Below are 72089 nucleotides of genomic sequence, written 5' to 3'. Positions count from 1 at the left end.
CTCTGTCAATAAATCTTCATTCGGCATAAATAACGGATCTTCCAGTTCAGATTCCAATAACTGTTTATGAACTTTTGACTGATTATAATGGTCATTTTCAAATTCGGTGTTGTTTTTCCCGTTGTATAGATTCTCAAAATCGATACGCCATTTGTGAAGCGCGTCCTGCTCGTTCGTTACGATTTCACAAAATTCATCAACGACTTCCATCGGAATATCCTTCACCTTTCTAGGACCAAGCTTTCTGATCTTTTCCCAGAACTCATTAGGGTTTGTTGTAACCATTGTTTCAATATCTACTGTCCTAGCTTTCTTGTATGTGCGTTCCGTTCGTCTGAGATTTTTATCAAAAACATCTCTCGCTTGACTGTACTCGCGTTTATATATGTAGTATGAACATATATTGTTAAATGATTTGAAGCCTGTGGTTAGTATTTTTCGTGATGTATGATTGTTGAAGGTGCCCTTCCGAGTTCGAATATTTTGCAATGATAAACTGTACCGACACGTAATAATGTATACACTTGTGCTTATGTCCAACATTTATGGAAAGTATTGAATAACTTAATAAGAATTTCAATGCATAATAACTGTGTAGAAATATATTCAAAATCTCGCCAATACAATGAGTTGCTGGATATCAAAATAATTGTAATAATGTTTATAAACTAAATAACAGTTTGTCTTTATTTGATATGGTTTTGAAATTACGTTATGATGGTTTAATATAACTCAATATGGAATAGTCATTACTTAATGATATTTCGATATTACACGATATGGTTTCGTATTGACTTGATACAGTTTTGTTATAACTCAATATGATTTTGTCATTACTCGATGTGGTTTCACCATTATTTAATTTGGTTGTGTCATTAGTCAATGTGGTTTTAACATTACTTGATGTGTATTTGACTTAACGTAATGTAATTGTTTCATTACATGATGTGATTTTGTTATTTCGTAATGATTATTTGTCTATTCTTTATATGGTTTTAACATTACGTAATGATGTTTTAAAATTTGACCATTTTACACTACTTGATGTGTTTGTTTCATTATTTGATGTGGTCTTGTCATTCTTTGGTGTGGTCCTGTCATTCTTTGATGTGGTTATCCCATTACTTGATGAGGTAAAACCACGTGACCAATTGGAAAAACCTGTTCTATTTTTAGATAGATTTCCATGTTGTATCTGCCTTTAATGCGTTTGGCCATCCATCTAATTAGTGTTCACATTAAAGTTCGGGTTACTGTTTACGTTAAACTTTTAGTTAGTTTTCGAATGAAAGTCATACTTATAATTAAAGTTCTAGTTAGAATTGATTTTCGAATTGGACTTCGAGTTTGAGTCACATTTAAAGGCAGAGTTCTAGTTACAACTTTGAATTTGAGTCATTTCTTGAGGTAGAGTTTGAGTTGGATTGTATTTAAGTCTCATTTAGATTTATTAAGATTTCAAGTTGAAATTCGAGCTATTTTATATATATATTTTTTTAGTTCGTAATTAAGTTTTCTATCGCGGAACAAGGGCTTTTGCTCGGGCTTCCAAAAAGAGGGCTCCTGGGTATGCGTACTTAATAAACAATGTTGCAGTATACAAAACGCAACATAGGAGTTGAAATAAAGTTAGATGTGGTGTGATTGCCAATGAGACAACTATCCACCAGAGTTAAAATGCAGTGGATGTAAGATCATATATCGGCAACCGTACAGCTTTCAAAAATCCGTATAGTCGTCTGCAAAAGGCCACCATGCACTATGTGAAAAAAATTCAAACGAAAAAACTAACGGTCTATTTTACAAAAAAAAAAAACAAATATGACACATATCTATACAACGACAACAATTGAACTTCGTTCTCCTGACTTGGTACATAAAGAAAGTGCACGTGGCGGAGTTTAATATGTATGTGAGAGAACATCGAACTGTAACAGTATTGTAACAGCACAACACGAGAAAAAAATGTAAACTAGACAAATCGATGCCCCCGCACTCCACTCATTTAACCGCTTGTACCCCAAAAAGGACAAAAAAAAGTTCAATTTTTCTCCCAAAAGAGGAAAAATAATAATAAAAAAAAGCCTGACCACATGCTCACCATCAATACATGTACAAACAGCTAGCAGAGTGATAAATTCCTAGCATTCAATCTGAAGGAGGAGTTATCTGGAAACGCCCTACTTTTGCAAGTAAATTTCCCCAAAATGACAAAGTTCAACTTTCTCCCGAAGAGCATATATCAATAAAAATTAATTAAAATGACCACATGCAGCACACCTTCAATATATGTACAAACAGACAGTAAAGAGAAAACTTCCTAGGATTCAAACTGTTGGAGGAGTTATGCGGAATAACTATATACCCATAATGGGACGGAAAGACGGACGGACGGACAAATGTTAACACTATGCCCCCAACTTTCAGTTGCTGTAAAGTTGCGGTGGCTAAAAAACTATTTCAATTGGCTGGCTAATTAGATCGGTATGACTAGGTAATTTAAATCCATCGGGGTGATCTCGGGTTCCCCTGAAAGGAAAGGAGATTCTTCTCAACGTGTGGCATCAAACTGGAACATGTTCGCCGTCACATGTGAAACAGATATTCCAAAAAGTTTATTTTTCAATTAGTGCGAGGTAGGTCAGAGAATTCAATTGGTTAAAAGTAAAAGATTGATATTCGTATATATGATCATTAATTTTTTTTTAGAGAATTCTTATTCTATAGTATTGATGCTTTGTCGCTTAGTCCGAGCCCCCCTCTTCCGATTTTCCTGTGACTTAAGTGTGAGTTGATTTGAAGTGTCTCATTTTTTTTTTTACTAAAAACGTATTAGTCTTTTGATTTGTGTCGAGCCTGCGACATAAATGTAGCGGCAATGAGACACAACAACGTTATCAAAAGTGGCGTTATTTCGGGACCTTTTATAGCTTACTATGGGGTATTGGTTTTGCTCATTGTTGAAAACTATACAGTTTTGTTTTAGTAAAATAAAACCGAATTGAACTGTTTTGACATGATAAATTTATTATCTCCATGAAGTGTTTTAAAACTTGTATAGGAGTTTTTCTTCAATATCAAGAAAAAGCATCTACAGAAAAACTTTTTTTTTTTATATTTTTTGACCGATGAATGTACAGCCGATCAACATTACGCTTTTACACTGAAAGCAGCAATATCAGGCGAGACACAGCGTTCCGTGGACTTTTTTACAAATTTATTATAATACTGCTTCTATTTGAAAACTTATAGATCAAATAACAGGACCAAGTGGTTTTGGGATATCCCAATTATGTCCGAAATACTGTAAAATTTTTAGGATTTTATTTTTTTATTATTGTCTTCCGTTCCCCTTTTTCATACCAAATAGCTCTGAACAACCACTCGAATTTTAATTTGATTTTTAACTTTGGCGATACCCATCCAAAGCACATTAAACATGTCGGGACCACTACCTTATATGGAAATGCATAAATTAGCATAATTATGTTCTCGCAGATGTAATTGTTTATTTACATGTGACGAAATTTATTTTTACCTAGGTTTTTTGACCAATCCACTAAATGATTAACAATGCATGATGGACCACCACGTGTTTACAATCAACCGAGAACACGTGTTATTTACTGTAATACAACACATTTTTTCGTGCAATGCAGGATTCACAATTTCGCTTAGTTTTTCATTTTGTGTATCCTCATTTATAGTTTGTGGTACGAAGTATTCCTTCCATGCTCAGATTAACGAAGAGTTGTTTCTATGCGAAGAAAAAAGGGTTTGAATTACACGATATATAGCCATTAATATGTTTGATGATGGCACGGAGATTTCATGTATTCATCCACCAGACAGCAACGAAACAACAGCGAAAAACACCATTACCCATGAGACAAACTTACTAGGCAGTAGTGTATAGTAGTCCATCAGCTGGTAAGGTAAAATTTCAGTTCTGTGTTACACCCCAGGGTACCGCAATTTTTTTGTATAAATCTAAAGAATAATGTCTGAAGAATATTTTAAGAGGTGTTAGACTTTTGAAAAAGTATCCAAAAGGGGTTAAAAGGGGTCTTATTTAAGAGTATATCATAATCTTTGTTTAACCCATATATGCAGAAAAAAGAAAATGTAACCAAGTATTCGGTACTATTTCTCTTATCAAATTGAACAAATCATATCTTATTAATACGGAGCTAATTTTCATTTAATTTTTAAATTGTATAGGACCAAGAAAAAAAAGGGGAGGGTAATATCCAAAATTCATGATTTTGAATGAAACAAAGCATACATACTAGTTTTCTTGATATAAAAGGTGTATTTTTTACATTGAAACATAGAGCATCAAGTAACTAAAGGCAGTTGAACAAAATTCAAAGGTAAGAAAGGGAAAAAAGCATCAATGACAAACACAAACATAAGCAATGTACATCACAGTCATTAAAAAACACACATAGTACTTAAAAAAATAGAGCTGTCAGGGTTTCAAGATCTATATTAAAGTTCTTTTAACAACAGAATCACCACATTTTAAGGTCATGAAGAAGGTCAATCCATAGAATCATCTTCATTTTCGTCAACGCCATCTACCGAATTATCATCACCATCATCTTCATCATCTTCGTCGTCATCGTCAGCAATATCAACGATTTGATTATTCTTCTTGCTACAAGCATTCGTACATTTGCAGCCCTCTGTACAGGATAAATCTTGTCGAACACATGAACATCTTTTGGTGGCACAACCAGCTTTACATGAACAGCTTATCAGTATTAATAAAGCATCTAACACTGGCGGTTGGTCTAGCCAATTGATGCTGATCAAATCGTTCTTAACAATCTAACCATGGTTGTTTGATGATGGAACAGTGTTGTGTTGAAGAGCAGATTTCCAAATCTTTGCCTGAGAATTGGCTCGTTTGATGTGCTTTAACATTGCCTCTTTTGTTGGGAGCAGTAGATGATAATTACACATTTATTAATCTGCATTTGGAATAATAATATTAGAACTGATATAATTCTGAAAATAGCAGGCCAATACTTCCACATCCGTGTCAGACGATTTTATACCAATGGAATCGTAACCTTTGTCAGCTACGTGTTTTGCATGAAGAAACATCTTGTGTCGGCTTCCTCCTGTATGCTTAGAAGTTCAATGCATTCTATACTTGTCACTATTTCATTTTCAACATATATTTTGTGGCACATACTTCCATATGATACAAATAAACTGGGACTATTATACTAATAGTATTAGTCTTAGTCTACCAACTGACAAACATTTCTTCTTGCCGAGGACAAGATTGTTTTGATCTAGAAATTGTCGTAATGATTTGACCTCCCAAGGACCTGCGATCCCGTTCTAAATTTGTTATGGATGTTGTAGGATACTGATCAGTAACAAAGTCAATGCGGGGAGCTCTTTCTGAAACTAAAAGGGTGTTTTATTAAACAACAATTGCCAAATCAGAAAAAAGTACTTGGTATCCTAGTAAAGGATTAAATAACTGCCGTACCATCAAATATCCACATGCTTTCCTCAGAAATGGCTTGCATTTGTTCAACGTCCTTTTCATAAAGACCACCTAGGACAGATTTATTTGGCTTTACAGGTGTATCTTCAACGTTTGCAAGAGACCATAGAAGAGGACATAATTCAAACTGGAGTACCTCTCGTATATCCAACTGTCTAGTCTGGGCTATGACATGCAGGCTACCAAAATGATTTCTATCTGCTTTCAATATGATGTTGTTCTTATCACCCATTAACTGTTAACCTTTTATTTCCTTTGTTGAAAATGTAAGTAATGATTGTCTTTTGATTAGTTTGAAGATATTGGTTGACTTTTGAATAAGCCGTTCATTAATGACATTTTCTGATGTCGACTTTCCCTTTCCATACGCGTTTGGAAGGTCGCACCTTAATTCCGAAGAAGCAACAGTACCCGAGGAAAAGCCAGATAACTGCTTAGATGTTTCAAATGGATCTGTAATAGTCAGTTTCTTCTCGCTTCATTTGAGTTTTCAAGTTCTTTTTGTGAGGATGTTTGATTGTTAACAATTCCTGCCAAATCTCGACATTCTAATGATATTGAAGCTCTTTCATGTGTATTTAACAACCAACATTTAGTAAAACTTTGATTTTAACTGAAACCAACAATGCCACCTCTTGTTTTTGTATTTCTGTTCAATGTTTGCTCTATTGTTTGGTCAACTGGAGATCTAGAAAATCCATGAGAGCTTCTCTGAACACAAAAACAACCAGATGAAAGATATTCATGCGCATCAGGATGGATATTTTGCATATGAAACAAATAGACTGACATGTATCGGGAATAGTTTTGACGGTCATATGCAAAAAACTGAATGCAAACAAAGTAATAAAATCATTTGACAATATGTACAAAATTTTAAAAACAAGACTAAATTCGTTGAATAGTGAAGCAATATATCCAAGCAAGAAGGAAAGAAAATGGGAAAAAAACACTATCAAATGAGGAACAATGTATACATTACGAAAAGCAAATAAATAGTAACCAGACGGTATGTCTTATCGACATAGTTTTGTGCCAAAGAGAGTAAAAAGTCTTAACAAATTCCCCAACTGACTTCTTTCAAAGCAATGTTTGTCGATTAAATGACTTAACAATCTTAACTCAATCACGACATAGCTAAACACAAAATGTAAACAAGCACACCTTTATTGAGTTCGATAGAGTGTTCCCTTTCAAAACGCCAAAAAAAAAACCCAACTTTTATTTGTCTATTTTTCATAAATATTTTTTTACACATTTACTTTATAAAATAATTTGTCTCACAAAAACAACATACTCGTCAATTTAATGTTTGTGTTCAGTTGCAAATTAATAAGCTTAAAGTGCTTATGTGTGCACTCAGGTATGAATATATTATCGACTGAATCGAAGACGGTAATGTGATAATTTCCGGTATTTCACGAGTATTTGCACGTACATATGTTTTATTGAATAAATCATATTTTAGACGATATATAAATACTTCAAATAGTTCAAACATTGCATACCTGTCAATTTTAAATTTTAATTCACAAAAACGGATAATTGCATTACGAATTTCTTCATGAAATGGGAAAATATGCCTTAATTTTAACCCAAAAAATCGGATTGTTTGTAATGTAAATAAACATTTTTTAAAACAAAAAATATTCAGAGTTACATTAAATATGATAGTTTTATATCTATTTTAGTTGTTTAAACCTAAAATTTAATTTTTTTTAATCGCTTTATATTGAAAATTTTAAACAAAAACTACTTAGTCGTGATAGCTAAATGAGGGGACCATTGAAAGGGACGTTTTTAAACCTCTTTTGGACACTTTTTTTTAGTCTAACACCTTGTATTTTATCAATAAGATAATGAAGTTGAATTCTATCAACAAAAATCGCGGTACCCTGGGGTGTAACACAAACTCCTTAACTAGAGCGCTTTTGAAAACTAGCTGATGGACTATTATAGTAAACCGTCGATAACAGCCGGTGTTAATATTCACGAGTACATCAATTTCCGTATAGATAATTAAAGGCAAATGTGTGATCCTTGAATTTTGTGTTCATGAAAAAGGCGAAGAACTATTTACATACATGACAGTGTTCAAAAAATCTATAAGACTAGTATTTATTTTTGTCACATTTTAGTATATGATACTTCCCTTTGTTTTAAAGGTAGTGAAGTCAGCAACTGTAGTTTCATTTTGTTTTCGTTTTTTAACGGGCTCGGACATTTGCCACACTGAATAAAACCATACAGCTGATTTCCTTATGCTTGCAAAGTAAAACTTTGGTTGGCTTGCTTGCTTTGTGTGTATAGTTGTTTATACAAGCTTTGAAAATAAGATTGACATCTTTAAATAATATATATATATAAGCATAGTTTAACATGTATATTTTATATTTGAATTTAATTGGTTGTTATCCTAATATGATTTCACAATATACCAACAAAGCAAGCAAGCTAACCAAAGTTTTGCTCTACATGCATTAGGAAATAAGCTGTAATGATGTTATCCATATGTATGTGCGACGAGGTGGAGAATTTGATATGAGAAAACTAACGGTCTTAATTATATAAAAAAAAATGAATGAAAAACAAATATGTAACACATAAACAAACGACAACCACTGAAATACAGGCTCCTATATATACAAACCTATATACGTTTTTATTTATTAGATAGATTTCTTCTCCTTTTATATATTATTTTGGGCCGGTTTTTTGTTTTTTGTTTTTTGTTTTTGTTGTTTTTGTCTGGATTGTTTTACACAAGTAAGTTTTGGGTTATTTATAGTGTACTTTTCAGCATTGAACCTATGACTGCTTACTTTACTAGATTATGTCTTTTTTGGAAAGATGTCTCATTTGGCACTCATACCTCATCTTCTTATATCTATATACAAAGCACGTTTCAGAAGAATAAAAATAATAGGTAATATGGCACCCACTGTGATACAGAGGCTTTAAATATTGGAAATATTTCACATACGTCAACATGACAGCAGCCGAACGATAAAAAATCTCTGAGGTATATTTTGTGATAACCTCAGCAACAAACGGACTTTATCGATGTATGAAGCTATACAAAATGTATTAAGCTATATACCGCACCCGCTCAGTGGCGGATCCAAAAAGGGGGGGGGGTGGTCCGGGGGTTGGAAGATGTAATTACGAACTCAAAAAGACATATAAAATAGCTCAAATTTCAACTCGAAATCTTAATTAATAAAAATTAGACTTAAATTCGAATCTTACTCAAACTCTACCTCAAGAAGTAACTCAAATTCAAAGTTGTAGCTAGAACTCTGCCTTTAAATGTGACTCGAACTCGAAGTCCAACTCGAAACTCAGTGATAACTAGAACCTTAATTATAAGTATGACTTTCATTCGAAAACTAACTAAAAGTTTAACTCAAACAGTAACCCGAACTTTAATTTGAACACTAATTAGATGGATGGCCAATCGCATTCAAGGCACATACAATATGGAAATCTATCTAAAAATAGAACAGGTTTTTCCGAATTGGTCACGTGGTTTTACCTCATCAAGTAATGGGATAACCACATCAAAGAATGACAGGACCACATCAAAGAATGACATGACCACATCAAAGAATGACAGGAACACATCAAAGAATGACAAGACCACATCAAATAATGAAACAAACACATCAAGTAGTGTAAAATGGTCAAATTTTGAAACATCATTACGTAATGTTAAAGCCATATAAAGAATAGACAAATCATCATTACGAAATAACAAAACCACATCATGTAATGAAACAACTACATTACGTTAAGTCACATGCACATCAAGTAATGGAAAAACCACACTGACTTATGACACAACCATATTAAATAATGGTGAAACCACATCGAGTAATGACAAAACCATATTGAGTAATGAAAAACTATATTAAGTCAATATGAAACCATATCGTGTAATATCGAAATATCATTAAGTAATGACTATTCCATATTGAGTTATATTAAAACATCATTATGTAATGTCAAAACCATATCAAACAAAAACAAACTATTATTAAGTAATGATAAAACAACATAAAGTAATATCAGAGTTCCACATAAGACAGCTGTGGCGTTACATATTTGAGGGTTACAAAATTTTGATGAAATGTCTGACTCAGTGGTTGTTGGTAGATGCTGAAAATTATACTGAGTTATCGTTCATTGTATTGCACAAACATCAGGCTGTAGTTTTTTTAAATGTTTAAATTTTTGTTTGTTTTTTAAGCACTTTTAAAGTTACTTTATGTTATGGGTTTTGTGCACTGTTGAAGGCAAATGATGACATAAAGTGTCTTAAAAAAACGTCTTTTGTCTCTGGCGGAAATTTATCTTATTCGAATAAAGACAACAGTAGTATACTGTTGTTCAAAATTTATAAACCGATAGAGAAAAAACAAATCCGGGTTACAAACTAAAACATACCATGTTTTCTTATTATATATTAAATTCATTGCTTAGTATGACAAAACGTTTTGAAAAGCATTTTAATATTTTACTTTTTGAAGGAATGACTGTAATATTTGTTCTGTCTATGAAGAAATAACATCAAAAATGTGGTGCACCACATTTTTAAATGTTATTTCGAACATTAACTGTATTAATATGTATAAAAGATAAAATTCTTATAATCTAAATCTTAATTCCATTTTAAACCGGAGTAAATCATGAAAATACGTTGATGACGTCACGGTCACATGACAAAATAATGTCTATGAGCTGATAAACAAAACGACGTCAGCCAATTAGAAGACGCGTTACATCCAAATTATATTATAAAAATATAGTTTTAATATATCTTTTTCCGAATCAGATTGTTCGTTCCTTAAAATGAATATAAAATCACGCCATTGGTTGAGTTTCTACGTTTAGGATTTTATATACAACGTTCTTGTGTACTCTTTTCAAACAGGGCCAAATATGCACAAGTTTATGAACCATCTTTTATCCTGGTATCCATGAAGAGTTTATTTGTTAGAATGCTGGATATTGATGCTGAAATCATGCATGCGATGGACGTATACACAAACATACTTTTGTATAGTATGGCCTAGGATTATTGAGAACCACTAATTGTTTCTTTAACAACACAAACATGTTTAAAAAGTATTTGCACAGCACATTGAAATGTCTCTTGAGGTTATATTTTGGAATTACTGATGGTATTAATAGTCTTATTAATTAGTCATCTTGGATCTGATTTCCTTAACAGATGCTACTTCTTGATATGTTAGGGCTTGTTTATCTTGTTGTCGTTTTATTGACCTTGTCTGTTTGTCGTTAACTTTACGTTTGAATATCCCTTTGGAATCTTTCGGCTTCAAATGAAAATTTGTATAAATGAAGTGAAATAAAAGCTAAAATCTGTGCTGCTATAGAAAAGAAATTGAATATTGTATGGTTATAACTGACATTTTGTGAAGTCAGAAACGCATATAAACGTTCACAGCTATCGGTTAGTTATATTTGTGGTTTTGGTAGATTGCAGTACATGAAACATTGACGTATATACACATTACAACATTTCTTGTGTATTCATTCCATTTTTTATAGCCTTGACTGAATTATTGTAAATTATTTATCTGTATTGTCAAAAAACTTTCTGATCTGACCATAAACATTTGCAATTGATGTGTTTGCAAATAACATTAAACTGTTAGCTTCTATCAAGATAGAATATTAAAGTGTGATGTGTTTCTAAAAGTGGCCGTAGGTGTACTATTACGTGACGTTAATACACTTGTACGTTATTAATGTCACCAACACATGCACAAATGCGAGGGTGTATAAAAGGAAGTCACCTTGCAGCTACTCTTGCAGGTACATACATGACATTTGTGATGATTGAATTAACAGAAATATCAATCAGATTCCTCATGGACGTGTAGGTGTTATTGTATTTTGCAATATGGCGGTACAACTGGGAAAATTTCTAAACCCGCGTTACATGTAAAACATAAAAAATGCTCATAATCTTATTTGACGAAGGAGTACAAATATGAAGAACTGTTAAGAATGTTTGGTGTTGATAAGTTTTTTTTCTGATTATGTCTCTCACTATAAGCAGCCGCTAACAATATGTCTGTCAATCGAAGCAGCATATTTGAATATATATGGAATTCACGACAGCCGTTAAGAATATGTATCTTGATCCAGGCAGTCGTTCTGAATATACCTGCCATTCGCGACAGCCGTTAAGAATATGTATGTTGGTTCAGGCGGCCGTTCTGAATATACCTGCCACTCGCGACAGCTGTTAAGAATATGTATGTTGGTTCAGGCGGCCGTTCTGAATAAACCTGCAACACAAGGCAGCCGTTTAGAATATGAATGTTCCTTCAGGCAGCCATTCTGAATGTACCTAACAATCAAGGGTACCGGTACGAATATGTATGTTGCTCAAGGTGGCCAATCTGAATATACCTGCCACTGAAGGAAGCCGTTAAGAATAGGTATGTTGCTCAAGGTGGCCGTTTTGGTACTACCTAACACTCGCTGCTTCCTTTATGAATATGTATGTTGCTCCAGGAGGTCGTTCTAGTAGAACATAACACTCGCGGCATCCTTGAGGAATTTGTGTGTTCCTCTGGGCAGCAGTTCTAGTAATACCTTACACACTCGCGGCAGCCTTTAAGAATATGTGTGTTGCTTCAGGCGGCTGTTCTAATAACACCTAACACTCATGGCAGACGTTACGAATAAGTATGTGACTACAAGAATCAGCTATAAAAGACCCCGAATCACAAATGTAAAACAATTCAAACGAAAAAAACAATGGCCTTATTAATGTATAAAAAATGAACGAACAAAATATATGTAACACAGCAACAAACGACCATCAGAAATTCAGACTCCTGACTTAGGGGACACATACATACAGAATGTGGCGGGGTTAAACATCTTAGTGGGATCCCAACCCTACATAAACCTGTGACAGTGTTGTAACAATACAAAACAAGAACGAACTGTAAAAATTAGTTGAAAAGGCTTTACTCATTAGATGAATACAAATAAGAAAAACACGTAGACGTGACCAGGTATGCTTACACAATCCAACGCGAACTATTTTTTCTGTTTTCCGCTTTGATAAAACGATCGTAATTAATGCTTTTGTCGAGTTGATACCTAATGCTTCTTTAAAGACCAAGTGATATTATGTGGACCGCTATTAGTGTATCATTGATAGCTGTATAGGGACCAAATAAAATTGAGAATGGGGATGGGGATTAAGTTTAAACAAGGTTTTATTCAAATAAATTGAATTGAATTGGGCAACAGGCATAGCCTATGTAAGCCCTCTCCACAATGGAGATGGGGAATATGTCAAAGAGACAACAACCAGACCATAGAACAGAAAACATATATAAAAAGTATATAAAAATCGCACCACTGTGTCATTTTGCCAATGTGAGGACTATCCACCAGACACCACATAACATGAATGCAAGCAATAGTTCACTACTGTCTTCTTGGAATTCCATTGTTTTGTTAAAATTGATGTTGCGTGTATTGTTCTTGTCAATTCGTCCATACCTATAACTTATCAGAAGGTCGTGATTATAAATACTAAACTGATCAATGCGTTGTTTTTTTATTAATAAACAAAACATATGATAGTTAGTCTTTTGCAATTACTACAGCATCTATCGATTTCTTTTCGTGCATGCAAACACCATCTTGATCTTAAATTGTCAATAAAGTATTCGTTATGTGTTATAACTCCCGTTATCAAAATGAAATTCTGCCATTTTATCACCATTGGCTGTCTATAACTTATAGCATTGGAGTATTCTCTACAAAGTTATTGAATTTCAGTCTATCTTAATATTTAAATTATGTTAACAGCGGAAGTAACTTCAATGTTATAAGAAGTGGAGTTAGAAGATATAATTATATAGAATAAAATGAAGTCAATTATGAAGTCTATTCAACATAATATAACTTAATTTCAGTTGGTTTCCCTGAGGATGTATTATATTTGATATTAGCAAAAAGAGTAAGATATAATTTTATTTGATGGTTATTTGTATCACTCTTTTGTGTGTTCATACTCATTTAAACAATTTATTAAAAACTGAAATACATCTGTGTTGATGTTAATAATGCTTGCATAATATAAAAAAAAAAAAAAAAAAAACCGGTAAGTTCGTGTACTAATTTTTTATTTATAATTTCTATATTGCCAGATATAAGATGTCGTAACACTTATAGTAGGTATATGTAACTTGTTTGGTCGATTAGCTCTCCAACAATAGTAAATGAATTATAAAAGATGTGGAATGATTACCGATGAGACAACTCTCCCCAACAGTCCAAAATGACACAAACATTAACAACCATAGGTCACCGTACGGCCTTCAACATTGCGCAAAACCCATATCGCATAGTCGGATATAAAAGGCCCCGAAATGACAAGGTAAAACAATTTGAACGAGAAATCTAACAGCCAAATGTACGCACAAAAATTAACGAACAACAAATATGTAACACATCAACAAACGACAACCACTGAATTACAGGCTCCTGACTTGGGACAGGCACATACATACAGAATGTAGCGAAGTTAAACATGTTAGCGGGATCCGTACCCTCCTCTAACATGGGACAGTGGGTGTACAGTACAACATAAGAACGAACTTCAAAAATCAGTTAAACAAGCCATTTATTACATCTTTGGTCCTTATTTCGTGTATTTTTTTTTTAGCGCGGTCAAGAAACAGAAATTGACCACACAAATAACCAAATAAAATACTACACGTCATTTGCGGTTGTAAGATTTGTTATGAACTAACTGCATGTTACGACTTTGCTGTATTTGAAAAACAAAATTTGTAAAATGATTTCATATGGTACCTGATGTATCGCATCGGTCATTGTTTATACTGAAAATTAAATTAATATATTTACAGATCAATTACCACCCTATCAATCGCCCTCAATAAGATACAATAATAAAAACCAAAATTAGAATAAAATATTGAAACCAAAACTGAATTGTAACGATGCACTTTCTTGAATCATACGAATAGTTTACAAATTCATTATCAGATTCCTCAGATTTTTATCATGGGTAATTTTGTATAGCATGTCTATGAAACATTTTGAAGTAATTCAGCTTTTTGTGAAATTAAAGAAGAATGGCAAAAGAGCCATAACTGTAACCGAGTATTTTCCACATTGTGTGCAGATTTTTATTTTCAAAATGGACGCTACTGACATGAATATAAAATAAGTTGCTAAAATGGCTGTTTTCTTTATTGCACAAATAAATAGATCTAAGATGATGTGGTATAAGTGCCAATGAGACAATTCTCCATCCAAGTCCCAATTTGTAAAGGAAAAGCCATTATAGATCAAAGTACGGTCTTCAACACGGAGCCTTGGCTAACACAGAAAAGACAGCTATAAAGAGGCCAATAATGATTAGTGTAAAGCCATTCAAACGGGAAAACCAACGATCTAATATATATAAAATACGAGAAACAAAAAACACTTATGAACCACATCAACAAACGAAAACTACGGAACATCAGGTTCATGACAAATGTAAAAGGACATGTACAAACAAATACAGCGAGTTTAAACCTTTTACCAACCTCCATCCTTACCCGAAAAAAGCCTTTTTGTGATCATATAACAGATGTTTGACAACTTCGTTCGTCGCAAGTACTGCTAAAATAAATAGATGCTAGTAATTATTACGCACTAAATTCATCAACCATCGTATTGTCCATATGTCTCGAAATTAGCAAATGACGCTAAAAGCAGTAGTGACTATTTACAGAACATAAAAATATTCTGTTTCAACGTCAACGTGGGATTCTTCAAATTAGTAAGCAGGAAATGATGAAGATATGCTACTTTGCCTCTCTTTTGTAAGGTAGTCACGTTTTGGCGGTAATGTTTGAAACTAAAACATATTATTCTGATTAAGATGGTATTACATTATAAGAAAGAAAATTTATTAAAGTACTTTTTATTATATACAATGAGCATCCCGGCAATACTTGGGAATAATCTTGGTTATTTTTGTCATTTTTGTCAAATTCGCATATTTAATATTAAACTAAACGAGAGGCTTATTAAGTGGTTTGACTTTTTATTTCGATGTGAAGTTCTTTTTTGTCGGTCGAAAATGTCATTCAATGTACAGTTCAGTTTAATATGTTTCAAAATATGCATAATGTAAAGATGTCCATATTCACAGTAATGCTTGATTTTATACTTAGTTTACATACTATAACGTGTTTTGATAAAATATTGAAACATCTATTATATGTACATTAAACACCAACCATGCATTTTTTTATATATATATTTAACCGTCAAAAGAAATTAGAACACACATTGGTACTTCTGATGATCTGCTGGTTTATGCTAGAGTTGTCTTTCATCTCCCCGATATATCGCGGATTTGGTTAGATCCTAATAGTATTTAATAAATTATACAGATCGTTTTCAAATAAAAAAGGTTATTGGCGCATTAGTCTATAACAATTGAAGTACAACTCTTTTTAGAAAGTTTGTATTTTGTATTTTACTTTAAGATAATGCTTGTTTTTTGTTTATGAAAATGTACTTACTTTTGTCAAGCATATGTATTGTAGGATAAATGAGCGCTACATGTCCTTGTATGCCCTTTTATTACTATTGGGAAAACTATTACTATTCCTAGGCATCAGCATACTAGATTCTAATATTTAATGAGTCTACAGGGAAAAAGACCCCACAAATCCGTCATTGCTTTACATTTGTACATATGTCAACTTGTTTCATAACTCATACCGGCTGTTTTCGCTATACGTGGAAAGAAAGCTAACTCATTTTCTAAAAATATAAAGTTGATGTCGAAACATACGCTTACATTTTATTTTTTTTATTTTTGCCACAAAAACGTTTTTTTTTTTTTAAATTGGTTTAAATGACAATAAAGATTATTATTACTAGGTAGGTATTTTGATACGATATTTTGCACCTTTTTTTTTTTTTTTTTGTTAAACATATTTCTCTTCATATGCTTACAAACGATTTTTCGCCTCAAAATTTACTCCGAGTACAGACAAATCTATGCATTTGGAATTTATGAGTGGAGTGACAAATCGGGGAAAAGTTGTTTATTTAAAGAGTTTAATGGACCGAAATACCGCACGGCTGAAAATCCACATGAAAAGAGAGTAAATATTAAATTTCTTTTTTTAGCCCTGTCGTAGAGTGCTCTTTTTTTTTTTGTAAATCGCGTTAAAGTGTGACTTTCGGATTTTTTTATTTTTCATTTTCAAACACGTGAACATGAAGATATCATAAAAAATGATATTAGATGACAGAGTAATGTATGTTGCGAAACATATTTGTGAAAAGCTGTTTACGATCGTTCGATTTCAAATTATTTTTATCTTTAAAATTGCAATGTATTCCAACCTCTCTGGTAAATAGTTTGCCTGGTTAGTAGATGACAATTATTTTCATATGGTTAATGATTACAATGCACTCTCATGTGATACTGAACGAAAATGTATACTTTATATGAGTGTGTGATATCCCTTTATGAACAAAAAACCAGTACACCCCTGATCAGATAGATGGTATTTGTATTGTTCAAAGTCTTTATGTAAAAAGGTACAGCAGTTATTGAGATTTGGCCAATTACAACTTTAGAACTTAAATCTAAAAATTATGTGATATGATTGCCAGTAAGACAAATCTCCACAAGAGAAAAATTGCACATACATTTACAGCTATAGCTCACCGTAAGGGATTCATCAATAAGCAAAGCCCATATTGCATAGTAATCTATAAAAGATCAGGAATTGACAAATGTAAAACAATTCAAACGAGAAAAACAACAGCCTAATTAATGTACAAGTGATAACGAACAACAATAATGTAACACAGTAACAAATGACAACCACTAACTAACAGACAACTGACATGGGACAGGCACATACAGAATGTGGCGAGGTTAAACATGTCGGCAGGCGCCCAACCCGCCCTTATTATGGGACAGTAGTGTATATAACAAGAAGATTGGGTAAGATTGCCAATAAGACAACTCTTCAGAAAAGATCAAATGACACAGAAATTAACAACGATAGGTTAACGTACAGTAATAACTGTTCTTTCCTAGATTTAGATATTTTGGTTTTAAACGGGAAACTCCACTCTACAATTCACGACAAAAAGGACGAGTTTTCGTTACCTATTGTTAATTTTCCAGTTTTAGATTGTGATGCTCCTTTGGCACCGTCTACGGTGTTTATATTTCACAGCTCGTGTGCTATGTTCGTGTCTGTGGTGACGTTTTTGATTTTAATGAACGTAATCTATGTATTACTGGTAAATTATTAAACCAGAGATATCGTACTATAAATTACTTAAAACCTTTACTATTTCTTCCATAGATATAAAGATTTGGTTTTGAAGTTTGGTTGTACCTGTAGAAAACTTATTTCAAACGGAATAGCACATCCTCATTTTTACGGAAATGTTGTTAACCGTGCCCGGAAATTTAAAAATGATCATTGTAAACTTATCACTCCTTTAGATAAACTTATTCTAAAAGGTTACAAATTCAACACTGTAATAAGATCATTGAGTATTGCTTTTAATGGTATAAATATTGATTTTGTTATCAGTAAATTAAAAGCAAACTAAACATTACTTGTATGTTATATACATATACACATCCATGGCTCTACAATCTGTCGATACCTGTATCTTGGCATTGCGCAAGGTCATGTTTTTTCTCTGACTGTTTATGACGTCTATACACTAAATCCATTGGATGTTGGATTGTAAAAAAAAGTTTTTATTCAAGCAAAACTTGAGCAAACAAAACAAGCAAAATGTATTGCATAGAGTACCTTAATCACAACATCACACTATATAAATGTCAAATACATCGCAATAAATCATAACATTATCTTTCTTTATGGACACACAGATTTTGAAAAACATTATGTGGATGTGTACAGACTGATAATTTAGTCTTAGATGCATGATTGTTTTATTAGTTGTTAGTGGCTTTGAACTAGCTGTCAATTAACTGCGAAAACTCTCAAATCTGTTCCTAGTGTCTTTTTGTTGTTGGGATGTACAAGTACCCGGCCACGTCCACTTGTATTTTTGTCCATCTGATGAGTTTAGCCTTTTTCAACTGATTCTTTTGTTTTAGTTCGTTCTTATGTTGTACTGTTATACCACTATCCAAGGTAAGGGCAGGGTTGGGATCCCGCTAACATGTTTATCCCCACCACATTATGCATGTATGTGCCTGTCCCAAGTCAGGAGTCTGTAATTCAGTGGTTGTCGTTTGTTTATGTCTTCTAATTTGTTTTTCGTTCATTTTTTTTAAAATAAATAAGGCCGTTAGTTTTCTCGTTTGAAGTTTTTTACATTGTCAATTCGGGGCCTTTTAGAGCTGACTATGCGGTATGGGTTTTGCTCATTGTTGAAGGCCGTACAGTGACCTATAGTTGTTCATTTCTGTGTCATATTGGTCTCTTGTGAGGAGGTGTCTCATTGGCAATCTTACCACATCTTCTTTTTTATTTTAATCTTTAACAATGAGCAAATCCCATACCGCATAGTCAGCTATAAAAAGCCCCGAAACGGGGAATGCGTCAAAGGGATAATAAGGTTTGTTTTAAATGGTGGTAGATCTATATTATTCTTCAAGACATTGAATGCAGTTCAATTAGGGATTTCTTTGTTCACCTGAAAATAAACATGGGTTGATAAGATGCACTATCGCACTACAATGATTTTGATTTTCAAGGACATGAAATATTTCTAGCGCGATCTTTTCAAAATCTTTAGCCTGTGAAGCAATTTTGTGTCGGATCTGTAAGTGACTGAAGAGGCAATAGAAATGATTATTCTGCCGCCTTTGTTTGTCTATGAACAGATACCAGGAGTTGCATCATTTTAAAATCAAGACAGTTATGTTTTATTGCTAATAAGGTCTTTTCCTCAGATGTCAAGCATTATGAATTGTGATTTCAGACTTAAGTTTCTTCTTCAACCAAAGCCACATGAAAGTTTTACCCATTCACGACACATGCAGCTTTTTTTTTTTTAAAGTTATTGGACCCCTGATGTCTGGCACACCAACGACAACTCGGGCTCTTACAGTATGCGAGACGCCTTCTTTTATCGGAATTGGCAAGAGAAGACAATTACAGGGGTCGGAAAAAACATGAATGTATCAAAATTTGTTAATATAGCTGGTTCTTATATTGGCCCATCTGTTGCAGTGAAAATAAATGCACAGCGGATCAAAATTAACCCAGAAACATTGGTCAATCAGTACATGGTGATCTGAATAAACTCATGAGTATTTTCGGAACCATACAATGACATCAGCTTTTTTTTCTGGTAGTCCGTTACCTTTTCTAATTGATGTGCATATTGATGTCTAGTGTTAGTGTACATTATAATTATACCTAATATACAGCTTTTTGAAGCGTAATGTCTCTGTGAATCTTGTTTGTTGGTAGTTCATATATATATATATATATCAGGCTTTCAAGTCTGCTATATATTCTTTTGTTGATAGATATAAGGAGATGTGGTATGAGTGCCAAAGAGACAACTTTCCATCCAGGTCACAATTTGTAAAAGTTAATCATTATACGTCAAAGTACGGTCTGCAACACGGAGCCGTGATTTGCACCAAAAAAGGTTAGTTGTAAAGGGCCCAAAAACGTACGTCAAAGTACATTCTTCAACACGGAGCCTTAAATTACACAGAACAGTTACAAATGTAGTCATAAAGGGCCCCAAAATATGACTTGTGTAAAACCATTCAAACGAGAAAACCATTGCAACGGTCTAATCTATATAAAAAAAAACCGAGAAACGAGAAACATTTATGAACCACATCAACAAACGACATCTATGTCTGTCGTTGTTTTATTAAAAAGAGGCTCTAAAGAGCATGTGTCGCTCACCTTGGTCTATGTGCATATTTAACAAAGGACACAGATGGATTCATGACAAAATTGTGTTTTGGTGATGGTGATGTGTTTGTAGATCTTACTTCACTGAACATTCTTGCAAATTTAAAAAAAAAAATATGAAAATTGTTAAAACTTGACTTTAAAGGGCAAAAACTCCTTAAGTGGTCAATTGACCATTTTGGTTATGGTGACCTATTTTTAGGAATAACTTTACTGTACATTATTGCTCGTTACAGTTTATCTCTATCTATAATAATATTCAAGATAATTACCAAAAACGGCAAAATTTCCTTAAAATTACCAATTCAGGGGCAGAAGCCAACAACGGATTGCCTGAATGGTCGGAAAATTTCAGGGAAGATAGATTGTGACCAAAAGATCAATTTTATTCTGTCATATTTCCTCTAAATAATTTACAGAAACATTTTTGTTCATATGTAGACGTAACCTTTGTACAACATAGTTCATACGTTATGAGCAAAACACACTTAACCCTTTTTTATTCAAAGTGTCAACATAACTGCCCATTTCATTTCTTATAAAGGTAAAACAAATACACTTGATAAATATAGCTTAATATATATAAATATAAATTCCTGTAAAACTGTTGCACCAGAGTAATGAGAAAAAGACAATAGTAATCGACAAAAGTATAGCTGTCACCATCACGAATCATTTCACCAATAGGATGTGTTGGTATCTAAATTCAGAAGTGAAATGTTCCGTATAATACCCGGTATAGTGTGAAACAAAATAATAGAGAAAACTGCTAGCTCGGAATACTTTAACTGAGTGTAGATTCCATTGGCGGGATTATCATGCATAGATTGAGAACCTTATTCTGAAAACTTAGACTTATACCTTTGAATATAAATATAGTCGTCTGATCTGATATTACAACCAAACTATACACACGTACATGCACATACATATACACACACATAGTTAACAAAGAATACTCATATTGTACTCAAATACAGTTAAAAAAGTATGACATGCCTTATGTTGGGATTAATAAATCATCATCTGTTCAGATGCACGCCTCCGGATGCGAGATTTTTTCGCTACAACTACATACTGAACACCCATTGGTGGTCTCCGACTGTTTTCTGTTCTTTTTGTAGGTTGTCACTTTGACAAATTTCCCCGGCAATTTGCCAATTTTAGTTTTAGACATGTTGTAAATGATTTTAATGGGTCAAGCGGAAATCAGCTACATAGAATCAGAAGAAAAAAAACATTCAGAGGGAATAGAATACAAGAGAGGTTTCCGCTTCGGCCAGACATATCAACATACTGCGTTTAAATGTTTTCTTTATATATTTTTTAAAACTCAAGCTGCCATTTATGTGACTCTTTATGCTGGATTTTGGCTCGAGTCTCTAGAAATATTATCTGAGAAAATGCTACTTGTATGTCTACCACAGCATATGCTTATAAAATGTACAATCCTTTGCAAACATCTGGGGAAAAAACCAACAGTATTGAGTACTTTTACAATTATATGCAAAAAAGAGAAAAAAAAATGTTTACATCTACATGTAGTTTGAAAGATACAAAGTTCATTAACTCATGCAAAAAAAAATTACATCAACCTTTGACTGCGGCCTTTGTGAATATATCAATATTCTAGGTTTGTTTCAGACATCTGTTATAGAGTTACCATTTCGCCGTTAGACAAAACCTTTATAATGTAACAATACTTTTCATTGCGCTGTGTTTTTCATTCTATACAATAGCGGATCTCATTTACTATGATTTATTATGATGTCGTGTGTATACATATTCTATCGCTGATTTGGAGAAAGGGACGATGAGAAATCACGAAACATATATAAAATCAAAAATGTACTTTCCTCAAGTCTTAAACTGTAGTTGCATTTTTCATAAATTTATAAAATTTATAGCTTATTGCTAGTGTATATTTTCTAAACCACCATTGTCCATCATTTAGAGATAATAGTAGCACTAATATTAACACACGGACATTTTTTTTATTCTGTGTAATTATAGAGCCTGAGAAACTGTCTGGAGTTTTAATGAAGTGCTTTGAAGTCTAAAATGAGCTACGATTAGAACGTTGACAGCTATATGACCATGGATGATAGACCACAAATTACATGTATTGATCTGGAACACAAGAATTGTAATCTTACGTGGCGAAAGGATTTCTTTTATGGTTAGAAGCCACCATCAACAATCAGGAGTAAATCGTTAATTATTAACTGCAAGAAGTACTGATGCTGATGAACACTTTTTGTGCAATGGACGATCTTAAACCAAAATTAGCTGTTGTCATTCAAACTATAACATTGCAATTTAAAAAATCTCACATTGTTTCTTCAGCTATTACTGAACATCAAACTTCATCAGACAGTGCGTCTCTGTAAATTAACTCATCATGATACCAGGATTGACAATTTGCACTTGCACCAGGCGAGCGTTCCGTCTAAAAAAGACTCACCAGTGACGCTCGTATAAAAAAAGTAACAACAAAAGCCAAATAAAATACGAAGTTAAGAGCATTGAGGGCCAAAAGTTACTTAATATTTTGACAAATACAATAAAGTTAATCTAATCCTGGGGTAGACAAGCCTTGGTAATTGAAAAAAGAGTTTGAGAAACAGTTAATAAATTGTTATTTTATAATTATGACCATATCAATGATAATTCATGTCAACACAGAAGTTCTGATTACTGGATTGGTTATAAATGCAATTTCGAACCATAGGTCTACGTGCCCTTTTTAATGACAGTTTTTTTCTAGAAATATTGCTTGCATTCGAAAAATATAGGATGGATACACACTTGATAAAAGTTCTCATTATGCATGATTGAAGACATTCAGCAAAGTAACAGTTATGTTTAATTTCGGACAACAAAAAAAATATATATTACAATAGGGTAAAATAAATCTTACAAAACTAAACTCATTGAACATACAAAGAAATAATCCAAACAAATATTACATTTACTTGATACTATTAATATTGGTTCTGGAAGACAGATTTTCCGTAATTGAACTCAAGCCACTGTCAGATACTCCGCCTACACACCAGACGCACGTTTCGTCTACTACAAATGACTCATCTGTGACGCTCAAATAAAAAAAGAAAATAGGCCAAAAAAAACCAAACAAAAAAAAAAAAAACAAAGATTCCGAAGAGTTCTGCTGCATACAGCTAAGATCGTGAATTCCTTGGATCAAATGACGTGTATTCTTGTCCTTATACAGTGTATGCACGAAACTTCACTTTATAGATATATTTTTCATCATATATGCAGATAAATTATGATAATTTTAACAATTCTGTTTTTTTCAATACACGAGTAGTCAAATGAAATTCATTCATCTGACATCTTTCTGATTAAGTCAAATTACACAGTATAAAAAAGAAGATGTGGTATGATAACAGAAATTAATAACTATAGGTCACCGTACGGCCTTCAACAATGAACAAAGCCCATACCGCATAGTCTGCTATAAAAGGCAACAAGTCAACTAAGTCTTACTTGGTCCAATTACAAAAGTTTTACACAAAGAGAATGAGTTTGTGGCAGATATTTGAATGTGGTTTTTCATTTTGGATTTATGATTTATAAAGTTATCAAATATATTTTATAGTTTGTAATCTAACGCTTCTGGCTAAATAGATTTATTGAAAACAGTTCTGACGTTTTAGCGATTAACATCAATTCGTAAGTTTATATTAATTTGAAAAGTAAAACTACTTTGTATTTACTCAACCCACAAAACCCTACATTAGTCTGAAAAGAAAAAAAAACTGTGAATATCCGGATTCTTATATCGCTGTTTTTCTCTCAGAATCAGAGTAAATCCTTCAATCAAAAACTCCTGGCTACTCACGTCATGTTAAAATCGACCCCTGTCATAGAGAATCATGGCGATACGGTCGGGAAACGTTCATCTTAGTATTGAGCAATTGTGTGTCATATCGACAAATTACAGACTAAAATTTAAAGACAAATGAAAATTCTTGTATAAAATGTTCAACAATGTTAAGAGTCTTTTCACTAAATCTATTAGATGTGTACTGGTATATATTAGTTTGAATAACACGATTAATTCAAAAGATTAACTTAGCTATGAACTGCGAGTTCTTTTAGATCGGCACTTTGAGTCTACAATCTTTATTACATGTAAGTGTTTGTATCGATCTGATGAGTCAAGCTGAACTGCAAGCACTTTAAGATCTGTATGCTGTGTTCACAATCTATTGTTATCACATGTAAGTGCTTTGTATCAATCTTATAAGTCAATAACAAGCCTTTTAAACTTTTAGTTTGTTCTTGCGTTTTTCTGCTTCACCTTTGTTCATTGTCTGGAAAATTGCTGATATGCGAGACCCCTCTAAATTCTACATGTTTATTCTTACTAAGTCAGTATCCTAAAATTAGTTAAGGGTTTCAAACTGTTAGTTTTTTGTTTTTAAATTGTTTCTCATTTTGTTGTACCGGAGGTTATTATTTTCGAACTATTTTTGATAGATGTTTATGCTGGAATGCAGATATAGTTAATCTTGTGTATAGCACATATTCAGAATTATACCGGCGTTCAATACTACATATATATAATGTATATAATATTATATATTCCATCCCTAGTGGTATCAAACTTTTATTTAACGTTCTGTCGTTGTTCTCCCATCACATCTAAGTCTTTAACATTTCATTGAAGAGTCTGATACTACCCCTTTGAAGTAAAATAATCCTAACATTGATTTGCCTTTGAATAGCATATAACTAAAACTACTACATGTAGTGCATAGGTTTATTTGATAACGGTTAAACCTGGGACGGCTATAAGTACTCATGTTATTGAGAATGATAGCTTATTGTCATTAATGTTAGAGATGGGATATTTATTCAAGAGAATTTAGATATTGCTTAAATCAAATAAAACCGCAAATCTCGGGACTATATAAATATTAAACAACCATATTTGTTTTCCTGTGTTCTGGTAACAACACTCTAAGTAAATGGATAGGATTTCAACATCTTCTTGTCTCATGACATTGTTGCGTGCGTTTACCAAATAACAACATACACTGATCTCTCAAACAAAGAACTTGATTAACTCAGTAATGTATCATTGCTTTACCGGAAGAATTAACAAATGTACAAATAAAGAAATGCAATTAAAATGACGGAAGTTAACCATATTACAATAATTGTATGTAAAAAGCATAACAATAAACAACATGAAAACAAACCATTTATTATTTCTAGATGTATAGATGTTTGCGTTATTGTTATAACGACAAATCAGTTTTTCGAAGACATCATTTTTTTACTTTGTATCATATTCATAATTCATAGTTACATTTATATTAGTGGTGCCAATTTTAGAAAATTCTACAACAGTAATAATCTGAAACTAGTCTTCTTTTTTTAAGATTTCAGTTTCATCTTAATGGTATATATATATTGTAGTTTCGTGGAATAATTCTATAAATGGTTTTGGCATCATAGAGAAAAGGGAACTAATAAGAAATTATACTCATTTACCGGCTTAACAAATATTAAAAGCAAAAACATTAATTGTAGCATTTGTGACCGTTTTGAAAAAAAAATATCAAAGCAAAACTGTTTCCCAGCATAAACATAGTGGTCGTAAAATCTCTTCAAAAATAATAGTCTTATATTCTTAAAGTTAGATGGTGTTTTCACAAGTGGCATTTGAAAAGGCAAATCGGATACGAAATTACATAGCACTGTAAAAAGAAAATTTCTAAAAGTTATGCCAAATACGGCAAATGCTTTCTATTCCAGGGGTAGAAAACATCAGTGGTTCGAATAATTTAACATTAAAAAATAGAATAAACTAAACTCACAGAAAATGAATATTACAATAATATTACACACTTGAAGTGTCTGTTCCATCATTTTCTTATAAACATGTAAAGTCACAATTTTTTTTAGTGTTAAAAATAAAGTTGTTTCATTTGCTTTGTACATCTTTATAGATATAGGAAGATGTGATATGAATTCCAATGAGACAACTTTCCATTCAAGTAACACATTATATAAAAGTAAACCATTATAGGTCAAGGTACGGCCTTCAACACGAAAATGATCAAATTATGGTTCAGACCCTTGACGTGTACTAACATAAATTATATATAAAAGTGATGGGCTGGGAAGATTATTTTAATATACTCAAGATAGGATTTACTTTTGTATACAGATTTAGATAAAGAGAATATGAACGTAACTTTTTTAAATAAAAAAATGTTTGATGTTAGTATAGCTAATGGATAAACCGGGTCTATTCCATTTTAATTTCATCCAAGAGTAATCATAATTGCTCTGACTGTTCTCGGACATCTGATATTAAACATACATGTAAGTATAAACTATAGTGTATTTGTTAGGAAAATGACAAAATATGACATCATAAGCAAACAGATTTTACACTTTCAATTTAAATATTTCTTTATCTGAAGAAAAAGTTGTCAAGTGAGACATTATATTTCTTTCAAATCTGTTTCATTTCAATCATCTCAGCATTTGTCTCATCCTGGTCTTCTGTATTCATTGGTTCGTTTGTCGATTCTAAAGATTGTCCCGATTTCTGTTTACCTTCGTTTTCATTATTCCTTTCTTGTAAATCTGAATTATTTCTAAGATCATCTAGCGTACTCATTGAGTCTAGCGTATCGATGGATCCTTTAGTAGTTCGACAAACACTATCCATAGGGAGTGATACTCCTGATGTTTCTCCTCCACTGCTCTCAGATGGTTTCCATTTAAACGAGACGAGTCTTTTGAAATGTTGTCTAAACCGATTGTCGAATATTGCATAAATAAATGGATTTGCTACATGATTAACGATGAAAAGCCGCTCCACAATCTTCAGGAAAGAAAACGTAGCAATATCAAGTTTTTCTTCATGTAAATGTTTACCCACTGATTCAATAGACCATACCGGTAGATAGCTTATTGCAAACACTATCGATATGGTTAATGCTACTTTAGTTGCCTTACTAGATATGGCATTGTGTGATGAAGTGCTTTCTCCCATTTGTTTACGACTCTGGCGGTATACTTTCCATCCAATGAGTGAATACAGAATTATTAGAGCTAGTGTGTATGACGAAAACAAAGTGACGGCGCAATACGTATAAGCAACAGAATATATCGATGGATTTCTTAAGGATATTGCACACGTGTGTCCTGTCAAGTTATGTCCGAGATTGATTGCCTCAAATTTTGGTATAAATATTTGCGGTGCTGCGCATCCAAATCCGATAACGAAACAAACTAACACCCAATACTTTATGTTCTTGTTAGTGAATTGAGATTTAAGTGGCATACAAATCTTACGGAATCTGCAGACGGACAAAAGCAGAATTAGATTTGACGAGTACGCGAGGAAAGTCATAGTCACGACGATAAACGTAACACATATCCATTCTGCTGGAAATGAATAGTACTGCGTCACTCGGTTGATATTGAACGGTATACCTATCATACAAAACGAAAAGTCCACAACGGCAAGATTCCAAACAATCGTTCTATAAACACTTTTTGTATACTTTCTCCAATAAATGATCAGGACCACAGCATTCCCAGGTATTCCGATAATTAACATAAGTATAATAAACACTAAAGGTGCTATAAGTTTGTCTGACACACGATGGTTGAAATCATCTATTGTCAATTCTACGTTCTGTATAGTAATATTGCTCATTTTGGTTATAGATTTTGAATCAATATTCAAATAGTTTTACTAAAACTGAAAGGATTGACTTTTCATATATGCATGCTAAAAGGCAAACGTATATTATAGCGACAACATGTTGGTTCCGGTCGACAAGGTCGGAACAAGTTCATTTAGTAGACACTATTATCACAAATCTTAATTTTGTATCAAAGTAAAAATACAGGAAATTTATCTACATTACATACGGGAAATCTTCTGAAAAAATGCCAATTGTTTTTAAAAACAAAAAGTACTTTTGATGTTTTTATATTTTCTATATGCATTTCTACTGGTATAAGATTCCAATTTAAATTATCCAGCACAACAAACACTTTAAAAATAAATTTAGAAAAATAGAATAAATTATAAACATTGAAAGTGACGATACTAACTGAGTAACTGGTATAGTTTTGTACTTATACTAACAGAGTAACTGGTATAGTTTTGTATTTATTCTAACAGAGTAACTGGTATAGTTTTGTACTTATACTGACAGAGTAACTGGTATAGTTTTGTACTTATTCTGTCAATAGCAGAAATTAGACGAGACATATTCCAACAAGCAATGAAATTCCTGCTTCGAAAAGCACAGATAATCTTGAGTGAAGGAAAGAAGAATCAGAATGATCAAAATGCCTTTCGGTGTGAGCTCTGCATTAAATGTCCTACATTGACCCATAACTGTTTATCTTTTACACATTGTGATGTCTTCATAGCACTCATACTAAATCTTCTTATTTCTATATACATGGTATTTTATACTGTAAATGAATGTATCTCATTATAGTAGGGGACACATGTCGACGCACCTGTTTTTTTAAATGTAGTAAAAGTGCGGAAAAAGTTTGCATACAACAAGGTACCGGATATTTGAAGACCATTATTTCCCTATAAGAAAAACCAAGGATTTGTATAGTGACGTGTCACTATACAAATCCTTGGACAAATCAAAAACTATTTCCAAGAACAGTTTAAATGCATCGATTTAAAATATAGACGTGAACATTTCTGTTCAATGAGTGTAACTTTTATAGCATAATAACAGTTATGATGCACAGCTTAATATTCATTGCAACCAATCAATATCAATCCAGCTTATTATTATGTGGACTGATTCATCCATAATGTATCCCTACATTTATAATGAAATATAGAACTAAACATTTTGACTGATTTACAATATTTGTATTTCTAAAAAGTTTTTTAAGTAGTTAAAGTACAATTTTTGTATAAATAAGTGTGCGTATTTGAATGAGAAACTTAGTAATTTTAATTGTGAAGTATATCAACCGGATCAAAAATTGTATAATTTGAAATTTTTACATAAACTGAAATCGTCACTCAATATGATTTACTGAATATACGCATTTTTATCACGGCAAGTTGTACAAATACCATCTTTGATAGCCAAGGGTTACGATCCACTTCCCTTCTCTCCACGGAGGAGGAAAGTGGATCGTAACCCTTGGCTAGCGAAGATGTACAAATACATGGTTCATGTATATAGAATATTGGGGACCTAGGTGGACTTGGAATCTATGTTATTCATCCACAGTAATTACTAGGCTGTCAACACTGATACTGTGAGTTCGAAAACTGCTCGTGAGAGTGCGACCGACTTCGAAATCAAATGACCATGATTGCAAATTTTCTTGTCAAAAGTCTAAGATTCTCTCCGGGTATATCGGCTTCCTCCATGAAAATAAACTAACAGGTACGATTATAACTAAGAGTGCTAAAATGTGTTTAAACGACTGATAATCTGTATGCAGATCTATCTCAGAAATCCTCTTTCAAGCATTTTGGTGAATTTCTTTTTTTTGTGTGTGTGTGTTTTAACGCCACTTTTCAGCACCGCTTTTGGGCTATTTCGTGGCAGCCAGTTTTTATTGGTAGAGGAAGCCAGAGTGCCCAAAGAAAACTTTACTTAATTAACTACTTAGTCCTATCATGATTTTCTTGATAGAGGGTTGCTGCTCATAAAGAAGCTATTAAACCAAGAGTTCCAAATGATGAAGTTGAAAGCATCCCTTCGTAAATTTACGGACTCCACCACGAGTTGGTTGACCGTTATGGAAATGATATCGGATATATTCCTTACGTCGTAACTACAATCCCCGTCACTTTCATGAACGTGACCTACCGAATTAGACTATTTACCTGATTTGTTATTACCTAGGCAATACGACGGGTGCCACATTTGTAGCAGGATCTGCTTACCCTTCCGGAGCATCTGAGATCACTCCTAGTTTTTGGTGGGGTTCGTGTTGCTTATTCTTTAGTTTTCTTTAATGTGTTATGTGTACTATTTTTGTCTGTTTGTCTTTTTCATTTTTATCCATGGCGTTGTCAGTTTATTTTCGATTTATGAGTTTGACTGTCCCTCTGGTATCTTTCGTCCCTCTTTTAGACCAGTCGGTCAACGATGCCCCTGAAACTTTAATAGTTTGCTTTCTCTGATTTATTCTATTTTATTACTGCATTTAACGATTATTTTCAAATACCTGTTAAGTTAATTTGACGATTTAAGGACTATTACTTATAAAGATTAAATATTCATATAAAAAAAAAGTTTCATATACATAATATTGAAACATTTGAGACTGATTTATTTAGGCTATTTATATATATATATATATATATATATATTGATCTAAACTTAATAAAGACAGCAAAGGAGATATATATATATATATATATATATATATATATATATATATATATATATATATATATATATATATATATATAATGAGATAAGACAACAGATCTTTTCATGACATCACTGTTGCAATTGCAATGCAAAGTCAAAGTTGATACTATAAATTCCATACCCGTATTAATCATAAGATTAAAATTGGTATTACAATTTATGACACAAAATTGCTTCTACAAGGTAATCTCATCACTAAAACGAAACAATATAAAACATTACGGCAGTTTGAGCGGTAGACATTTTCTATTTGATTATGGATGAACTTTGTTACATTGTATTATTTTTTTTTACATATTGGTTGACAAATGACAGAGAGACTCCTTGATATATTCAATCCCTTTAATAACTGTTATTATTTGAGATAATCAATTCCAAACTGTTGTATATCATGACATTTATTGTGGAACGATAATGCATTTCCTCGCGTTATAGGACATTTGTCTGAAAATGATATAACACAGCACAATGAAACTAGCAAAATGTTTGGAATAATGTGACTTTATAGGTCTCTGGAGGAGGAAATATTATTTTTTAAATAACAATCACTGTCAATGTCTATGGTAAGCATCTTAATCATACAATAGTAAACTTCCATAGATCGCCTTAAATTCTGTATAAAAACCTAAGGCTTACTGCAAATCATTTATAATGATTATAAACCACTTTAATTTTAAAATAGACATACATCATATACAGCTTGTGTTTACTGATCAGTGTAATGTATTGATTACATACATAACAATAACATCAGCTGGAATTTGTATATGGTGTTGAATCTGTCCCAAGCAGTTTTATATTACAATATACTACTCTGGAATGAAAGTAGAACGACAATAATCTATCGACCATATGTATGCACATGTTGAGTATTGTTTGTGGATTTGTATTGTTAAAAGTTTTGTACAGTATACCATATGATATAACAATGATCACTTTATTAGCTAAAGGGTCTCCGCCAATAATCCTAATAAGTAGCAACGAAAATCAAGAAATAAAGCACTGGGAAATAATATAGGCACTTCAATGACTTAATAAATGATCTGGAAGACACGGGTTTATCTTTGGAAGACTGCTCTTCTTATTCTGAAAGTAAACAAATCATGCTTTAAAAGCAAATAATTTTATCTATCTTCAAGTAATCGTCATGCACTTATCACTTGATCTGCCAACAATGACAATTCTAATGGAGAGAAATGTAGAAGACGCTATGATCAAAACAAGTTAAACCCATAGCACACAGAGGCGTTAACAATAAAAAGGAATAAAAACAAAGTGTGAACACATTAAAAGTCTTAACATAAACATGTACAAATTTATGCCATAAAGAACATTATATTCATCCCCAACTTTTCCTTGTACCCTCGCCTTATAAGGTATTGCCTTTTTTTTAAAGAGGGAATTTGATGCGACTGACATACAGGTGAGAGGTTAAGCTAGCTATAAAACCAGGTTCAATCCACCATTTCTACATAGGAAAATGTCTGTACCAAGTCAGGAACATTACAGTTGTTATCCATTCGTTTGATGTGTTTGAGCATTCTCACCTAGAATTATATTTAAACACTTAATATCAAATGGACATTAGTTTTGATAATGTTTCATATATTTTCCACTGGACGTAACGTAAGAAACAACGACTCTTTATAATCGCACGCAGGGTTGTATTTCTGGAACAAAGACAGACATCGGACACATACTTCATCACAGTTTTTGTTTCACTATGTCGGTCTTTTCGGATGATAGAAGTGTATAGTGTATTTCATGATATTTTCGTATAAATAATGCCAAGATATGTGCGATTAGATTATTGTATGATAAATATGTATCGATTATTGTTTGATAGACGTGTTTAATTTTTTTTTGCTTGATAAATGTGCACTTTTTATTGCATCATTGATGTGTCTGGCTTATTACTTGTTGCGCGAATTTGGACAATTGTAAGACAGACGTGTTTAATGTATATACATATTAGATATGCACGGACGATTGCATGATTCATGTAGATGTGCAAGACGTATCATAATTGTCGATTACATGTGTTCGATTTATATTGTCCTAAAAAAACTAACGCTTACTGCATGATAGAATTATGCGATTTCTCAAAATACTTACAATTCTCTTCACTTTGGACTATCTTGTTTAAACTGTTTATTTACTGTAAAATATAACACAATCACAATATTATTCCAATTTATAGGCTGTTATATAGTATGTATATAAAACCTATTTCAATGGAAACAGTAACGTGCATCTTTAATTTAATTTAAGACAAGAAGTTCTTACAATAACAAAATATATAATGAATTTTGCATATTTTTACAGTGCAGATAAATTACGGTTGACAGAACATGGCCATTTGTGTTGCAATGTTTAGCATGCGTAAACAGAACATGCAGAATGTCAAGCATCGATACAAATGCAAGACGATGGAAACGTCATATTGGAACAAAAGCCACAATAGAAGAATTCAATCAACTTAAAGAGTTGAGTAGGTACTTTACCATAATAATATACTCAATCATCTCACCTTCGTACGATGTCAATTTCATGGTATAACAATCATCGTCCTGTAAGAAACACGTAAACACCATTTAAATTACATTTGTTCACAAACGTACTCTAGTGCAACAAAGCTTGCTTTATTACAGCTGTAACAATTACAGGTCTCTCAATGACGATTATTTATTGATGAGGCTCTAAATGTTTTAAATGTTTAATTAATGTTCTAATTCCCATCGATATTTTAATCAGTTTATCTATTAACATGATTAAACGATACAAAGTAACTTTAAAACATAACTAACGCAATATCAATACAAGTATAGGATCTCTGGCAATACGTACCTTTACTTTTGATTTGATGTTTGTTCTTATCAATCGACCGTGACCGGATGTTATGCTTCTGAAGTTGTTTGTTGATAGTGGGTGTTGACTACCATTCGAAGTATTTAGAATCCGGAGAGATCGCAGCTGAAGAAATTAGTCAAAGACAATAAAAAAAACCGTCTCAGTAATTTAAAACTACATGAAAGAAAATGAAAACGCTCAAAACAATTTAGACATTTAAAAATAAAAATAAATGATCATTGTACACACTTAAAGAAAAATTAAAAAAGGAATCGAAAATGATTTAAAAACGAGTCATGGCCTTAACTTAAAGTGCACTATACGAAATAATAGTGATTTTGGTACATTTCTGAAACATGTACGGTGAATTATAGTTTTGTCACTGATAATCACGCCATATCGGCATTTAAGATGGTCAAAAAGACAGTTTGTTCAACCTGTATGTTACAGTTGCTTGTAGGGGATTTGTGAGTGGTGCATTCCTGGCAGGAGGCAGTTATTCTGTCACTGCACCCGGCTTCACTTGTTTAGAGTTTATGCGATTCCCTTATTTGTTTGTGTGTGTTTGATTTTTGTTCACTATCGATTTATGAGATTTAAAGATTGGTATACTACTGTAATAGTTTGGTGGATAGTTGTGTCATTGGTAAGAATACAAAATCTTCTCATTTTCTTATCAGTGCAATTCAATATAAGCAAAGAGATTCGTAATCACTACGTCAAATATTTTGGTTGTAAGGTCGACAAATATCAAGCAATTGAATAAAAGATGTAAACATTCTTACTGAAAGTTTTGATTAAAAAAAATTAGGATGAATGTTGTTTTCGCCATAGACAAAAACAACAGGCATTAAAGTGGTACCCAACACTTTCACTAAAATAAATTTGACTCGTTTAATTTTCATAAAATTTTGACAAAGTATTTACTTTGACCCTTTAACAAAAATATAAAAATTTCAAAAATTTTGAACCAACAGTTTTGTCAGAAGAATTACACTGGTTATATAGTAGTTTAACAAACACCCATTTTGATCGTTGAGAAGCTTATTATTCCCTTTACAACACAACGTAATTAAAACGTTTAGCTGATTTTATAGAGTTATCTCCCTGTAGTGTTAGGTACCACCTTAAAAAAAAAGTTAGGATGAATGTTGTTTTCGCCATAGACAAACACAACAGGCATTAAACTAACATACAAAGTACTCACATCATTAAATGATAAGTGTATGCACATGCTGTAGTTCGTAGCATACCTTAAATAATGTTGTAAAGTATGTTTCGATATTCAGAGAAGGGTTTAAAACATCACACAACATCTTCATCAATGTTATAGGGCTTCATTATCTTACCTTTCAACATGTCAGTAAATTGATAAATTATAGTTAAGAAATAATTCATGGAAGCCATAGATTTGTTGGAAATTTACACATGGCCTGGGCCGTGATATTCGAATTTTATCCTGAGCGTTAGCGAGGGATAAAATTAACGAATATCACGGCCCAGGCCATGTGTAAATTTCCAACAAATCTATGGCTTCCATGAATTATTTCGATTCTAATAGGACAAATACGATCATTAAAAAACTGAAGCGATGTATACCGTGTGTGTGGCTGTTCTATTTTACCCACTGTTCGATAAATGTAAAACAAATCTAATAAACCTGCATGATTGATTTCTTAACTAACCGCTAGAAAAAAATGTGATTACTTTTTTTACTTCTCAGTAAACCCAACATTTGCAATTTTAGATTTGCATTTTTTATCGTAAGCTACCGTCAAATTCACTGTTGACATGTTGTAACCAAAGAGCCGCCATGTTGACTTGCTGAAATCAGTAAATGTACGAATATTGCAATAGAACAGAAATCAAGCAACACCTACCTCAATACTTTATTTTAATGCAATTGTATCCGAGTTTAGAAGGTAAACGCAATAGAAAAACCTTCAGCTTTGACGTTTTCATTCGTATGACGTCATGTTTTGAAATGACGTTAATGCGCAAAAATTATTACTGGAATTTCGCGGAATTTTAATTTGTTTTGTTTTTGTCCATTTTTCCGTTCTCTTATGTGTAAATTCTTTTTGTTATGCATCAGAATCAGAATAAATGTTCTGTAGGGTTTTATTCAATTGTAATTGTTAACACAGCGAACTCCACAACCGTTTACACATAGGTTACGATACATGTGGATTTACGTGGGAGGCATATTTAAACAGCCATTTGTGTACATCTTGGAGTCTGCGCTAAGTATAGATATATCGAGAATTTTATCACGGTGTTGTTTACAAAGCGAAAGAAGCACGTCATATTAGAATTTTTGTTTTCACCTTAGCCAGTCTGTAGCAGTCCAAAAGCAAGATAAAAAATAAACACTTGTCGAATCAGCTTTAATTAGTACTCTTATACTTGAACAAAATATTGTGCAAATGACGGGGAATCAAACCAAAACCCATTAAAAAATAGTACCTCTAACAATTAATTACCTGTGAAAATGATATATGCAGTGGTTTGTTCAGTATAATCCAAGTAACGGTTTCCATGCATCCTGGTTGTGTCAACGAACCCTCGTATGTAACAAAATAATCAAGGGGTGGTAAAATAGCATTCACAGAAAATCCATCTATGGCGATTGATGATCCTGTAGCAATGTTACAAAATGTATTATTTTGTGCTAAACACTCATATATGAATTGTTAAATGCTAACGTTGAAGAAATTCAGGTTGAAGAAAAAGAAAATGCAATATGATAAATATCATATATATAAACACTAACAACAGAAAGAGCAAATAACGATTTCTCTGTACTAAACTATGCCTTGTCGTATATAATATTGAACGTCGATATTCTGAAGTTATGGTTTCATTTCTTGTAATGAAAAGTAGGCAATTTAGAAACCTAAATGCTTGTTGCAAAGCTTGCTTGTTCTGACAAATGCTTTTTCAAATCAAAAGTTTATAAAAGACATATATTCCGTTGATAGAATTACTTTGAAACATGTTAAATTTGGGGCTATAATTTTCTTGCAACTGTTTTCATATCTTGTATGCATTTCGATACATCTTACATTTCTTACTTCGTAAGGGTGGAATATCATGACACGCTTGTCTTTTCGGCACACCCACTTCGCTCTTACCGTTCAGTTTTTTGTATTAACGTTGATTTGTATTATTTTTTTAAATTAATTAAAGAGATTCAAACATTGGTTAACTACTTTCGCCTCTTAAGATATTTGTCAGTTTTATGTTAGTCTACACAAATATAATTATTTTCAAGGTTTATGCTATTTTATTTGATTAACTAACACTACTTCCAAATGACATATGCTGACCTTTGAAATGAACTTTGTCGATGGGTTGTATCAAAGCATCGAAATTAATGTTGTCCTCTTCACTGACCTGTAATTATTTATTTATTTGATATTAATATTCTTATAACCTGATGATGTTCATTACTACTGGTTTGGTACAAGTATATATAATATGATCAGTAAATTAATATAATAGTGATAGAACATTTAATAAAAATGTATTTTAAGTATTTTGATTGTTATAATCTTTAGTATCCTTTGTAAGACAAGTGTTCCTGGTTAACTTTTAAGCCTTGACGTCTCGATTTCAAATAGCAATGTGTACGAATCTATGTGTTTGGAAATTGTTTTAGAACGTTTGCATTCAAGACAATCTACAAGAGCAATTCCATTCTGTAGAGTTCTTTAAAAAATAGTTGAACACTCTGTAATTTACAATCGTTCAATGCATGTATTTTATTTAATGCAATTTAGGAATTAAATGATTTACATTTTCTTACATTACATATTCGTTTACATTAGCAAGAAAGGAAATAAAAAAAATTTACAAACCAGTGCTAAAATAGAAATAGCAGCAATACCATTTGGCGAGTTTAATGCTTGAGTACTGTTTTTGTGAATTTCTGCATTAAAACCATACAACTGGATCTAAAAAGGAAGTGATGAATTTATTTTATTTCTAGAACAGAATAGTTATTTATTTAAGACAGGCAAATTTATTGTATATTGTAGATTACATTAAATGTATTTGGCAAAACTTTTAGGAATTATGGTTCTCAATGCTATTCAAAATCGTACTTAAGTTGGCCTTTCTTACTTTTTTGGATTCGAGCGTCACTGATGAGTCGTTTGTAGACGAAAAGCGCGTTCTTCTGGCATAAATACAAAATTTATTCCTGGTACCTATGATGAGTTAATTTATATCAAAATATTATTCTCTGAAAACAAAATTCGGAGTTAATACGATAATTTATAAACATATTTGATTATAAACCTAAAATATATCAGACTTTGTACGAATTAAATAATTTTCGCTAATGTATTGATCTTCAAAGACAGACATATTGCAAACATACTCGAATAGTACAATTTACCTCTAAAGGGAACTTTTTACCACCAATATTATGCTCAGATCCTCTGGTGTTATTATCGCCGAAATGTATTTTTATTTCAAATAAAGTATATTCATAAGACAAGGGTCCACCTGTAAAGATGAATGGCTTCTTATCTGTGTCTTTCACTAGAAGTTTTAGATCTCTGCCTGTATTCAATAAAATGCCTTTAATCTGAAATACGTAAATGAATTACCTAAAAAACTATTTCTTTTAAAGAATTCATCAAAAGAAGATATATTTGCTGGAGAGCTGATGCGGACATTTTCTATATTTTCAATGTCCTTCGGTACAAATATGATTGCTTGAATTTTGTTAGCATAAACGTTGTTTCTTTCTTTCTTTCGTTCGTCTGTTTGTTTGTTTATATCCTTTCCTGACCTTGACTCAGCATGCTTCAGTGGCTATTAGCAACTCTCTCTAAACAATTCCCTGTTTATGATATTAAAAATTCATATAGTTATTTGCAAAATCTATGTTGATTGTTCCTTTTAACCATGAGCTTGGTTATAGCATATTCGCTGGCCCAGGGTTACAATACAAGCCCCTCCTCTCCACCCTTTGCAGATTAAGCCAACATTTGTGATTTATATATTGCGTCATGAACCTGTAGACAAAAGTCACGCCCATTCCGACTACATCAGTTTAAACCAATGGCTGCACTTGGACTCTCTTCACTGTGGAGCAATAAAAATATGTGTGCCTTGTGTTTACATATTTTGTGAGGCAGACATCACAAATATTCTCTGACATTCCAACATTTGCGCTACATACATACCCAGGAACTCCAATTAGTTGATTAAGAACATTAAGATTGTCACTCAATATCGTCCTATGTTTTTTTGGTATAGACTTGTTGCACAATCAGCATGTGGCAATTGTTTATCTTCATTTTCTACATTTACACATCCTAAAGATGCTTTTTGATTGAATGCAGCGACCAATGAATATCATTATTTCATGGATCCGAAATTCTATCTAAATTCCACCAAGAGAAGAGATGAGGGAACTGAATTGTTACCCTTGGATAACGGAGATTAGCTATGGCTATAACCAGCTGTTGATGTCGATAAGAATTTTATATCTGCAGATATCTGAATAATCTTCTAGTTTTTAACCAACGTGTACACAGTTTTTCAATATATGAAAGTATTGAGCAGTCTATGTGCATATTTAACTGCTATGTTTTCATCAAACTGCTGTTCTGGTAAAGAAATAAGGATATTTTTTTTGCTTGCAAATGAGGAATATATGCACCTAAAACCCGTAGATATGAATGGAAAAATAAAATCCACATGCCGTCTACTCAATGAGTAAATTAAAAAAGAACCGATGTGCAGCAATTTAAAGGAGCAAAACCAACGACTTATTTTCTACATACACAATAAACGTAACAAAAACGATGTCAAAACGGATTGAAAAATAAATGAAAAAATATATATCTGAGGTCACTGTTGAATGAGAGCGCATCGAGTTTGAACCTTGTTTTTGTTATAGTTAAAAGACTTTTAATAAAAAAAATATATTTTAAGAAAGGAAGGTCAATAATAATTTCAGCACAGGAGCACTGACTAGTGTTTGAAATTATTGTTTTCAAAAGCATGGCTGATCAAGTTACCTTATCCTGGCTAACATTCAATTGTTTTAAGTTTGGATCATGAACCAAGCTTTTTGGGTCAATGTTAATAGGTGACTGGTACTTTCCTTTGCTACAGATTATCCAAGCTTTATTTGCCTTCCCCCAATATTCGGCACCTGAAATACAATAAAAAAAAAGATAAAACAAATATGTAAACATATTTTACATGCAATTTGCGGCATTATTAACTATAAGAATTTTGTTCTTATAATTTTGAATAGTCCATTCTTCTACACATGTCATAGTGTAAGAAGTGTTGTTCTATGCATGAATACCGACACAAGTTTTATCCATAGTGTTTGTAAAAAACATTAGCTTAGCATAACTTTGGGTATATTTAGATGTAAAACCATCATTGTTTTCTGGTCTCCTTATAACATTACTTAAAAGTCCCTACGTTTAAATTTAGAATACATTCCTGACGAATGATGATGCAAAGTTTGTAATGTTTTACAGTTCAAAACATATTCAGATTTTGAATATTTTTTTTAACTTATTTCAAAGTGGGATGAAAAAAATCAGTGGTAAATGTGCAATTGTAAAACATAACGATTGTAAGCCTTTATATGTAGACGCACTTTTGACATTCGATTCTTTTTATCAATATGCCAGCAGGCATTGCGTCCTGTTTTTTTAATTTTACATTTACTTTGATTTCATTGTAGTTAGAAACATCACCTTGCCATATAGTATACTCCATTATGTTCTTTATACTTCCGCCTAACGCCGCGCAACTTGCACTAATAGGAATGCTAGTACTAATTCTGAACACTACATGCAGTGTAGTATTTAGGGTATAGTTAACTTAAAACACTTGTCTATTGTGACAGGCGATATAGGGCTATCTCTTTATGCCTAACAACGAAGACCTAAATTTTCACATACTAGGTCAGGATTTTCTCACTGTATTAAAGACCTTTTTTCTGCTGGTTGGTTGGGTTGTTGTCTTTTCGAAACAATTTCCGTTTCCATTCTCAATTTCACAGACATCAAAGCGCTTCTTTTATAAGTCTGTTTCGTTGTAAACGTTAGCTTCATAGCTATAGAATTAGGCATTATTATGCACAATGTTTTAGGAGAATATATATGGAAAACAGCGTAAACCCGTAAAATGTAAGACGATAATTTAAAGGCCAAATTACTTTTAATTGGTAATTCTATGAAGGAAATTGATAGAAAAAAAATATACTCTTCCTTCAATATTACCGCCTTATGTGCTTAAAATAAAACAATGTTGTGGTCTATTTATCAATATTAGATTCTAATGAAGTGATGATCGTTGATTTTAGATTCATATACTTGTGTATAACTTGTATAAATGTTTTTCAGCATTTCTGTTTAATATTCAATCATACAAAAACAACGTATTTGCTTTCGATACTTTTTGTTAAATCCATTAAAATAATTAAGTAAAAGTGCAAGGTGATTGAGTCAGCAGGGGTCTACTTAACAGAGAATAGTTAAAGGTAAGTGAAGCCTGCTGTTCTTGTATTGATCTTTGACTAATTAATAATGCATTCGATCCATGAGTTCACGAAGACTCACAGACTATGATACATGAATTACTATGACAGAACGTATGTATGGGATATAAGCCGATAACAGTCCATTCTGTAAAATAGTTTACAGAATGGACTGTTAGAGGCTTATATCTTACTTAAAACATTGTTTAACACGTCAAAAAAGGTAAAACAAAAGAAAAAGCAAGCAAAGATTTATTTTCATTAAGTATGAAAATTGTTTTGTGAATAAACTTTTTTATATTAAAATATATCCTTCATGTTGGCCCTTTTAAACAGTAGCTCAACTTTAAAATATAGACAAAAAGAAAGTACAGCTAAAGGTAAACAACATGTATTGCTACACGAAGAATAAGACACAGGGTATGCGTATCATGATTTTTGCGTGCGCAAGGACTACTCATAGTTTCCGCTTATAGTTTTCGTGAATACCTTTACATGTTTTTTGTGTTTCAAAATGGATAAAGTGATGAAAGTATATTTGTTATGCAAAAACGAAGAAAGAAATGTCGTTAATAGTGATTGTGTTGTTCCAAACTCTTCAGATACATTATTTCAGTGTGGATTACTAAGAGGATAACGTCAAGCAGCTAATAATGGCAAGTTTTATATATAGTATATTTTAAAATGTAGTCCTATCCTATTATGTTTTTTGTTTCTTCTCGTGTTTTATCTTTTACAGGGTTAATGAGGAAAAAATATGAAGACAGGTTTTTGTTGAACCATATCGAGTTCCCCTCACTCGAATTTATTTCAAATACATAATTATATGAACAAGGAAGGGATAACAACATGCAATACGTTATATTCTTTTGTTGGAATTTTCAAGATACTGTTATTGTTTACCCAAATGGTACATGTACCACCTGAATACCCTCCCTCGCCCTCTTTTCTGTTTTTTTTTCTTTCTGCAAGGTCATATCGCTCGTTTTTTCGTTTGTTTGTGTATTGAGTCCCTTTTTTTAAATAGTACCGAAACGTAATTAGGTCTTTCCACCTTTCCGTGGAAAGACCTTTAGGTTTTGTCCTGATTATTATTTTTTTTTTCTTCCGCCTAAATTTTTTCTTGCGTAGTATTGATGTTTCAAAAGATGTCGCTTAGATATTTGGAATATGATATCGTATAGTTTATACGCTTTAAAAATTTACAACCGCGTAACAAAATACTTTACTTTGTAAGAGTTATCTCCCCAAACACTGTTTTTCTTGTGGCCACTACTCCTTCGCAACCGTTTAGATTACGACAAATTTATTTGACCAAATTGCTCGATACATCTTCGGGATTAGGATATTTAATTGGACCGAAGCTTTACGGAGACTCCATATGAGAGTTATCTCCCTTTTCCATTTAATTAAGTGATATGCATTTCTAAATGGTAAACCATAAGTGATAGAGACATAGGGTCTTTAGATTTGAGGTCCTTGGTCCAAAAAAAATAAAAAGTAGGTCAAGGTCATATTCTTAATTTTGATTTTGGCTTATTTTCATTTATTTTCAAAAACCGTATAAGATATCGACAAATTATTTTCACTAAATCGTTAGTTGCGACATGTCTTAACACTTGAATTTTGATTGCGAGGATACCTTGGCAGTTAATGATTGTTTTTTCCCTAATATATATAGAATAATCGGTAAAGTGATATAACTCATTATGCATACATATTACAGACCTAGGGTCTTTTGATTTGAGTTCCTTGGTATATGACCTTTAAATTGAGGTCAAGGTCAAATGCAAATTTTACGTTCTATATTTTGATCTTTGCTCTAAATTCATATTTATACATCATAAAGCCATAGGAATTGACATTTAAACTGAATTTCAATGTTTTCATATCAAAATATATTGTTGGTGGTGGAAAGACCTTCAATTATTCTCTGAACAATTCTTTTTAATTTTATCTCGATTTTGTTTTGACATTTTTTTTTTAAAACTATCACTGCGAACAAAGTGCGAATCGGAAACACGATTGGTTTGTTTGACAGATAAAATGCGGTAATGTCGTCCTTTATTCTGCTTCCCATATTCATCGTCGTTCATAAGCGAAGTCTTGCATTATATTCATGTTCAAGCAATAACTTAAAAAAAACAACAACTTGTAAATCAACGCCGAAACCTGAAAATTCTAAAAAGAAATATAGTCTCCTAGTTAATGAAAGAAGTTCTAGATTCGCACTTTGTACACATGATAAGGTTTAGTTTGTTCGTGGCCCTTGTATTGTGGCATGATTTATCAAATTTTAGAACCATTACTTTATTGATTTTTTCATTTTAATTGTATTTAAAAATGATTTTAGGAAGAATAAGAGCAACACCAGATGTCAAGTTTGCTTACCTAAGACGGACGCGGATACATTTTTTGAAAAAAGAAATTCAAAAAGGCAACAAAAACAAGACTGGAAACAAAAGCAAGACTTACAACGAGGATAATCAACTTATTGAATTAGTGCGAAAAGAGACAACCCAAGAACATCAGAAAAATGGCTGTGATATAACTATTGGTAGTGTTAAAAATCATTTTGAAAGTGATTTTTTTCCTCAAGAAATCGTTTTGATGAGTGACAAAATCATTGTATTAGAAGTTAACTTTAATAAAATGTATTTTTTTTAATTGTCATTTTTTCTTTGGTTGTATATTTCTTTACATGATGAAAACAATTATGATAATTAATAGTTTTTTTATTTCAGTGATTGAACTATCATTTATCTGTAAGAATCAGTTATGCTACTTCTAGCTGTCCAATATCGTTAAGAAGACGGCTATTCTTAAAAATATTGGACAGCTTAAGGTAACATAATGGTTTCTTACAGGTAAATTGTAGTCCATTCACTGAAACAGGTAAAACAATAGAATGACGTCACAACAGTGTTTTAAATACCTGATACACCACTATACGTCCACCATTCTGACCAAAGTGTTCCACATACTGAAAAATAGGAAAATAAATGTAAAATACTATTCAATCGTGCATGGTTAATTCCTGATATGTAAAACTCGTTCTGAGTTTGTACCATTTTAATGTCGTGAAAGGAAAATTGTAAAACGTTTGAATTATTCATTTAAAATTTGTAGTTATGTTCTATCTCTCCTTTTTTTTATTTAAGCAGTTTCTGAACGTTCTTTTTTCTATAATGCACGTTTGATGAACAAGTGTCTGTTTAAAGCTATGATCATCGTCAGAAATTGCAGACAACGACCACACGGGTATCATCAACTTAGTTATCTTAGATTTAGAAATTGTTTTGAAACTAAGATTGTAATTAGCTCAGACAAAGTTGACCTCAGATTGATCATGCTATTTGTTTTTTCCATTTCGTGCAGTTATTTAGGAATTCTGTAATCAAGAAGTTGTACTTTTATTGCAATTGAATTTTAAAAAAAATAATATTTGAGCTTTCCATATAAAGGTTAATCATAAAACGCTTAGTACGCGTCAACTGTAATTTATCCTATAATTGTTAACTTTTTATGCATCGTTAATTGGATAGAGAATTGTCTCATTGCCACTCTTAATATTATATCTTCTTATTTATAAAGTATTCTACTTCGACTTATTTATAGCTTCGCACATTGTATATTTTAACCTCTAGCTGAAGACTGTACAATTTATGTTCTTTTCTGGTTGCCTTTTGTGTAATTTTATCGTGAGTATTCTGTCTTATTTATGTATACCACACATATCTTTATTCATTTGATAAAAAGATTCATCTCATTTCAAGTTCAATACTCTCGTTTTCCATCTTTTCCGGAAATAATTTGTTTTTGGAATTGCATTAACAATATATATAGTAAATTGTAATATGCTTTAATGTATAAATACTGATAAGACGAATGGATGTCTCGACAGTTTTATTGTTACACTTTTTCTAATTTCTAATTTCGTTTGTCTTTCTTCGTATAATTTGTTTTATGTAGAATACGCACTACCAATTTGTTCGAATATTTCTTCTAATAGCAGCGTCAGATAGCAATTCTCATTTTATAAACGTAAATGAGAAATATCAACTTTGAAGTTAGAAATTACAAAACGTGATGGGCAAATCAGAGTTTGTTAGCGTAACGTCTAAGATAGAATTGTTATATTGATTTGGTCGTCTCGTTTAACGAGGGAACTAGTCTTTGTTTCTGTTCTGTCAGAGTTAATAAGGAGCAGAATTATAGACAAACTCCCAGGAGTCTTAACAAGGTAACACAATATCTGTCCAGTTATGTTAAGCTAAGATCAGAATATCAGTACTGTTGACAAGTTGTCAATCCTTTGACACATTCCTGGCAGATTTAGATATATTTTCTTATTTAAAACATTTAGCTGTCATGGTTACCTGTGCCTTTACAAATTATCATGCAATGAATTGATTGCACAAATGCATGACTTGTGTATCCATAGTGTATACTGCTGAAAGCGTTACAAATGTAAATGGATAGTGGGGACTAGTTTTAATCAGACTGTATACGGAGATGAAATATACTCACGTTTTATACTTTTGAATTTAAAGTGGGATTAAAACTAGTAATGGGTACCAGACTACGGTATCACTTCATTACGGAATTACACACAAATTACTTAATAATGGGAAGACTATAATCTTATTTTGATAGTATGTTCAACATGCAATATTATATAGTACACTACATGTCGAGAAATGACGTTGTAAACTGGTATATGAGTAAAGAATACAGCACTTGGTGTAATACTGGCCACTCATTCTTATTAATCTCATTAGCGGAAAATTGAAGAATCATAATCTCATGAAATCGAATCCCTGCATGGAAATGAAAAGGAAATGCATATTTTTCTTTTATTAAAATTAAATGTCAACGGTGTTGTCAAACATGGTGTGATGAGACTTTCGATATTTACTTCCCACACATCCATGTCCCTCGAAAGTAAACTGTTCTATTTAGAAAACATTGTCACCTATACAAAATAATGTGACCAAATATATTACTGTGAAATGAGTTACAATTAAGATGATTTATTGCTTGTTATAATTAGTTGATATACGTCAAGTAACAAATATGTCATGCATGTTTAGTGCGAATTTAAATGAAGACCTAATATTTCATTTGTTTTCTAATAGCAGTTTTCTGGTAAATATTGAACCATACATATTAAAAAAATCATATAAATCAATGGTAAAAGTAATGCTATTACTAGTATGTAGATTTTTATGAATAACATACAACAGTAAATAGGAGGGTAAACAGTATTTTCTTTCTGTTAGTCCGGCCGTCTGTTATTCTGTCTCAAATTAGACTTCACCCTAGGTTAACAGTTGTTTTGGATTGAATATATGTTTTGAGATGTAGAAAACATTTTCATTATGATGTAAACTTTTAAAAATATATGACATATTAGGGTTTTTACTCATTTTTGTTTAGTTCATTGACCAGGTTAAAGTTTTCTTTGATTAAGTTTACCCTGGCGTAACTTTAACACTTAGTTCACATGTTCATCATGGAGAAAAGGTTTACGCCAAACTAAGATAAAGCTGGTTTTTTTTCATATAAATACACAGACATACTAGAATAAACAAAGAAACATGTAGATGAAAGTAGGGATTGCAAAACTATAAGGACTATCATGTCTTTAAGCGGAGAAGTTCAACCTGGTTCGACTTTCAGTTTTTGAAAAGGCAAAGACTATATAAGTCAAAAATGTGGAAACGTGTATCAACTTAAAACAGACATAGAAAAGGTTAAAAGTCGGCAGCACATAATTAGCAGTAATTAAAGCCTCTGAATACAATTTGATAAGATACCACGATGCCACATAACAGCTACTAACAAAGAAAAAAGGAAGCGAAACTACATAGCAACAAGAAAAAAATACTTGTCATAAAACAACTCATGAATAACCAAAGATTGAGTACCCTAACTAAAACAATATTTATTATAACGTCGTTCTTTTAATAAATAAAAATCATAAAAAATGATCTTTTAAATATATATATTTTTATATTGAATGCATTTCAGCTCGGATTCCAAATATACATATATAGGTATTACAGTGTCAAAAACAAAATGATAATGAAAGACACAGCCCTTTTTTTATATTATATTTTGATGGATTTCAATCTTTTAAATTTTTTGTAACGATAAATTATGTTAGCCATTGAGCGCACCTAATGCAGATTATTCCGGGAACAAATGTTGTACATACAAAAGTCATATATTTCTTATATTTCTTTTCTTTCCAATTATTTTTCATTGAAAGATTTTTTAAGTTAAAAAATAAATATAATATTCTTTTCAAACTGGAAACGTATATCTTTATATTCTTCAAATACGTTTGATCCACCCAGTTGTTTCGTCCTAATGTTCAGTACACTTCATAGAAGTCTGTGAAAAAAGATATCATTGACAATATGATTAATAAATCTAAATGTCATATGAATATATTAGAGGATATGTATAGGCCTGGATGATGGATACTAAATTGGAAGTAATGACTTGTTAGATGATTTTTGCATGTTTTGTTGTAGTAGCAATTCAATTATGTTTCTTTAAAGGGTAATATGGAATAGGAGAATTAAGCTGTTGGAATATCTAGAGCAGTATTGAATTTGAAAAATTATATATTGTGCTTTAAATTTTCTAGATTAATGAATTATTCTTTTTTTTTTGTCATACTTCAATCAGCTACCCTTGATTAGTACGTTTTTGGTCTGACGATTCATAAAAAAGATTGACTAATTTAAATTGTCGTTTGAACGTAGCCATTGGCAGATAATCACTTGACACTACTGCTTGAGATTGTCAGATCCTGAGAGTAGCATTTCCTGTTAGGAAGTACAATGTAAGTGCTTATAGAAGATGAGTCAAATGGACATTTAAGTTTTGGTTTTAGAACGGGTCATTGAATGAACCTACCGTCAATATAATCAAAGCGAACCTGGAACTAAGAGACTACCACAACTATGCAATTTGGGCCATACATTAGGTCTTCTTCTTATTAAAAATAAACCACAAAAAATAACAATTCGATTTAATTTAACAATTAAAAAAAAATCAGACGTCTTAATTCGTACACAAATGAATTAATCAATAAATGAAACAAAACCGTGATGATTGTTGCATAAAACTTACAATAGTAAAAAACGTCAATGAAGACGTGACTAATTTTCTTTGGCTTATTACGAGTAAGTTTATAACATGGACGAGACCTTTAAACAGACCAATCTAACCCTATCCTTCGACAATTAAAATGTTAAGATTAGTTAAAAACTTCCACAAACACTTAATGTAATCAGGCATATATGTCACGTTTGCATATTGAAAATAGCTTTTTAAAACAAATGAATTAAATAATAGTTCTGCAATGTCATTTCCCGTCAAAGTCTGAATGAATATTTTGTTAATCCCAAAGCGAAAATAAAACAATTACTTGACCCGATGTCCTGTAGCAATCAACTCAATAATGTTCTGTAAAGTATTATATAACTATCATAAAATGTCAATAACTCACTGATTTGTAACCTTTAATGAGTTTTCTCAGCATAAAGATGATGATATGCTCATTGACTGTAAAACTGATAATAAAATGTTCAAACAACTTGTTGAGTAAAATCTGTTTAGATAAAGTTGTGATTGTTTTATTATAGTTATCACTCAGATAAACTTAAAGGGTATCTGCAGCTAGGTTCACAGTAAAAGAAGTTTAATTGCATTTGAATCATTTACACAGGGAAAACAAGGATAAGAGCCACTATAAGGTCCTGGAAATTGCAACAAGTGTAAAATTGTTCTAGCTTTTCAAAATGTAGTTACTTTAATTGGTAAGAGAAAATTACTTGAGACGTGACTTGATACCATAACAAGTGGAACCTTACATATTTGAATGTAAATTGCTTGCAATTGTTGTCGAAGCCTTTCCTAAACAGATTGGTATCTCTTCAACCAAATTTTGATAATCTTATGAACATCTACATGATGATCTGTGATAGATGTTTAATACTTTTTTAACGACTTCTAGGTACCATTAGACCAATAGTCAAATCACAGCGGTTTAAATGGTCCATTTACAAATTCATGTATTGCTAGGAATAAAAAAATCTTCATAGAATAAACTCAAATAAACTCATCATAGAAACCAGGGCTTAATTTTGTATTAACATGAACACATATGTGTATTTCTTGTAATCCATATCAGTAGGATAGCTAGCAAACACAAGAGGAATACAAGCAGATTAAAATGTACTCCCTCTATAATGCATTCGTGTAAATGACAATAAACAAATGAATCAAAATAGTTAGTTATACTGTATCAGAGAAAACCTTAAATATTGAGAGAAAACTTACAACATAATCTGAAGATTTAAAAGCGATGTAAACGGAGTATGGCCTAATATGTAAATAATGATCTATTTTTGAATATAGAATAAGAAAATGTGGTACGCTTGACAATAATCTAACTATTAAATAGAGAAATGTGCCCAACAATACATATATTAGATAATTTGGCAAACAAATCCGTATGATCAGGTCAAAAAGATGTCACATTAATCCAACAAATAAACTGAACGAAAAGCAAGCTTGTGAAATTTAATACACATGAGTATGTTACAGATTGTTCAGTTGACGATTACAAATTCGAGGAAATAAAACAAAATAAAAAATATAATAATCAGAACAAATAAACAAGCAAAACAATACGTAACTATAATACATACATTGTTTTTTTTTATACTGAAACGTTAAATATCTATAGGAAAGTGTAATCTAATTGCCCTACCTGTGTCTAATTGAGTATCTATAATTAATGATAGAACTGCTATTTCCAATAATCGCCATGAATCCATTTTAAATATACTTATACAATTAATTATAACGTAGAAAACTATGTAGTTTACACATTCACACTATATTGGATATTATATTAGTTAATATATATTAATTTAGTTAATTTCTTAACACTGCTATTTTACCAGCTGGAATCCCAGTGTAAAACCATTAATCTGTTTCTGTAGATTTATATCGTTTAATTAATCAATAGTTCCTTATATGGAGAGTTTTGTGTGGTTAACTATTCCAATCCTAAACTCGTACAGTTGCATTGGGAGGGATTAGTGATAACAAAACACTCATTATATTTTGATTTTTTCATGTTAGAAGCATAAACGTAGATAGTTAACCATTTTCTACAAGATATGCCCGAAGGTACGATAAAATACATTAGCTTATTGAAAAAGTGCTCTCTAGTATTACATGATATTAAATTTCAGAACATTTTTATTCCATTTCATTGTATTATACTATACAAAAATATACACCAACCGATAAAAAAAGAAGATATAGTATGATTGCCAATGAGACAACTCGCAACAAGAGACCAACATGATATAGAAATTACTAACTATAGGTCACCGTACGGCCTACTAGTTTGGAATTAAAAGAATATGCAAACAAGTACTTTGTAGTTGATTTGTATGTGTTCTGTTATGGGTCTTATGACTGATCCTTGTGCAGAGGAAATCAATCTACAACTATCTAAATTAAAAACTAGCCATTCAGATAAAATATAAGTTAAAGTAGTAAATTATTGTTGAAACCTCATAAATGTTTTGAGAAGATGCAAATAAAAGTAAGAAACAAACAATTAGATGAACTCCAAAATGCGTCAACCTATAATGTTTTATTAATTCCTATTTTAAAAAAACAAACCTACCAGGAAATACAAAATTAAAAATAAAAAACTCATAAGTCTGCGACATTACCATTAATATTGTCAAAACGGATAGAGAAATTACAATTATGTACAAAACTAATTACTGAACATCTCATACCTCACACAACCAGAGGTGTTTAAGAATAGTAGGCAGATAAAGCTCAACAAGTGGCACTTGACGTTTTGTTCATGTGGATTACAATATAAGGGATGATTATACTTATAATATATAGCATCCAAATACTACACCTTGTATAAACCCTGATTTATGAATTTCGTAGGGAGGTTGTCTGTTTGTTTTGTCCACACTTCGACTTCGTATATCTACCAAACAACAAAGATGAAAACTATCACATAAGATACATTGTATATGTCTGAGGTAATTCCCTTTCTACTTGTCATGATCGTAGTACACATACTATTAAATACGTAAAATATAAATAAACCAACGATTTATAAATAGAAAAAAAAAATCAAAATAATGCTTTAAATATTTTGGAAGAATAAACAACAACAAAAACACCCCAAAAGTTTCATAGGGACATAACAAACTACAAAGATTTCGACTATAATACACAAAACAATACATGTAATTCTTATGATTTCAGAACCCTTCAGATGCTGGTTGAAGACAATTTTTTAAGAGACCAAGCTTAATGTGTAATATACCTGATAGGTGTTTCATTTACACACGAAACACCACTTTCGTCCAAACTAAAACAGTTAAAAGAAAACAAATCAAAAAGCAAGAATAGAGGCACTGAAACAAACAAAAAATCGATACAAACATGTCATATTTGGCTACGGTCATCCATGTATAGTGATACCTATGTATAGGGAGACAACACTTTTTGTCAAATGTGTTGATATTTTATGAACAGAAATTTGCATGTCAATGAAGCCTATTGATACCCTCAATGATGATTCATCCACAAGCACCGGCTTTACCAATTTCTGTGGTAATGTTGTAACGGTCTTGGTAATTATACATCTTTTCGGATTTCAAATGTTTGGCCTTGAGCGTTCCTGATCAAGGTAAATCCAGAAAAGCGATTCGGACGCAAGAAATTATTTAACGTGTTGTTTTCAATTTATTTAATGTGCTGTTGATTAAAACAAAATTCAAAAATAACATAAGATAATGATAAAATTGACAGTATTTGTTAGAAGTCTGTCCGTATTTATATTTGAAACATCAACGATAAAGGGAACAACATGAGCTTCTTAGTAATTATATTTTTTTTCTTTCGGAAAATCCATATTCAAATGGCAAAATCAAACGCTCAAACACACCGGACGAATGGATAGCAAATGTTATATTCCTGACTAGGTATATGCATTTTCTAATGTAGAAAATGGTGGATTGAACATGGTTTTACAGCTTGCTGAACCTCTCAGATGTACGACAATAGCATCAAATTTCATTATATTGACAACGATGTGGGAACAAAAAACAAAACAACACAGAAATTATAGATAGAATGTCAAAAATAGGGCTACAGCAGTCAACAATGTGTTATAATCTTAATCACTATGAAAACAAACAAATATATCACAAAGAGGCTCAAAAAGACATAAAGTAAAAGTACATAGGCAAAAATGTGAACGACAATTTACCATAGCCCAATAATGCAATGACGATATAAGTACATAACCACGTCATATGCCTAAGTTGTAATAAATTGTCTTGTATTGCTTGTCTTGAATTAGATAAAAATAAAAATGCATATATACAACGCACATTAGCAAAAATGAAATAGAAGAATACAAAAATTACCTTAGAACGATAACACATTTACAGGATGTATAAGTACAGAGTCATGTCAAATGGATATCAATAAAAACAGATTAAACAGTAAAAGTGATATTAATAAAGACAAATAAAAAAAATGTTGTAACACGTTACTAAGATGATAAACAACGTAAAATATATTCTAAAATCACATTTCTTTTTTTCCCACATTATGTCAATATTTATTCTTACTTAAACGTTGAACATGTTGAATAAACCTGAGTTTTTATATATAGATTCTACCACTGCATCGAGTGCAATACGATATTTATCCACTCGAGACAGTTAAATGTTCATATTTAAAACACGAGGCTCGCCGAGCGTTTTAGATATTTAAAATTTAACTGTCGAGAGGGGATAAATATCGTATTCCACGAGATTTGGTGGTGAAATCTGTTTTTCTAATGATTTTTAGACGGTATGCCGACAATCTAAATCCTTCTTTTCGAACAGCCCGTAAAAGTATGTGTTCTTATTATACGACGTCATCAGATATGGTCGCCTTTTTTCGTGACGTCACAATAGGAATTTCAAAGGAAAGCAAGAAAATTTGACGTCATAATCGAGTTTTGACCAATGAAGAACTGATATCAAACGAACCACACGTTGATTAAATAAAAATAAACAATTTATAGAAAATGCAATTTTGCAAGGTTGTAGAGAAATCGTTTTGTGTATTACATTCTTTTAATGATTGCAATTGCATTTTGTTTGATCTTAGTTAATATTATTGTATATACTTACTGATTTCAAATCGGTCAAACTCAAATTGTTCTTAACTTTCAATTATATCTGTGTATTTTTTTTTTTTTTTTTGGCTTTCCATCTTCATACTGTATCAGATATGCATATCAAACACTGTGTTGAAGTCTTTCAAAATATCTAGAAAAAGTTTATTTATCAGAATAAAGCAATAACCTACTTAACAAACACTCATTCTAAATACATAATAGTTTTCTCAAAGGAACAACGATAAATAAAAAAAGTTGTAAAAAAAATGTTAATCTAAATTATAAATATCAATTGATATATTTCTTAGCACTTAAATCTAAATCAATTGTAATGGAACAAAACATAAAAAAAAATAAATAAATACTTAATCAATCGTGAAAGGCAAAATACCATGAAAATTAATCAGCGTGATAAAGTATTCCGAAGAAGCTTTCAGTAACTGCAAGCATATTTTGGTTTTCAAACTTATATTTTGCAAATATACAACTGATAGTTGAGTGAATCCACTGTCTTGTATAAAATGTTCTTTAATTTGTATGATATTTTCATATTTCCTGATCGGTGTATGAAAAGTATTTCACCTCACTAGTGAAATATCTGTTCTCAGCAAATGATTGGTCGAAATTTAGTTATGTCGTTTAATTTTATTGATTTTTTCTAAATTTCCTATTGTGACGACATGACAAAAGGCGACCATGCCTGATGCTGTCACAAAAAAAAAAAAAAACCAGAACACTACTTTCTGCAAATGTTATAAAAGGAAGTATACAAATTATTAGTCAAACAGATTCTCTTTCTTGAACATGAAATATGTAAATCATTTTGAGAGTTCTGGAAATGTTTTATTTGAGGTACAGGGAGTGTGGAATTCCACAAACACTAGGCATTAAAGTTACCAAATGCAAGCAGACGGGATTCTGTATTTCTATATTCCTCAAAATCCTATCAGACATTTGCAAAAAGAGTCTTAAGGACAGATTGAAAAGTCCAGATAACAATACGTATATATGTAAAATAGTTATCAAGGGTACCGGGTTTATAATTTGATACGCTCATATCAAAATAGTTAAAAAGCCAAACAAGTCGAGTTGAAGAGCATCCTGGAATAAGAAAATCCTTAATTTTTCGAAAAATCTAAAGTTTTGTAAACATGAAATTTATAAAAAAATGACCATATAATTGATATTCATGTCAACACCGAAGTGATGAAAGTTAGAAGATTCCACTTTGGCTTTAATAATGCATAACTTGAAGACACACACACACACACACACACACACACACACACACACAGTGGTCAGAGACAAAAAAAAATGGACATACAACATTCCACAAAACACAAAACCCTACCTTGACAATTATATTTAGTAACATTAAACCATAGGAATTTGATGTGAACTCAAGTATAGTTACCCTTATGCGAATAATCATGACAAAAAAAAAAAGAAAAAAGAAAACAATAACTGGTGTTGAATAATGGAATGACATAAACAAATCAATTACTTAAAAAGTGGATTTCAAGTTCAATTTGTTTAAATTTAGTAATAATAAGCCCCACTTATATAACAAAAAAGACTCACTCCCCTCTTCTGAATATATAAAAATGATTAGCAAAATGTCAAGCTGTAGAATTATTCAATTCCTCGTTAATATGATCTCATATCGAAACTTTCCCACTGAACCTAGTTGTGATTAGATGAATTGCAATGGACTCTTTGATTTAGTGAAAAATCATTCGTATCAGACAAACATCATTCCATCTTTCATTTTACAATTTCAGAATTTGACAGCTGTACATTTCATGATAAAGTAATCTGAACAATATACATTTTACTGGCGACAACAAATATTAGAAAAAGATATACGAGTTTGTTTTCATAATTCTACAGAATCTTTGACTGATTAAAAGCTTTGTGGTGATGACTCGGCGTAATATAAGAATGGGACATTTATTGCTTCTGTTTATACATCGTCCATAGTCATTCATTTTCTGTATCATCAAATTAATTGTTCTCCATACAAAGTGTCTTTTCAAACAAAGTGTTTATCAATCATGTTTTGTTCCTTTATGAATTTAGAAAAAATGTGGTCATTAATAGACTGATATGATAGCCTTTATCTTGTAATCCGACTAAATTTGTTAATAACGAAAAACATCATTACATATAGTAAAGAAATAGATCCTTTTTTTTCACTTGTTTTGATATATTTTCACAATTATCTGTATAACTATTAGAAATAGAAAAGACAGTGTGTAGGTTTTAAAAGGTAGTGAAAATACATAACATCAGTATACATTCGTACAGCTATTATTAATCAGCAATGTCTAATATTATATACTAATAATTTTATCGAATATCATATATTATTGTACTGTATTCAAAATACCTTTCGTAATTTGTGTGTGTATATTATACTATTGTTTAATGTTATTCAACATTTTGTACATATTACGAAAGTCTTTACTATTGGAACATGTTTAAAATACACATTTTATCATTCAACTCAAACTGAAAAGTACATATTCAAGTAAACTTTAAATGATAATGCATGTTCCTAAATTCTCAGTAGGCATTAAGCGCAGTTCTTGGATGATAAATAAACAAATTTCACATCCAAAAAAGTAATTTCATAATTCAAAAAAGGTCAGATACATTGAATATGTAAAATTTAAATGTAGACATACCTGAAAAAAAAATCATTTTGAATATGAAAATGGAAATTTGGCGGGGTTCTCCTAGTTTTCTTAGCCCACAACCAACGAGATCGATCAATGATATAACGACAGGTATATAAAAGAGCATACAATAGAAACAGACAGCAGGCAAACTCATGACCTACTGACAACAACACATATATGTATATAAAAAATCATAAACATCTCGTATTACTGTGTGTTTCTTTATTCTACATTGGCTAGTCTTATAGGGGAGGGTTTTGTTCTCACAAAACATGTTTAACCCCACCGCATTATTCCGCCTGTCCCAGTCAACAGTCACTGACATTGTTTAGTCTTGTATTTTTTTGAAATTTTGGTTCATTTATATGTTTTGGAATTTAGTTTGACTATATTTTCACTGAACTAGTATACATTTTTATTTAGGTGCCAGCTGAGGGCCACCTCCGGGTTGGGATTTTCACGCAGCATTGAGACACAATGATAGTTTTCGGCTATTATCTGCTCTTTGATCGGGTTGTTGTCCTTTTGATATGTTTCCCATTTCAATTCTCAATTTCACTTAATTATAATTCCCAGTAAATTCCATACAGTAATGATGAGTGAATGTCTTATGTTTTTGCATGAAATCATCATCGCATGCAATGTCCACGGTAAATTTGAACATAATGACAATACACAGTGAACTGAAATATATATTTTTGTTTTGATCCTTATCTAGGTATACACATTTGGATATTGATCTTCAAAATGACTAGATACAATGATAAAGACCTAGCGTTCGTTTAGAAAAGCTTTTGGAACTACTGCAGATTTAATAATTTTCGTGGATAGAGGAAAACTTGCATAGAAGCCTATATAAAATTTGTCATTCGTTGAACATCTAGATTCATGGTTCTCCTGAACCTACAAAATCCACGAAAACGTGTATCGAACGGATAAAAATGATTCAATAGTAGCTGTAGATGTCCTTATTATGTCCCAGACTTTAATTGGTGGTTATCTTATTTTCAAATTTCCAAATTATTATTTGCCGGATAATATAAATGAGAACTGCAGATGGTCACAAAAAAAATCCCTTTAAATATTATTCGTCTTTTTAAAACAACGAGTTTAAGTTGTATTACTTAACATCAAGTTACTTTTCTATACACGCTTAACAGATCGTTCTCTTATCTTATTGTAAAATATTCTCTGTTGTGAATTGTAAATGTACCGTGAGCTCTATATATTAAAATGTAATTCTTCAATTTTTAGTGTTTGTTTTTGTATACACTTTACTATAAGGTTAGTAGACTTCCAATCCAGTTTAGCAATTTACCATTTGTGTAGCTAACAGTTTATGAGTCATTTCAGTTTCGAATGCATATATGAAAATAAGGTTATGTCATTCGTTGAATTTTAAATGTTTAGGACCAACCACAACGTTTTGGTGTAAGCTTTTGAATAAATAAATCATAATGCATTAGGTTCTGAAACAGACGGTTATAACAAGAGGAATAACATGGAGAAGACGCTGTTCTGTATATATATATTTGTTATTTATTTTTAGTATTGCGTATTTTTTATCTCCAGTGCATCAATTGTATTTCCTGTCATATTCAATTTGTACACATGGTTATTATTTTCTTACTCAAAATTGTCAAATATTAAAACATCATGTTCTTTAACTTTTCATTTCGTTTTCTCATATGAATATATGACACTATACAACATAGCAATTCCAATAATCTATTTCTATTTATCCAATATTTCATACTCGTGTCACATTTCAAATAATAGAGCGTAATGGAAACAATTATTAAGCCTTGATATTTGAAGTCGTTTCTGACCTTTCGATTAATTACCATTGTACACAATGTAATTAAATGTTATTATAGCGTTCTTCTCAAATCTAATGACCATATTGTTTTATCAACAGTATTGTATTTCGTTTCCCTTTAATCATAGGCGTTTAATAATAATGAAACCTAGAATTAGGAATAGGAATATAATAAACACTGTCCCTTCTCAATATTACTAGATTACGTATCCTACTTTTAGAAATAATCTGTTTTTTATATATTTATTTGATAATGTTTTATTTCTTAAGATAATGATCGATTGTTTATTCCTTAAAATTATGATTGATTGATCATTTTATTTTGTGTGTGTATGCTGTTTTGTTCTTCAGTTGAACTTATTGTTTGGTTTCTTTTACCTGCTTATTTATGTGATATGTCTAGGTTCAAACTGAATACAACAGGACATTTTGTTAGTTCATGCCAGTCAAGTTCAAAAACATCATTGAACAGAATAAAAGGTGTGAGGAATGCAGACTTACAAAATATGAAATCAATAGCTATAGCCTGTGGATAAGTTTTAATAAAATGTAAGCATCAGATTGAAAAAGCTTTGGGATTTTTGTTGTCATCTGCAAAGCTTACTCTAGGTGAATTAATTAAATAAATAATTAGTAAACTCAGGTGTTCCATCAATTTAATGAATTTTATTTTGCTCTTAGCAGTAAATACAGTCTATTAATAAAAAAATCCATTACACTAAGCAGACAGTGTATCACGTATCGCTCTATATTATTTGACAATGTGGCCATTAATTACTGCACCTGAACACATACAGACGTATTATTATATAGGCATGGTTTTTGTTAGTTTACCGAATAAGTACGAAGTCAGATATTCAAAATCGAATAATATCCGGGTTTCTTTTTATCATGTTTGGTGTAACACGTTTTATGGATGGTATTATGTATATGTTTATCAACTATCAAACAAGTGGGAGAATTAGATACTAGGTATTAAACTAGGTTTAACCCATCATTTTCTTTGGGAATATGGCAGTTGTTTTTCGCTTGTCTGTTGATTGAAAGCGTTGTTTTTTTAATTTGATTTTGCCTTGGATTTATTCCCATATACCATAGTGAATACCATCTTCACATGGGTAGTTGGTTTATACACAATTATATTGTAAATAATCCTATTGTTTTAATTACTCACATCATATGTCAATACCCTGAAAGCATAACAGTAGCAAATACCAATACTACCTATTTATTAACTATCGATTTTGACATATCATTATATATCATACTTGCTTTGTACGACTTCACCCATCAGAATTAATGACTAGTGTCCATATGAACTATTAACTTCTCTGCTATAAATAACTGGCAAAGCAAGGAAGTTCACAAAAAAATCATCAGAGATGAGATATACCAGAATTATAATATATATAGTCCATCAGTTAGTTTTCAAAAGCGCTCTAGTTAGGGAGGTTGTGTTACACCCCGGGGTATCGCGATTTTGTTGGATAGAATACAACTTAATTACCTTATTGATAAAATACAAGTTGTTATACTAAAACAAAGTGTCCAGAAGAGGTTTAAAAAAACGTCCCTTTCAATGGTCCCTCATTTAATAGTTACGACTAATTGTTTTTTATTTAACAATTTTAATATAAAGCGATTAAAAAAAATTAAATATAGGTATAAACAACCAAAACAGATATAAAACTATCATATTAGATGTAACACTGAAGATTTTTTGTTTAAAGGAAATGTTTATTTACATTACAAACAATCCATTTTTTTGGGTTAAAATGAAGCCATATTTTCTCATTTCATAACGAAATTTGTAATACAATAACCCGTATTTGTGACATAAACTTTAGAATTGATTAGTATGCAATGTTTAAACTATTTTCAGTTATTTATAAATCGTCTTAGATATGAATTATTCAATAAAACATATGTACATGAAAATACTCGTGAAATACCGGAAATCATCACATTACCGTCTTCGATTTAGTCTAAAACATATTCATAACTGAGTGCACACATGATCACTTTAAGCTTATCAATTTGCAACTGAAAACAAACATTAAATTGTCATTTAATGTTGTTTTTGTGAGACAAATTATTTTATAAGGTAAATGTGTAACGGCATATTTATGAAAAAAATGACAAAATAAGGTTATTTTTTTTGCGTTCTGAGAAGGGTGCACTCTATATTATAGTTCGTTTCTGTGTGTGTTACATTTTAACGTTGTGTTTCTGTTGTGTCGTTTGTTTTCTCTTATTTTTGAGTGTGAATTCACATTACTATAAGACGTGTCACGGTACTTATCTATCCCAAATTCATGTATTTGGTTTTGATGTTATATTTGTTATTCTCATAGGATTTTGTCTAATGCTTAGTCCGTTTCTGAGTGTGTTACATTTTAATGTTGTGTTGTTGTTCTCTTCTTATATTTAATGAGTTTCCCTCAGTTTTAGTTTGTTACTCCGATTTTCTTTTTTATCCATGGATTTATGAGTTTTGAACAGCGGTATACTACTGTTGCCTTTATCTATCACTCTCAATAAAGGTGAACTCTTTAACTTTGTACTGATTGTGCCTTTTTTACTTTTTTTTTTATTTCAGCGTCACTGATGAGTCTTTTGTAGATAAAACGCGCGCCTGGTGTAAAAACAAAACTTAATCCTGTATCTATGATGAGTTACATTTTGTGCTTTAACTATGTGGTGATTGAGTTAAGATTGTTACGATATTCAATAAAAAAAACATCGCTTTGAACCAAGGTCAAATAGTCAGTTGGGGAATTTGTTCAGACTTTTTAATGTCTTTACCACAACATTATGTCGATTTGACATACCATCTGGTTTCTATTTATTTGCTTTTCGTAATGTATACATTGTACCTCATATGATAGTGTTTTTTTATTATTATTTTTCGTTCCTTCTTACTTGTATACTAGTATATTGCTTCACTATTCAATGAATTTACTCTTGTTTTATAAATTTTGTACATACTGTTAATTATGTTCGTTGCTTAGTTTGCATTCCGTTTATTGATCTCTATCTGTGCATTTGTTGACACGGTGTACATGTCAGTGTATTTGCTTCATATGCAAAATCTGCCAAATTCTTGAATCCTTACAAAGAAATGGTGGAACTTGTATTGTTGTTTACAAGAGCAACAGGGGAATGTAATTGGGATCTTTATTTGGCATATGCTGAAAAATTTTACCATTTTGTTTGGCATATGACCGTCAAAACTCTTCCCGAAACATGTCGGTACATTTGCTTCAAATGCAAAATCTGCAAATACACATACTGATGCCCAGGTATACATTTCATCTGTTGGTTGTTGTGTTCAGAGAATCTCTCATGGATTTTCTAGTTCTGTTGACCAAATAATCGAGCAAACGTTGAACAAAGATACCAAAACAAGAGGTGGCATTGTTGGTTTCGGTTTTCATAAAGGTTCTGTTAAACGGTGGTTTGTTAAATGCACATGCAACAGCTTAAACATCGTCTAAATGTCGCGATTTGGCAGGAATAATTAACCCTGAAACATTCGCACAAAATGAACTTTGGAAAGCTCGAAATAGCGAGATAAAACTGACGTTTTGAAATTGGTTCAGACACTGCAATGCTGGACAAATCAACTGGAAACATCTAAGCAATTTTCTGGCTTGTCCTCAGGTACCGTTGCTTCTTCGGAATTAATGTGCGACCTTCGAAACGCGTATGAATAAAGATATTTAGCATCAGAATATTTCATTACTAACGGCTTATTCAAAGGTAAACCGATATCTTCAAACCAATCAAAAGAAAATTATTGCTTACATTTCAACTAAGGAAATAAAAGGTTAGCAGTTAATGGGTGATTAGAACAAAAACACATTGAAAACAGATAGAAATATTCTTGGTCGCCTGTTTGTTATAGCCCATACAAGACAGTTGGGTGCTCCAGTTTGAATTCGGTTCTCTTCAATGGTCTCTTGCAAACGTTAATGGAACACCTGCGAAGACAAATAAATATGTCCTGGGTGGTCTTTTAGAAAAAAGCATTGAACAAATGCAAGCCATTCATGAGGAATGCATGTGTATATAAAGGCAACAGTAGTATACCGCTGTTCAAAACTCATAAATCCATGGACAAAAAACAAAATCGGGATAACAAACTAAAACCGAGGGAAACGCATTAAATATAAGAGAACAACGACATAACACTAAAATGTAACACATATAGACAAAATCCCACGAGAAAAACAAATATAACATATATATATAACATCAAAACCAAATACATGAATTTGGGATAGACAAGTACCGTGACACGTCTTATCGCAATGTGAATTTACACTCAAAAATAAGAGAAAACAAACGACACAACGTTATAATGTAATACACACAGAAACGAACTATAATATAACAATGACCATATTCCTGACTTGGTACAGGGCATTTTTAAAGGAAAAAATGGTGGGTTGAACCTGGTTTTGTGGCATGCCAAACCTCGCACTTTTATGGCCATTTGAAATATAACATCAAAATGACAACACAGGACTACAATATAAATAAATTGGAGAACACAATAGACAAAGAATCACACGAACAACAGCCAACAAAAGGCAACAAGTTCAAAATTTTAATACGCCAGAAGTGTATTTTGTCCACACAAGACCTATGTGTGACGCACAGATACAAAAGTTTGAAAGCCGAAACGAGTACAAAGTTGAACAGCATCGAGGACCAAAAGATCAAAAAGGTTGTGCCAAAAACGGCAAGGGTTTTCCGTTAAGTTACCAGAAAATCCCTATAATTTAGAGTAATTTATACTTTTGCAAACAGTAAATTTAATAAAATGAATATTCAAAAGATGTACATGATAAAGCTGAAGTATTAACTAATTACAGGAAACAACTGAAATACATTTACATAACCAGACATTTGAAACACAAAAGTAGACACATCCGAATACGTATAAACCTCTACGCCAAGTGACGTCCTATTTGAAACTGAAAAATGACGAAAAAATGACGTCATTAGAATTAGTAAAACAGAGCATCAAAAAATGTTATATGTTATGGCATGGCAGTCATTCAATCCAGGTGCTTAGGAGGGCAAATCATTAGGATTATTTCTAGACCATCACAATCGTGTCCGCGGCAATTGAAGAAATGTTTGTCAGTTGTTAGAAACAAAATTGCTCTTGTTAAATTCTTCGGGTCGAAATGGAGTAAACACTCCTTTAAATTTACAATTGAAGATATTGATTTATTTGTATCTCATGGAAGTATGTGCCACAAAATCAATGTTGAAAATGAAATAGTGACAAGTGTAGAATGCACTGAGCTTCTAAGCAAACAAGAAGAAGCCGACACAAAAATGTTTCTTCATGCAAAACACGCATGCAGCTGACAAAGGTTACAAATCCGTTGTTATAAAATTTTCTGACACTGATGTGGAAGTATTGGCTTGCTATTTTCAGAATTGCATCAGTTCTAATATTATTATTCTGACAGGTACGCTTTCTAAATGCAGATTATCAAATGTGCAATCCATGTGCCAGGATTTCACGCCTTTACTGGTTGTGATTCAGTAAGTGCTTTGTCTGGTAAAGGAAAAAGCAAAGCACTCAGCGTTTTGACACGTTTTGTGGAGTTTTCAGAAGGTCTACGACATTAATAACTTCGATGGTTTAAGATTGAGATTTTTTTTTGCACTGCAAAAAAACCTTCATTGTCATCTACTGCCCCCAACAAAAGATGCAATTTTAAAGCACATGAACCGAGCCAACTTTCAGGCAAACATTTGGAAATCTGCTCTTGAACACAACACTATTCTGTCGCCTTACAACCATGATTATATTGTTAAGAACGACTAGATCAGTATCGATTGGCTAGACTGACCGCCAGTGTTAGATGCTTTAATAATTCTGATAAGCTGTTCATGTAAAGTTGTTCAAGTGTTCGACAAGGTTTATCCTTTTACAGATGGCTGTAAATGTTTGAATGCTAGTAGCAATAAGGATTATCAAATCGTTGATATTGCTAATGATGACGACGAACTTGATAGAGATGATGATGATGATGATAATTCGATAGATGCAGATGACGAAACTGATGATGATTCTATAGATTGACCTTCTTCGAGACCTTAAAAAGTAAAATCACAAAAATACTGAACTCAGAGGAAAATCAATTCGGAAAGTCCATAATCACATGGCAAAATCAAATAACAAAACGAATCAAAAACGAATGGACAAGAATTGTCATATTCCTGACTTGGTACAGGCATTTTCAAATGTAGAAAATGGTGGATTGAACCTGGTTTTATAGCTAAGTAAACCTCTCACTTGTATGACAATCCCATCAAATTACATTATATTGTCACCGATGCGTGAACAACACAAACAGACACAATAGTTAAAAATGTCAAAAATATGGGTACAGCAGTCAACATTGTGTTATCATCTGAATAACTATAAAACAACAAATGTAACGAAGAAGCACAAAAAGGCATACATCAATTTAACATCATCATTTTGATTATATTATACGGTTTTATTTGTCTATGTAAAATGCACCCAACAATGTGCTGATTCTGTTGTTATTTTTTTTTTAATATAGATCTTAAAATCCTGACAGTTTTTTGTTTTGTTTAAATAATATATGAGATATTTCGTGAATGTGATGTATAAATACGTGACAGAATCGTGCATATCTGGTTGCTTATGTTTGTGTTTGCCGTTGATTCTATGGGGATTTTTTCTATTTCCCTTTGAATAGTTTTCAACAGCCTTACTTGATGTTCGATGTTTCTATGTAAAAAAATATACCATTTTATCAAGAAAAATAGTACGTATGCTTTTTTTTCTTTTATTAAAAATCATGAATGAAATTGAAAATTACCCTCCTCCTTTTATTGTTGGTCCTGTACGATTTAAAAATTTAATAAAAATTAGCCTCCGTTTTAATAAGATATGATTTGTTCAACCTAATGAAAAAAATAGTACCAAATACATGGTTATTATTTCATATTTCTGTATATATGTGTAAAACAAAATTTTTGATATAGTCTTAAATAAGTCCCCTTTTCACCCCTTTTAGACACTTTTTCAAAAGTATAACACCTCTTAAAATATTCGTCCGACATTACTCTTGAGATTTATGCAAAGTTATTGCGGTACCCTTGGGTGTTACACAGAACTGAAAGTTTACCCTACCAGCTGATGGACTAATACAGTAGATACGCGTTTTGTCTTTTACCTGTAGGTTATCGTGTTATCTCATCCTAGAATCGCTGTTCTTGTTGTTTCGGTTTTTTTGGGGTTGTGATGGGGGAAGGGGTTGTAGAAATTTTACCTGGTCGACTGAGGCTGTTAAAAATACCGGGCTCCCTAAGTATGCGACCTGGGCTTAAGTATTTATATATCTTGAAATGATTGCATAAAATGTGTGTTATCGTAAAATAAAACGTCTAAAGAAAGGCACTGATGAAATATAAACACACATTGTTACTTCATGTCATTAATAAAATGACGTAATGAGAAAGGTTAATTTGCTAAATTCAATTGAAATAGTATACACCTATTGACTGGGTGTGAGGATAATGGCAAGTTTGTTGTCCCTGGGCGAAGCCGAGGGCAATAGTTAGTATGAGAAGGGACAACAAACTTGCTATTACTCGCACAACCAGTCATTAGGTGTTTGTGTTATACTGAACAAACCAACTTGATAAAAAGTTTACATAGATCACCTGAAAGAAAAGAAAAATGTCACATAAACATGCACATGATGAACTATATTTTTGAATAGTTTTGTTTGTATTCATAAATATTTCATTTATTGTAAATAGTTATCAAAGGTACCAGGATTATAATTTAGTACGCCGGACGTGCGTTTCGTCTACAATTCAATTTTCTTACGCCATTACTTAACTTTGGTGATATTCGTTATGCATAAAACATTTCTATTATATTTTTTTTTTAAATTAAAATAAAACGATAAGAAGGTTAAATGATGTGCAATGTTTTGTAAGTCTTGAAATTAAAAAAAAACAGGGCCCATATGAAAAAAGCCGTATTGGCCCATGGTAAAAAATACGGGACGTTCAACTCCGGTTTTTAATTTTCTTAAAATCATTTAATAAAAGTGTTATGAACTGGCTGTGTCTGTATTGACCCTGTTATAGATTGTCAATCAGCTGTATTGGCCCTCGACTCTTTGAGTCTCGGGTCCAATACAGCTAAGCTCAAATCTATAACAGGGCTAATACAGAAACAGCCAGTTAATAACACTATAATACAGGATGCATCGTCTCTTGGTTGTTCTATTCATTTCATCTGTTGATACCGCACGCAGTTTTTTATTGCCTAGACTTTTTATTTTCCTTATAGTGTTTTCCTTTCCTCGCAATTTACATTAAAATTATTTTAATTATCAATTTTAATCTATAATAATAGACCACTGTTGTTCAATATTTACCTTAATTACAGTACATCAAAAAGAACAAGCATATAGCGATAATATTCTGTTACATAATATCTAACCAACGCTATCTTCATCAAATGACAACAATCTGAACCAAAAGACACTCCAGTATTATAAGCTCACATTAATTGTCTTTAAAACTACTAGATGTCAGAGAAGACTATTTCTTAACCGTGATTAATTAGATATTGTCTTGATATTAAGGAAAGCTTATTAGTAACAGATGACAATAAACTCTTATAAGGCATTAAGTTTGACGTACCATTATATCCTATGTTGTGGGATTCCAATAGGTCAGTGTAAGTTATCTAGTATAGACATCAAATGATGCAATATATGACCAAACAAAACATGACAATGGAAACAGACATAATATCTTAGAATAAAGATTGTTATAATCGAGTTGTGCATGCATTAAGAATATAGGGTTATTGCATGAATATTGGGGAATATTGTCCCGAGAAGAATTTTATGTTGCAGGAGCTTGCGAGTGCAAAATATGTTCTACGAGGGACAATATTCCCCAATTTTCATGCAATAACCCTTTTATTGTAAAGCAATATTACATTTGAAAGTAAAACTTGGTTTAAACTAAGATTTTGTCGTTGATGACGTCATGAATTTTGAATATGTATTACACTAGTGCAATATTGGAATTTATTGCACTTTAACCTTTGGTTACTTTCTGTGGGAAATATTATATTGATATGCAATAATATATATTATATAGTGACAAAGTGAATCTATCATAACATATTTTTTACTTAAACATACATGTCATCGATTTCTGTTCTGTATGAAATTTGTTTATACTACATGTATATCATCCGATTATTACTCCTTAACACAAACGGAAATTGTTATGCATTATTTTTTCCAGAATTGTTTGTTTTAACTCAGTAGGTTTAAGCACACATATAAGACAGTTTGGCTTGTCTGAGATGCATATAACATAACATTATACACAATTAATATTTGTTACAAAAATTCCCACTGTCATCATACTCATGAAATATTTCCTACAAAATACATTATGTTGAATATATTGAACTTGCTGTATTTGTGCTTTTCTTAATCTTAAGTAAAATAAAACTAAAAGCGTTTTGAAAATTTAGATTTTATGTTATCTATTGATGGGTGTTACTGCTAAGCGTCAAGAGAAATTGAAATATTTAGAAAGTAAAATTTCTTCTTTTAAATTCTTTACAAGGTATAAAGAGAAGCGATACTATTAACAGTTCGAATTGTGTTTTTCCTTAACATGCAATATGTCCATTTGTATTATTTGTCATGAATTGAGAAAAGGAAAATCCGTAATAAACTGCTTGATTGAACATAAATAATGTGAGCTGATATCATGGACTACTAAAACAACTGCACCTCAACATGATATTTACTATAAGGGCATCATTGTTAGAACCAGTTAATCGTGTAAATACATCACTAAGACTATGTTTTCTTATTTTGCGTTATATTTTAAATTATAAAAATCCAAACAAATAATTCAAAATAGAAAGAATAAACGTTAACAGAGTTGCAATTAAGACTAAGGCTCTCGGCTACTGATTAAAACAAATCAAACGGATTTTTTTAAAAGAATAAAAAGAAGCTGGCATTATCCTTCCATTTCACGTTCCGCTATTCCGCGTTCACCCAACAATGCAACTTTAAGTAAGTGACCATTTTGAACACATAAACCCGTATCTAACACAACATATTCATTTAAATATACATTTAAATATGTCTAAAATACTTATTTACATATAGAAATTGACAGTAAATGAAACCATTTGAACAAAAGGGGTGAGTTCTGTTTTCTAATTGTACATTTTCTATGTAATAACATTGCAGTAGTGTCGGACCTCGGAGTATTTGTCAGAGTTAGTAAACGGTTCTAAACTCCTTACATTGCTCCTCATGAATTCCTTCATATATACTTGCTGCTTACAATAAAACTATTGAACCAAGTCTCAAGGAAGCGAGAACAAGCTTCATATAGTGTACAGGTTAATAATCATCAGATCTGTTGGCAAACTTGCCAAGAGTTAAAAGTTGAAGTAATTTCTTCGAAAAATCACGAGTTAGTTCACCGTTATATTATATTTGTTTTACAAATGACGAGAGCCATATGTTCCAAATTAGTAATCAAAATCAGTCCTCGAATGTAACAGCACCGAATAGACCATTTGAGCAAAGGACGGGTTTCATATGTGAAGCAGGACCTACTTATTCTCTAATATAACATAAACTAATCCCCTGTTTTAGTGGGACTGCGTTGCTAAGTTTTATGTTTTATGTTTTATGTGTTTGTATACTTTTATTTGTCCTTTAGTCGTTATTCGTTTTTTTTTTATCATGGGATTGTCATTTGTCATCAAAGCTTAGAGAGAGAACAATCTAAGGTGAAAGTTAGAACTCAAACCAATGTCATCATGATCAAACATAAAACAACTACGGTAAGACAAAAATAATAACATAAAGCTAGAGATTGGGCAACACTTACTCCACCAATAATTTACAAATTTAAAATTAAAAAAAAACTTATACAAATATTTAAACAAAACAAAAACAAAAACCAACCCGAATATATGTTTTTTAAGTTCGCAAGATAACCATTTTCCTAATTTGAAACACATTCTCTCAAAATGCAATGAGCACAACAAGTTTATTTGTATTGTAGTCCTGTGATGTAATGTTGTCATTTCAATGTTATACTTAACATTGCCATAAAAGCGGGAGGTTTGGCATGCCACAAAACCAGGTTCAACCCAACATTTTTTTTCTTAAAATGTCCTGTACAAAGTAAGAAAATTTGCCATTGTTATATTATATTTCGTTTCTGTGTGTTACATTTTAATGTTGTGTTTCTGTTGTGTCGTAGTTCTCCTCTTATATTTTATGCATTTCACTCAATTTTAGTTTGTAACCCGGATTTGTTTTGTTTTCTCAATTCTTATTTATGAATTTTGAACAGCGGTATACTACTGTTACTTTCATTAAGAATTTTTTTAAATTATGAACTATATGATTATTTGTCCATTATACTTGAGTATTAAACATTAGTTTTATATCTTTATGTCTATTGACATAATTTTGCTGATTACTTTGTAACACTTTCGGTGAATGTCAATTTCTTCAATGACATACACTGTAGTTCAAATATGCCTGAAAAGTAACTACTAAAAAGTCATATTATTTACGTTCTAAAATAAACTATATATATACTAATACTACAGAGTAAGATGTCGAAATTGTAAACACAACTCGTCTAAAACTGTATAAGCAGAACTATATGTATTTATGTGTAACAATATTTATAAAACATGTTCTGCAAAAGTAAAGAAATGGACCTTTCAAAACCTCTTCCTTTTCCAGCCAGAGGCTTATAGTACAATTTTTAAATTGCTGCATTGTAACTTATAGTTTACAGTAAACGATTATCACTATTAAATAGATCCTGAAGCAGGAAAATTATATTATTAGATTTTCTGTTCTAAGCATGAAGGCAAACGAGATTAGTGTTTATCATTTGGTTGGTATTTGACAACCATACCTTCCAAATGATGATCGGAACGGTTATATGGAAGATTATTTAGACAGTTGTTAGGAAAGGATTTCACTGATTCCAACTGTATGTAATTTGTATATACAATATGGAAATAAGACAATACATATTTTATCATTCAAATTCACTATAGCTGAAAGGCTCATGCAATTTATGTTTATTTTTCAACGTTTAAATAAACTATAGAAAATGAATTAATTACCTCCATAATAATAGGCATCCGTGTTTATGTTATTGCAATACGACAATAATGTATGAATATTAGACTAATAAAAGTTACCATGTTGTTTGAAATATGAACACCGTTTCCTTTATTATAAATTTGATACTATTGCGCTTTTGATAATATTCATATATAAATTTGATGTTTGCATTGCAATATATCGAATATATCAAACAGTGAGAATATTTATCTTCCATGTTAGATCAGGTAAACGTCAACTACATGTCTTATTAAAGAGAATTAATTTTACACTTCCGCGATATAAAATTTCAGACTTATATCAATTTCCTTGTCTTCCCAAATATGATTAAGAATGTGTAAATCCAAATACATCCAAGATAAGTTATGTCGATGGATAATATTTTTTGGTGAAGATAAAATTTAAATAAATATAAACACCATATATGGTACCAGCATTTTTAGTGTTTGAGCTTACATTTTCCCATTTTTTTATTTTTTTCTCGGTGATCGGTATTTTTGTTATATAACTTTTACATTTTTCTTCTGTGTGTTCGTTCTACTAACCTTAATTAAACAAATGAATTATGCATATCCGCAAACAAATTCTGCATAGATTCATTAGGTTTTTGTATTTTATTACTGACATCAAAATTTCATCACATAATCAAAGACGCCATTCTGAGTTTTTTCTAAGATTTAATAACAAAGTTGTATAAGTTATTGTGATAGAGTTTGTAAATTAGGAAACTAGTATCTGTATTATAACGTCTACGAGACACTTGAGATCTGATGCTGCAAACTATCACTGATTGACTTATCTATTCGGATAGGCATTACTGGGAAATTTCATCTGACTTTTAACTACCTTTCTCTATAAATATGCCAACATTCCATAAAGACATTTCACCGCCTTCATTTTGATACGTTAATTTTCTTTTATAATTATTTTATGGGAATTTGTGGTTAAAAGATCTTTAATGAAAATGTCTGTTGATATAAAACAACTGTAAAAGACGAAATTGAACAAGAACTTGTATTGTGTGAGGTACGGATAAGCCAAATCATATTGTAATCCAAGATACAATATACAACCTTTCTGAGTATCATACATTTTTAAAGTATTAGAAATATTGATTTTGATTTTGCGGAGTATACTTTTTGCTCTCTACGCCTTCCAGTGTAGTTAAAACAATATTCTGTTTTTCAATGTGCTCGAGTTCACTTGCTTGTAAATAACTCTGGATGTGTAAAGGGAATCGCGTTGTTTGGTTGCTCATTCACTATTAAATGCATACCAAAACTTTTTATCACCTTTACAATTAAATAAAGCGGTATAACAACGAGACATATAGATATTCAGATTGAGGTTAAATATTTTGTTTAAAATATTGAAAATAGATTTGGCGGATTTCTTTCATTAATTTTAACAAATATGTCACGCCTTCTCAAGATACAGTAACGAAAGAACATGGCATGATTTCTTAATTATAAGCAAAAATGTTATATTTAAGGAAACAATGTCCTCCGTTTATCGTAGTTTGATTGCTCCATATCAACACCTTTAAGTTATAATGCATCGATTCCGTACAGTTTTGTCTTCTACAGTGAAGACATAATCTTTTAATACTACCATATTTTTACATTACTACAGAAGGTTATTTATTTTAAATATAGAACATTGTTTATCATTTGTCGGACTGTATAATATTTCATTGCACAACTCCAGATACTGAATGCTTTGGGAATAACACAGTTTTCCCTATCGAACATATATCATCCATTTAGCAATTACGAATTTGACAATTGAACATCTGACAG

General features: G+C 31.6%; 1 protein-coding gene and 1 long non-coding RNA gene across 2 annotated transcripts; one reads left to right on the top strand and one right to left on the bottom strand.

Moving 5' to 3' along the window:
* Positions 1–31033: 31033 nt before the first annotated feature.
* LOC143043115 (carbonic anhydrase-related protein 10-like) lies at positions 31034–50295 on the bottom strand. Its single transcript, XM_076215573.1, has 11 exons — positions 50108–50295; positions 44252–44299; positions 39833–39969; positions 38197–38388; positions 37655–37750; positions 37124–37190; positions 36278–36432; positions 33792–33917; positions 33475–33514; positions 33060–33102; positions 31034–32030 (listed from the first exon to the last, which is right to left on the bottom strand). The coding sequence occupies exons 1-10, from the start codon at positions 50172–50174 to the stop codon at positions 33068–33070; spliced, it is 963 nt and encodes a 320-aa protein (XP_076071688.1). The 5' UTR covers positions 50175–50295; the 3' UTR covers positions 31034–32030; positions 33060–33067.
* LOC143043117 (uncharacterized) lies at positions 31375–43929 on the top strand. The gene is made up of 3 exons (XR_012968201.1): positions 31375–31507; positions 33270–33435; positions 43670–43929. It is a non-coding gene; the product is annotated as an uncharacterized LOC143043117 (long non-coding RNA).
* Positions 50296–72089: the final 21794 nt, after the last annotated feature.

This window comes from Mytilus galloprovincialis, chromosome 8 (genome assembly GCF_965363235.1).
Source record: "Mytilus galloprovincialis chromosome 8, xbMytGall1.hap1.1, whole genome shotgun sequence".
NCBI lineage: Eukaryota > Metazoa > Mollusca > Bivalvia > Mytilida > Mytilidae > Mytilus > Mytilus galloprovincialis.
This window is presented reverse-complemented; position numbering and strand designations above follow the sequence as displayed.

Excerpts from the sequence above, each read along its gene's own strand:
- LOC143043115 (XM_076215573.1), bottom strand. The coding sequence starts at position 50,174 with ATGGATTCATGGCGATTATTGGAAATAGCAGTTCTATCATTAATTATA. Across the intron at positions 36,433-37,123 it reads CGACAAAGTTCATTTCAAAG|GATCATCAATCGCCATAGAT; the intron begins GTCAGCATATGT and ends ACATTGCTACAG. Across the intron at positions 33,515-33,791 it reads ACATCAAATCAAAAGTAAAG|GACGATGATTGTTATACCAT; the intron begins GTACGTATTGCC and ends TGTTTCTTACAG.